At 44.1% G+C, this 72,089-nt stretch overlaps 1 protein-coding gene across 1 annotated transcript; it reads right to left on the bottom strand.

Annotated features, from left to right (window-relative positions):
- Positions 1–27,421: 27,421 nt before the first annotated feature.
- LOC115143790 (LHFPL tetraspan subfamily member 3 protein-like) lies at positions 27,422–67,889 on the bottom strand. Its single transcript, XM_065003952.1, has 4 exons — positions 67,259–67,889; positions 36,411–36,650; positions 30,739–30,755; positions 27,422–28,766 (listed from the first exon to the last, which is right to left on the bottom strand). The coding sequence occupies exons 1-4, from the start codon at positions 67,662–67,664 to the stop codon at positions 28,521–28,523; spliced, it is 909 nt and encodes a 302-aa protein (XP_064860024.1). The 5' UTR covers positions 67,665–67,889; the 3' UTR covers positions 27,422–28,520.
- Positions 67,890–72,089: the final 4,200 nt, after the last annotated feature.

Here is a 72,089-nt window from a genome sequence, read left to right as displayed (position 1 = left end):
TGTTCCATTCCACTCCTGTCTGTTCCATTCCACTCATGTCTGTTCCATTCCACTCCTGTCTGTTCCATTCCACTCCTGTCTGTTCCATTCCACTCCTGTCTGTTCCATTCCACTCCTGTCTGTTCATTCCACTCCTGTCTGTTCATTCCACTCCTGTCTGTTCCATTCCACTCCTGTCTGTTCAATTCCACTCCTGTCTGTTCATTCCACTCCTGTCTGTTCATTCCACTCCTGTCTGTTCATTTCCACTCCTGTCTGTTCATTCCACTCCTGTCTGTTCCATTCCACTCCTGCCTGTTCCATTCTACTCCTGTCTGTTCCATTCCACTCCTGCCTGTTCCATTCTACTCCTGTCTGTTCATTCCACTCCTGTCTGTTCAATTCCACTCCTGTCTGTTCATTCCACTCCTGTCTGTTCCATTCCACTCCTGTCTGTTCATTCCACTCCTGTCTGTTCAATTCCACTCCTGTCTGTTCATTCCACTCCTGTCTGTTCCATTCCACTCCTGTCTGTTCATTCCACTCCTGTCTGTTCAATTACACTCCTGTCTGTTCATTCCACTCCTGTCTGTTCCATTCCACTCCTGTCTGTTCATTCCACTCCTGTCTGTTCAATTCCACTCCTGTCTGTTCCATTCCACTCCTGTATGTTCCATTCCACTCCTGTCTGTTCCATTCCACTCCTGTCTGTTCCATTCCACTCCTGTCTGTTCCATTCCACTCATGTCTGTTCCATTCCACTCCTGTCTGTTCCATTCCACTCCTGTCTGTTCCATTCCACTCCTGTCTGTTCCATTCCACTCCTGTCTGTTCATTCCACTCCTGTCTGTTCATTCCACTCCTGTCTGTTCCATTCCACTCCTGTCTGTTCAATTCCACTCCTGTCTGTTCATTCCACTCCTGTCTGTTCCATTCCACTCCTGTCTGTTCCATTCCACTCCTGTCTGTTCCATTCCACTCCTGTCTGTTTCATTCCACTCCTGTCTGTTCCATTCCACTCCTGTCTGTTCCATTCCACTCCTGTCTGTTCCATTCCACTCCTGTCTGTTCCATTCCACTCCTGTCTGTTCCATTCCACTCCTGTCTGTTCCATTCCACTCCTGTCTGTTTCATTCCACTCCTGTCTGTTCCATTCCACTCCTGTCTGTTCATTCCACTCCTGTCTGTTCCATTCCACTCCTGTCTGTTCCATTCCACTCCTGTCTGTTCCATTCCACTCCTGTCTGTTCAATTCCACTCCTGTCTGTTCCATTCCACTCCTGTCTGTTCCATTCCACTCCTGTCTGTTCCATTCCACTCCTGTCTGTTCCATTCCACTCCTGTCTGTGCCATTCCACTCCTGTGCCATTCCACTCCAAAGATGTTGTGGGGGTGCTGAGGAGTATTTTTCTCCGCTCAAACAGGAGTAATAAAGGCCTAGTGCACTCATTTATGTTTTAATCAGGGGGTGCTGCACCCCTACTTCCCGCTACTATGCCCCCATCCCTCATTGTCTGGCTCGCTCATCTCCATTCTGGAGCACTCTCACTCCGGGTCGACTGGGTTATTGGTCCATCTTGCTCTATCTTGCTCTTGCTCTGGGCAAAGGGAAAAGTTCCACTAAATATTTAGATATTTCTTCTGACTCATTGGGTTTATATGAGCAAAGCACAGCTTCCAGAATCGTAACGCTAGGTGTGGAATGTGGACCGCTTAGTTTCAGGGATGTCCTGTGGGTGTCTGTGCCGGTGGAGTGTATAGTACTGGAACACGCTGGGTAGCTTCTTCACATGAAAAACACAACAACACACACACACACACAGCTGCGGTCTTACGTGGGAACAGGCTGTCTTGTACCTCTATCTGTCGTCACTGCCACACTCTGAATAACAATCACTCAGACGGGAAACTCTGGAGAGCTAACAGACGGAATGGGAACAACAGCCTCTCTGTATACTAACCCAGTCACCATGACTCAACCCCCTTTTCAATCCCTCCATTCAAGTCTGGGACATGGGTGGCTCCTGACCTGTTTTTTTGGCCACATTCAGTAGTGTTTATTCCCATTTCCCACCCAACATCCTAACCAATAATTAGCAGCAATCCTACCTTCTGGCCCGACCTCAAGATCTTTGAAAATGATCCAAGCCAGGAGGGTGCTTGGCTATATACTGTATGTGCATCTCCGGAGATGTTGTTAAATGTGTCAGTTTTTAATGAGGAGAACCTCCTCCATGCACTCACTGTGTCAATAGAACCATTACATAACTGGTTAATTATACCAGCTGATGAAACCTGCTCTCTCATTTTATCTTGTTGTGTCATCCAACCTTTCTCCAGAAAGAGAACCCGTAGATGCATACAAATCAAATCACATGCACCGAATGCAACAGGTCTAGTAGACCTAAATGTGAAATGCTTACTGACAAGCCCTTAACCAACAGGTCTAGTAGACCTAAATGTGAAATGCTTACTGACAAGCCCTTAACCAACAGGTCTAGTAGACCTAAATGTGAAATGCTTACTGACAAGCCCTTAACCAACAGGTCTAGTAGACCTAAATGTGAAATGCTTACTGACAAGCCCTTAACCAACAGGTCTAGTAGACCTAAATGTGAAATGCTTACTGACAAGCCCTTAACCAACAACGTAGTTGGTTTTTTAAAGAAAGAAAATATTTGCAAAAAATAAAAATGTGCCTCCTATATTGGCTATTCCCAAACTGGAATGATTCAAGCAGACCACCATAGTCCCTGTGCCCAAGAACACCAAGGTAACCTGCTTAAATGACTACTGCCCCGTAGCACTCACATCTATAGCTATGAAGTCCTTTGAAAGTCTGTTTATGGGTGAACAGGCAGTGGCTTGAGTGGTTATTGTCCTTGATGATCTTTTTTGCCTTCCTATGACATCAGGTGGTGTAGGTGTCCTGGAGGGCAGTTAGTTTGCCTCCTTCACCACACTGCCTGTGTGCGTGGATCATTTCAGTTTGTCGGTGATATGAACACCGAGGAACTTAATACTTTCCACCTTCTCCACTGCTGTCCCGTCGATGTGGATAGGAGGGTACTCCCTTTGCTGTTTCCTGAAGTCCACAATCATCTCTTTTGTTTTGCTGACATTGAATGAGAGGTTATTTTCCTGACACCACACTCCGAGGTTCCTCACATCCTACCTGTAGGCTGTCTCATCGTTGTTGGTAATCAAGCCTACCACTGTTGTGTTGTCTGCAAAGTTGATGATTGAGTTGGAGGCGTGCACGGCCACGCAGTCGTGGGTGAACAGGGAGTATAGGAGGGGGCTGAGAATGCACCCTTGTGGGGCCCCAGTGTGGAGATGAGTGGAGATGTTGTTTCCTACCTTCACCACCTGGGGGAGGCCCGTCAGAAATTCCAGGAGCCAGTTGCACAGGGCAGGGTCGAGACCCAGGGTCTCAAGTTTAATGATGAGTTTGGACGGGACTATGATGTTGAATGCTGAGCGGAAGTCAATGAACAGCATTCTTACATAGGTATTCCTCTTGTCCAGATGGGATAGAGCAGTGTGCAGCGTGATGGCGTTTTGCATCGTCTGTGGACCTATTGGAGTGGTATGTAAATTGAAGTGGGTCTAGGGTGACAGGTAGGGTGGAGGTGATATGATCCTTGACTAGTCTCTCAAAGCACTTCATGATGGCAGATGCTACGGAGCGATAGTCATTTAGTTCAGTTACCTTAGCTTTCTTGGGAACAGGAACAATGGTGGCCATCTTGAAGCATGTGGGGACAGCAGACTGGGATAGGGATTGATTAAACATGTCCGTAAACACACCTGCCAGCTGGTCTGCGCATGCTCTGAGGACCCGGCTAGGGATGCCGTCTGGGCCGGCAGTCATGCCGTGGAGATGGAAAGCCCACAGTCTTTGGTAGCAGGCTGCGTCAATGGAACTGTATTGTCCTCAAAGCGCACAAATACGTTTTTTAATTTGTCTGGAAGCAAGACGTCGATTTCCACGACGGGACTGGTTTTCTTTTTGTAATTCGTGATTGTCTGTAGACCCTGCCACATACATCTCGAGTTTGAGCCGTTGAATTGCGACTCCACTTTGTCTCTATACTGACACTTTGCTTGTTTGATTGCCTTGCGGAGGGAATCATTTCACTGTTTGTATTCGGTCATATTTCCAGTCATCTTGCCATGATTAAATGCAGTGGTACGTGCTTTCAGTTTTGCGTGAATGCTGCCATCAATCCACGGTTTCTGGTTAGGGAAGTTTTTAATAGTCACAGTGGGTACAACATCTCCTATACACTTCCTTATAAACTCGCCCACCGTGTCAGCGTATAACGTCAATGTTATTATCTAAGGCAACCCGGAACATATCCCAGTCCACGTGATCGAAGCAATCTTGAAGCGTGGAATCCGATTGGTCAGACCAGCATTGGATAGACATAAGCACGGGCGCTTCCTGTTTTAGTTTCTGCCTATAGGAGGGGAGCAACAAGATCGAGTCATGGTCAGATTTGCCAAAAGGAGGGCATGCATCGCGGAAGTTAGATTAGCAATGGTCGAGCATGTTACTCGCTCGTGTACAGCAATCGATATGCTGATAGAATTTAGGTAGCCTTGTTCTCAAATTAGCTTTGTTAAAATCCCCAGCTACAATAAATGCAGCATCAGGATATATGGTTTCCAGTTTGCATAAAGTCCAGTGAAGCTCATCACTAAGCTGGGACTAAACACCTCCCTCTGCAACTGGGTCCTGGACTTCCTGACGGGTAGGCAACAATGCATCTGCCACGCTGATCCTCAACACGGACTCCTCAGAGGTGCATGCTTAGTCCCCTCCTGTACTCTCTGTTCACCCACGATTGCGTGGCCAAGCACGACTACAACACCATCATTATGTTCGCTGATGACACAACAGTGGTAGGCCTGATCACCGACAATGATGAGAAAGGCTATAGGGAGGAGGTCAGAGACCTCACAGTGTGGTGCCAGGACAAAAACCTATCCCTCAAAGTGAGCAAGACAACCAATCTGATCATGGAATACAGGAAAGAAAGAGCAGCGCAGGCCCCCGTTCACATCAACTGGGCTGTAGTGGAGCGGGTCGAGAGCTTCCTTGGTGTCCACATCACCAACAAACTGTCATGGTCCAAACACATGTGATGAGGGCACGACAACGCCTATTCCCCTTCAGGAGACTTCAAATATTTGCCATGGGTCCCCAGATCCTCAAAACGTTCTACAGCTGCACCATCGAGAGCATCCTGACTGGTTGCATCACTGCCTGGTATGGCAAATGCTTTGCATCCAACTGTAAGGCGCTACAGAGGACAGTGTGTATGGCCCAGTACATCACTGGGGCCAAGCTTCCTGCCATCCAGGATTCTATACCAGGCGGTGGCAGAGGAATGCCCTGAAAATTGTCAGAGACTCCAGCCACCCAAGTCATAGACTGTTCTCTCTGCTACTGCACGGCAAGCGGTACCGGAGCACCAAGTACATGTACATATTACCTCAAATACCTTGACTAACTTGTACCCCTGCACATTGACTCGGTACCGGTACCCCCTGTATATAGCCTTGTTATTGTTAGTTTATTGTTACTTTTTTAAACTTTTAGTTTATTTCTTAAATAATTTCTTAAAACTGCATTGTTGGTTGTCAGGGGTGGCAGGTAGCCTAGTGGTAAAGCGTTGGGCCAGTAACCAAAAGGTTGCCGGATTGAATCCTCGGGCTGATAAGGTAAACATCTGTTGTTCTGACCCTGAACAAGGCAGTTAACCCACTGTTCCCCGGTAGGCTGTCATTGTAAAGAATTTGTTCTTAAATTTAAAGAAAAAAATGGTTAAGTAACCATTTCACGGTAAAAGGTCTGCATATGTGACAAATAACATTTGATTTGGAAGGGAGGACACATTTGAAAGTATTCAAAAACTTTGCCTTGATGGGATTCAATCAGCTCAATCTCTTGACTAGACAAAAGGCACCGTCCACCACCCAGCAAGTGTGGCATGATACTGGATGTAGCAGGACACCTTGGCGCTGGTTCCGCTGGCGCTAGCGCTGGTGTGGCATGATACTGGATGTAGCAGGACACCGTGGCGCTGGTTCCGCTGGCGCTAGCGCTGGTGTGGCATGATACTGGATGTAGCAGGACACCGTGGCGCTGGTTCCGCTGGCGCCAGCGCTGGTGCTGGCAGTGCTCCGTAATCAAAGTGAAAGGGCCCTCCACAGGGGTCCTCTGTGGCAGCTGGCTCCTCTCACAACCTGTTGGCCACTCTCACAGCCTGTTGGCACTGCCCAGGCCTGTGCCCCCTTCATCCTGCCATCTCATTGGCCCAGCCCGTGGGGAGCCCCCTCAATTCTGCCATGCCATTAACCCAGCCTGCAGACAGATGACGGCCTGCTGCAGCCAAGTGCCAGGCTGACCATCTGGGTCTCCTCCTCTCTTTTTCTCTCTCTATTCTCTCTTTCTCTCTCTCTTCCCATCTTTCTTTTTTCAATTTGCCCAGTTTTGCATTCATTTTCTGCACTCTTTCTCCCTTTCTCTCTGTATCTTTCCATTTATCTTCATGCCTCTTTCTAGCCATAGCTCTATCATGTTATGTTTAACTGTGTGTCATTCCAGCATTTCAAGCTTCAGTCATAGAGTAAACAGTAGTGTGGAGATATTTTTAATTGATAGTTTACTGCGGTGTCCATTGTTGTGATTATACAGTAGTAAGGGTCATGAGTCTATTGTATTAGTTTGAGGGCATCAGTCACCTTTTATGTTTAAAATGATAACGATAACCTGAGTCACTAACTGGGTCTTCTACTGTAAACAGATACATGTGTGTACAGATACATTTCATTTGGCAGTACGGACATGAAGACAGGAAGTTTGGTCTGTCAGACAGGAAGTGAAAGACCCAGGGTTACTCCTCCAGCTTCAGTCATCCTTGTTTTAGTCGTCCCTTCTACCGCTCCTGACCTCATGTAGTGTCATCATCCCTGTCCTCAACCCAGTTGACCCCCTGAACACTTTGGGCACACACCACAGAGGGGGTGCGGACTCTGTGAGTCAGATTAAATCAAGGTTTATTCATACAGCACATTTCAGTCAGGGAACGCAACACATTGTGCTATACAGAAAAAACAAATAGAAAACAATGAAAATAAAAGCTATTTATTACACAATGAAAAACTAAAGAATGACAAAAACTGAACAGCTAAAAAGCACCCCAAGGAAAACCAAAGATACAAATATTAGTTTTAAGATCTCTTTTAAATATGTCCACAGTTTCGGCCCCCCTCAGGTTCTCTAGCAGGCTATTCCAGAGGCTGGGGGCATAGTAACTAAAGGTTGTCTCTCCATGCCTCTTGTCCTAGGCTTTGGGATAGTTAAAAGGCCAGTGCCAGAGGACCTGAGGGACCTACTGGGCACATAACTTAAAAGCAAGTCTGAATTGTATTGAGGTGCACAGTCATGGTATTACCTGGTATTTTATCTTTCTGCCCGTGAATTAAAATGTCTATCTCTGTCTCTATCAACAATAAGTACCTCGGTCTTGTCTTGATTTAGCTGGAGGAAATTGTAAGCCATACAAGTTTTTAAATCTAAAAGCTAAAATCCTCCGGTGACACAGAAATGTAAAGTTATGTATCAATTCCGTGCTTTCTGATAATGCTGCCTAGAGGTAACATATGCAAACTGAACAGTACTGGACCCAAAATCGAACCATGTGGAACACCACATGTGTTATGTATTTTCTCTGAGTTATGTTCACCAAGGGTGACAATAAACTCTTGACCGGTTAAATAGGTCCTTAACCAATTTAGAACTGGACTGGAGTGGCCACCCCACCTCTCCTGTCTGTCCAGAAGGACATCATGGTCAACAGTGTCGAATGCAGCACTTAATTCCAAGAATACAGAGAGAGCGAGAGAGAGAGGATACCAGTGTTATCATCCGTACAGTCTGGGCAGCTCTGCTGTACAAAAAAAACACCAGTCTCATCTGACATAACGTGCTGCACACTCCCCCAGCCATCTTTAAGACGCCCTGCCAAGGTCTAAAAATAGCTGGGGCTAGCGCTCCCTAACCGATTCAGTGGGGTGGAGTGATTTGTGTGGTGTGCCAGGAGATGTTTCCACAAGGTTGGGTTTCATGTTCATGCGTTTTACAGAATGTCCAGAGTACAGACCTCCTCCTCTCTTTGCTTGTTGATTCTGTATCCACTCCCTCCCTGTGTGGAAAGACCTACTGTTCCCACAAAAGCATTCGCCTCTGAAATGGAGATTGTTTGTCTCGGAGGCCTGTGCATGAGAGTCACATGGCACCTTGGGCCTCATGTTCTTTGCTGTGAGCTTTAGCTTTGAGAGTATATGTGACCTCTGACCTATAGGTTAAGACTTAGTTCTGTTTCAGTCAGATCATACAATATAGTACAACCTCTAGAAAGACTGAGGGCACAACTCAATAAATGCAGCATTGCAGTATGTATGCACTGTAAACATGTTTTTGGTCTCTGTAAAATAAAATAGCATTTAGAACACCCCTTGACAGGTACTGCCAATGCTTCCAAAATAGGACAACATTTTGCACGTTACTATGTCAAATTCAACTGAATCTCTCTCATTCCCTCTAAAGTTGTCTCTCTCCTCTTTATTTTTGTATATATTTTTTTACCCCTTTTCTCCCCAATTTCGTGGTTTCCAATTGGTAGTTATAGTCTTGTCTCATCACTGCATCTCCCGTACGGACTCAGGAGAGGCGAAGGTCGAGAGCCATGCGTCCTCCGAAACACGACCCTGCCTAGCCGCACTGCTTCTTGACACAATGCTTGCTTAACCCACATTGCTTCCTTGACCAATGTGTCAGAGGAAACGCCGTATACCTGGCGACCGTGTCAGCGTGCATGTGCCCGGCCGCCACAAGGAGTCACTAGAGCACGATGGGACAAGGACTACCCAGCTGGCCAAACCCTCCCCTAACCCGGACGACGCTGGGACAATTGTGTGCCGTCTCATGGGTCTCCCAGTCGCGGCTGGCTGCGACACAGCCCGGGATCAAACCCGGATCTGTAGTGACGCCTCTCGCACTGCAATGCAGTGCCTTAGACCGCTGCACCACTCGGGAGGCCCTCTCTCTTCTTTCTAATAATAATTTGGTGGGCGCTTATATTTGTCCTATTTCACAGATGTACAACTGTATTAATATGCATGTGTGAATTGGAAATGTGTTTTTTGCACCTCCCAACTCTCCCTAAAATATGTGCTTTGATTGAAACTAAACACTGGTAAGCTTTGCTACAGTTTGTTAACACCGTCTGCTCTAATCTGCTCACTGTACATCATTCAAAACAACACTGTAGGCAACTTCTAATCAACACTGTCTAACTCAATAAGATCTAAATGCATATCCCCATGAAACTGATTGAGAACAAATGGTTGGTATGTAAACTCAGCAAAAAAAGAAACGTCCCTTTTTCAGGACCCTGTCTTTCAAAGATATCAAACAATAGCATAGTATGCTTTCGCTGTAATAGCTACTGTAAATCGGACAGTGCAGTTAGATTAACAAAAATTTAAGCTTTCAACCGATATAAGTACCTAAATGTTTAATATCCATAATTTAATGATTATTTATTTGAATTGCGCGCCCTCCAGTTTCACCGGAATTTGTCCCCCAAGCGTAATGCCTAGCCCACTAGAAGTTCATGCAGCTGGTGGCCCCACCAGATATTTTGACCCCCCTTTGTTCAGGGATACATTATTCCATTTCTGTTAGTCACTTGTCTGTGGAACTTGTTCAGTTTATGTCTCAGTTGTTGAATCTTGTTATGTTCATAAAAATATGTACACGTTAAGTTTGCTGAAAATATATGCAGTTGACAGTGAGAGGACATTTCTTTTTTTGCTGAGTTTAGATGCTGCATGGACGTTTCACTGGTAAAAGTTGAAGAATTGTCATTCACTATTGACAGTGAGAAATTTGAGGATTGACAGTGAGAAATGTGATGGGAGGTTCTCTATCAGTAGAGCAGAGACGGTGCATAAAGTAGAGAATCCTGCACATGTGCAGAAGCTTTGGGACCTTTAGCTGTTGGGAAGAGAGGTCCTGAAAAGACAGATCAGCAGCCAGTGATTTTCATTGTTCAACTATTTTACCCCTCAGTCGCCTACCTCACTTCAGTGCATGTGTCCTAGCGGGAACAATGACTTCAAATGCACAATAGTCAAACCCCTGGGGTATTATCCTCCCAACAGGGTTAACAGGGTCATAGCTATATGAGCCCCCCTCCCCCGCAGTAATGCAGGGAGCCCTGGGGACACAGCTTCGTCATGACCGATACTGTTGATCAGTTACAGTCCACTGGCACTCGGTCAAACCTCGTCGCTTCAGATGGGACCAGAGGATGGCACTCGGGCACCCAGCACCACACGCCCGTCAGCCCCTATCGTCCTTTCTAACAGAGGGGACTCCACCACAGACCGTTAGCTAGCTGCCATAATGCCTGCTTTATAGGGCTCTATTGTCCCTCCATAAGGACCTAATGGCCTGGTACTCAGGGCTCTATTGTCCCTCCATCAGGTCCTAATGGCCTGGTACTCAGGGCTCTCTATTGTCCCTCCATCAGGTCGCAATGGCCTGGTACTCAGTGCTCTATTGTCCCTCCATCAGGTCAGCTTCCTGGAATTGTGTACAGATCCTTGTGCCAAAGGGCCATGCATTATCATGCTGAAACATGAGGTGATGGCGGCAGATGAAGGGCACGACAATGGGCCTCAGGATCTCATCACATATCACGTATCTCTGTGCATTCAAATTGACATCGAAAAAATGTAATTGTGTTTGTTGTCCGAAACTTATGCCTGTCCATAACATAACCCCACCGCCACCATGGGGCACTCTGTTCACAACACTGACATCTGCAAACCGCTCGCCCACACAACACCATACACACTGTTTGCCATCTGACCGGTACATTTCAAAAATGGGATTCAACTGTGAAGAGCACACTTCTCCAGCATGCCAGCGGCCATCGAAGGTGAGCATTTTCCTACTGAAGTCAGTCACGACGCTGGTGAGGATGACAAGCATGCAGATGAGCTTCCCTGAGACTGTTTCTGATAGTTTGAGAAGAAATTCTCCATTTGTTCAAACCCGGGTGGCTGGTGTCAGATGACGTGAGGCCGGTTGGACGTACTGCCAAATTCTGTAAAACGACTTTGGAAGCGGCAAATGGTAGAGAAATTAACATTGGGCGGCAGGGTAGCCTAGTGGTTAGAGCGTTGGTCTAGTAACCGAAAGGTTGCAAGTTCGAATCCCCGAGCTGACAAGGTACAAATCTGTCGTTCTGGCCCTGAACAGGCAGTTAACCCACTGTTCCTAGGCCGTCATTGAAAATAAGAATTTGTTCTTAACTGACTTGCCTAGTAAAATAAAAATAAATTAATTAAATTAAATTCTCTGGCAACAACTCTGGCGGACATTCCTGCTGTCAGCATGCCAATTGCACACTGTGGCATTGTGTTGTGTGACAAAACTTAATGTCCCCAGCACAAGGTGCACCTGTGTAATGATCATGCAGCTTGTTGATATGCCACACCTGTCAGGTGGATGGATTGTCTTGACAAAGGAGAAATGCTCACTAACAGGGATAGAACATTTCTGGGATCTTTAGTTTCAGCTCATGAAACACAGGACCAACACTTTACATGTTGCTTTTATATTTTTGTTCAGTGTAGTTTCAGGAGTTTATTTTACATAGCTTACATTCTCCTGGTAGTCTGCTGCCACAGGCAACTGCCCAAATAAAGAAAACACCAAGATAAAGCGTCTTAATAGGGCGTTGGGCCACCATGAGCTGCCAAAAACCAAATCAAATGTTATTGGTCACATACACATGGTTAGCAGATGTTAATGTGAGTGTAGCGAAATGCTTGTGCTTCTAGTTCCGACCATAACAACTACATAATACACACAAGTGTAAAGGAATTAATAAGAACATGTACATATAAATATATGGATAAGCGATGGCCGAACGGCATAGGCAAGATGCAGTAGATGGTATAGAGTTTATTTTATATTTATTTCACCTTTATTTAACCAGGTAGGCCAGTTGAGAACAAGTTCTCATTTACAACAGCAACCTGGCCAAGATAAAGCAAAGCAGTGCGACACAAACAACAACAAAGAATTGCACATGGAATAAACAAGCGTACAGTCAATAACACAATTGAAAAAAAAGAAAGTATACATACAGTGTATGCAAATGGCGTGAGGAGGTAAGGCAATAAATAGGCCATAGTATCGAAGTAATTACAGTTTAGCAAATTAACACTGGAGTGATTTATGAGCAGATGATGATGTGCAAGTAGAAAAACTGGTGTTGAAATGAGCAGAAAAGTAAATAAAAACACTATGGGGATGAGGTAGGTAGATTGGATGGGCTATTTACAGATGGGCTATGTACAGCTGCAGTGATCGGTTAGCTGCCCAGATAGCTGATGTTTAAAGTTAGTGAGGGAAATATAAGTCTCCAGCTTCAGCGATTTTTGCAATTCGTTCAAGTCATTGTACAGTATATACATATGAGATGAGTAATGTAGGTTATGTAAACATTTATAAAGTGGCATTGTTTAAAGTGACTAGCGATATTTTTATTACATCCAATTTTTTATTATTAAAGTGGCTAGAGATTTGGGTCAGTATGTTGGCAGCAGCCACTCAATGTTAGTGATGGCTGTTTAACAGTCTGATGGCCTTGAGATAGAAGCTGTTTTTCAGTCTCTCGGTCCCAGCTTTGACGAACCTGTACTGACCTCGCCTTCTGGATGATAGCAGGGTGAACAGGCAGTGGCTTGGGTGGTTGTTGTCCTTGATGATCTTTTTGGCCTTCCTGTGACATCGGGTGGTGTAGGTGTCCTGGAGGGCAGGTAGTTTGCCCCTGGTGATGCATTGTGCAGACCTCACTACCCTCTGGAGAGTCTTACGGTTGTGGGCAGAGCAGTTACCGTACCAGGCGGTGATACAGCCCAACAGGATGCTCTCGATTGTGCATCTGTAAAAGATTGCGAGGGTTTTTGGTGACAAGCCAAATTTATTCAGCCTCCTGAGGTTGAAGAGGCGCTGTTGCGCCTTCTTCACCACACTGTCTGTGTGGATGGACCATTTCAGTTTGTCCGTGATGTGTACGTCCAGGAACTTAAAACTTTTCACCTTCTCCACTACTGTCCCATCGATGTGGATAGGGGGATGCTCCCTCTGCTGTTTCCTGAAGTCCACGATCATCTCCTTTGTTTTGTTGACGTTGAGTGTGAGGTTATTTTCCTGACACCACACTCGGAGGGCACTCACCTCCTCCCTGTAGGCTGTCTCGCGTTGTTGGTAATCAAACCTACCACTGTAGTGTCGTTGTCACGCCCTGACCTTAGAGATCCTTATTTATTCTCTATGTTTGGATAGGTCAGGGTGTGACTCGGGTGGGAGAATCTATGTTTTCTATTCCTTTGTTGTTTTTGCTTAGTGTGGTTCCCAATCAGAGGCAGCTGTCTATCGTTGTCTCTGATTGGGTATCATATATAAGTTGTGATTTTCCGTTTGGGTTTTGTGGGGAGTTACTTTCTGTTTAGCTGTTTTGTTGCCTGACAGAACTGTGCACTTTCGTTTTTTCTACTTTGTTATTTTGTTGCGGTGTTCAGTTTACTAAAAATCATGAACGCCCACCACGCTGTACCTTGGTCTCCTTCTTCAACCCACGAGAGTCATTACAGTCGTCTGCAAACATTACAGTCGTCTGCAAACGGCCACGCAGTCATGGGTGAATAGGGAGTACAGGAGAGGGCTGAGAACACACCCTTGTGGGGCACAGATAGGTTAAGGCAGTGTGATAGCGATTGCGTCGTCTGTGGACCTATTGGGGTGGTAAGCAAATTGGAGTGGGTCTAGGGTGTCAGGTAGGGTGGAGGTAATATGATCATTGACTAGTCTCTCAAAGCACTTCATGATGACGGAAGTGAGTGCTACGGGGCGATAGTCGTTTAGCTTTCTTGGGAACAGCTTTGATGCACCTTGGCATAGATTCTACATGTGTCTGGAACTTCCTGTGGGGAAGCACACCATACTTTCAATCACACGAGGTTGGTGGCACCTTAATTGGAAAGGATCGGCTTGGGGTAATGGCTGGAGCGGAGTAGGTGGAATGATATCAAATACATCAAACACAAAGTTTCTTATGAGAATTCTAACCATCCGTTCTATTGGCCAACGTACAATCACTGGAGAATAAACTGGATGAGCTCCGTTCGAGACTATCCTACAATGGGACATTAAAAACTGTAATATCTTATGTTTCACGAGTCGTGGCTGAATGACGACACAGATAATATACAGTTGGCTGGGTTTTCCGTGCATCGGAAGGACAGAACAGCTACCTCCGGAAAGACGAGGCGTGGGGGGGTCTATTTGTTAATAACAGCTGATGCGCAATGTCTAATATTAAGCTTGTCTCGAGGTATTGCTTGCCTGTGGTAGAGTACCTCATGATAAGCTGTAGACCGCACTATTTTCATCTATATTTTTCATAGACGTCTATTTACCACCACAAACCGATAAGACCATAAGCAAACAAGAAAATGCTCATCCAGGAGCAGCGCTCCTAGTGGCCGGGGACTTTAATGCAGGCAAACTTAAATCTGTTTTACCTCATTTCTAACAGCATGTCAGATGTGCAACCAAAGGAAAAAAACTCTAGACCACCTTTACTCCACACACAGAGACGCGTACAAAGCTCTCCCTCGCCCTCCATTTGGCAAATCTGACCATAATTCTATCCTCCTGATTCCTGCTTACAAGCTAAAACTAAAGCAGGACGTACCAGTGACTCGCTCAATACGGAAGTGGTCAGATGACACGGATGCTAAGCTACAGGACTGTTTTGCTAGCACAGACTGGAATATTTTCCGGGATTCATCCAATTCATACAGGACTAAGATTGAATCCTACTACACCGGCTCTGACGCTCGTCGGATGTGGAAGCGCTTGCAAACTATTACCGACGACAAAGGGAAACCCAGCCGCAAGTTGCCCAGTGACGCGAACCTACTAGACGGGCTAAATGCATTTTATGCTCTTTCGAGGTAAACAACACTGAAGCGTGCATGAGAGCACCAGCTGTTCCGGACAACTGTGTGCCCACGCTCTCCGTAGCCAATGTGAGCAAGACCTTTAATAAACAGGTCAACATTCACAAGTACGCGGAGCCAGACGGAATACCATGACGTGTACTCAGAGCATGTGTGGACCAACTGGCAGGTATCTTCACTGACATTTTCAACCTCTCCCTGACAGAGTCTGTAATACCTACATGTTTCAAGCAGACCACCATAGTCCCTGTGCCCAAGAAAGCGAAAGTAACATGCCTAAATGACTATTGCAACATAGCACTCACGTCGGTAGCCATGAAGTGCTTTGAAAGGCTTGTCAAGGCTCACATCAACACCATCATCCCCGAAACCCTAGACTCACGATAATTTGCATACCGCCCCAACAGATCCACAGATGATGCAATCTCAATCACGCTCCACACTGCTCTTTCCCACCTGAACAAAAGGAACACCTATGTGAGAATGCTGTTCATTTACTACATCGCAGCGTACAAAGCACATCATCAAGCTAAGGACCCTGGGACTAAACTCTTCCCTCAGACCTGGCAATGTGGTGCCAGGACAACAACCTCACTTTCAACGTGAGCAAGACAAAAGGAGCAGATCGTGGATGACATGAAAAGGAGGCCCAAACACGCCCCCAGTCACATCGACAGGACTGTAGTGGAATGGGCCGAGAGTTTCATGTTTCTTGGTGTCCACATCACCAAAAAAAGGGCCTAATATAGTGTATAAAAGGTCATACAATAAGTTTTGTAGGGATTCCTATGTTGTTGATGGAAATAATATTTGTTGGTCCTTAGTGTGTAATGAGGAGCAAACAGACTTTGCACTTGACACACTTGCGCTCCGGTACCGCTTGCCGTGTGGTAGCAGAGAGAACAGTCTATGACTAGCAAAGAGAACAGTCTATGACTAGGAGTCTATGACAATTTTTAGGGCCTTCCTCTGACACCTCCTGGTATAGAGGTCCTGGATGAGAGGAAGCTTGGCCCCAGTGATGCACTGGGCCTTACGCACTACCCTCTGTAGTGCCTTGCAATCGGAGTTCTACAGCTGCACCATCTAGAGCATCGGTTGCATCACTGGCTGGTATGGCAACTGTGAGGCACTACAGAGGGTAGTGCGTACAGCCCAGTAGATCACTGGGGCCAAGCTTCCTGCCATCCAGGACCTATATACTAGGCGGTGTCAGACGAAGGCCCCAAAAATTGTCAAAGACTACAATCGCCTTAGCATTTCACAGTAAGGTTGTATTCAGCGCATGTGAAAAATACAGTTTGATTTGATCACTATACTGAGCGCTTAAAAGGACGTATTTGTAGTTATTTTTTTTTAGCTTTGTTCATGTTTGAGTGAGTGGGAACTAAACAACGAAAATCATCTTGTACAAGGCAGTCAGACGGCAGGGACAGCCAGGCACCTGTAACAAGTGCGTTGAGAGTCGGGAAGCAAATTCAGGTAGTGAGTGTTTTAATAAATAAATGAAACAATAAACACGTAACACAACCAATACACAGACATGAAAACAGAGTAAATAACACCTGAGGAAGGAACCAAGGGGTGTGACAGATATAGAGAACATAATCAAGGAGGTGATGGAGTCCAGGTGAGTGTCATGAGACAGAGTCAATAACACCTGAGGAAGGAACCAAGGGGTGTGACAGATATAGAGAACATAATCAAGGAGGTGATGGAGTCCAGGTGAGTGTCATGAGACAGAGTCAATAACACCTGAGGAAGGAACCAAGGGGTGTGACAGATATAGAGAAGATAATCAAGGAGGTGATGGAGTCCAGGTGAGTGTCATGAGACAGAGTCAATAACACCTGAGGAAGGAACCAAGGGGTGTGACAGATAATCAAGGAGGTGATGGAGTCCAGAGACAAGTCAATAATCAAGGAGGTAATGGAGTCCAGGTGAGTGTCATGAGACAGAGTCAATAACACCTGAGGAAGGAGTCAGATATAGAGAACATAATCTGAGTCATGAGACAGATACCTGAGGACAGGAACCAAGGGGTGTGACAGATATAGAGAACATAATCAAGGAGGTAATGGAGTCCAGGTGAGTGTCATGAGACAGAGTCAATAACACCTGAGGAAGGAACCAAGGGGTGTGACAGATATAGAGAACATAATCAAGGAGGTAATGGAGTCCAGGTGAGTGTCATGAGACAGAGTCAATAACACCTGAGGAAGGAACCAAGGGGTGTGACAGAGAGATAATCAAGGAGGTAATGGAGTCCAGGTGAGTGTCATGAGACAGAGTCAATAACACCTGAGGAAGGAACCAAGGGTGTGACAGATATAGAGAACATAATCAAGGAGGTAATGGAGTCCAGGTGAGTGTCATGAGACAGAGTCAATAACACCTGAGGAAGGAACCAAGGGGTGTGACAGATATAGAGAACATAATCAAGGAGGTAATGGAGTCCAGGTGAGTGTCATGAGACAGAGTCAATAACACCTGAGGAAGGAACCAAGGGGTGTGACAGATATAGAGAACATAATCAAGGAGGTAATGGAGTCCAGGTGAGTGTCATGAGACAGAGTCAATAACACCTGAGGAAGGAACCAAGGGGTGTGACAGATATAGAGGAAGTCCAGGTGAGTGTCATGAGACAGAGTCAATAACACCTGAGGAAGGAACCAGGGTGTGACAGATATAGAGAACATAATCAATAATGGAGTCCAGTGTCATGAGACAGAGTCAATAACACCTGAGGAAGGAACCAAGGGGTGTGACAGATATAGAGAACATAATCAAGGAGGTAATGGAGTCCAGGTGAGTGTCATGAGACAGAGTCAATAACACCTGAGGAAGGAACCAAGGGGTGTGACAGATATAGAGAACATAATCAAGGAGGTATGGAGTCCAGGTGAGTGTCATGAGACAGAGTTAATAACACCTGAGGAAGGAACCAAGGGGTGTGACAGATATAGAGAAGATAATCAAGGAGGTAATGGAGTCCAGGTGAGTGTCATGAGACAGAGTCAATAACACCTGAGGAAGGAACCAAGGGGTGTGACAGATATAGAGAAGATAATCAAGGAGGTAATGGAGTCCAGGTGAGTGTCATGAGACAGAGTCAATAACACCTGAGGAAGGAACCAAGGGGTGACAGTAGAGAACATAATCAGATATAGAGAAGATAATCAAGGAGGTAATGGTCATGAAGTCAATAACACCTCAAGAGGTCACATGAATGACAGTCCAGGTCCAGGTGAGTGTCATGAGACAGAGTCAATAACACCTGAGGAAGGAACCAAGGGGTGTGACAGATATAGAGAAGATAATCAAGGAGGTAATGAGACAGAGTAACACCAGGTGAGTGTCATGAGACAGAGTCAGTGTCATAACAGTCAATAACTGAGGAAGGAACCAAGGGGTGTGACAGATATAGAGAAGATAATCAAGGAGGTAATGGAGTCCAGGTGAGTGTCATGAGACAGAGTCAATAACACCTGAGGAAGGAACCAAGGGGGGTGACAGATATAGAGAACATAATCAAGGAGGTGATGGAGTCCAGGTGAGTGTCATGAGGCGCTGGTGCGCGAGACGATGGTGACAGGTGTGCGGGATAATCAGCAGCCTGATGACCTAGAGGCCGGAGGGGGAGTTGTGTCCAAACGTTTGACTGGTACTCATATATATATATATATATTTTTTAGATTTGTGTTGGATACATCTTAATTTTATTAAATGCTACTAAATGGGGTTAAAGTTAACTGAATGCATTATTATAATATTTTCCAGGTTGTTACAGTGTCTCTCTCCACCATAATATGAAATCCTGGGAAAGCACGATATTCAATTGATTTATTAATACCTTTCTTTAAAACAACAACAATGTAAAACTGGTGCATGACAACGTCTGTCACAATGGCCTCTCCTGCTGTGACAATTCTGCAGAAACATTCCATTTTCATAACATTGAGAGACATCCAAGCATCTCACTAAGATTAAGATAAAATAACATTACAACTATAGTAAAGCAAAAATAGTAAAGACTGAAAAGAAAAGCATTCAACATAAAATGCACATCAAAATAAATTGCTGAATGAATTAAAAAGTATTCCACAATTTCCATTTTCTTGTTTTGACATATCTTTGATCAAAAAAAGGAAAAACTGATTCTTAAGAAAAGTCAGAGTAAAAGTGACAGTGCATGTGACTACCTCAAAAGCTCTTAACTGTCAGACATGGGTAGAGAGTATCACGTATATTGAAGTCACAAACTCATCTCAGTGAGCGTGGTTTGACATAGGACTAATTTGGAGGGATGCTCGACACTAAGACTAAGGATAGAATTTAAATGTAATTTCTGCCACATTTCAGTTGAACATATCAAAGTCTGGATCGAGTAACAGATCATATAACTAACTAACATACATGTGGACAGTTATCATACCAGATATATCATCACGTTTCTGGAGATGACAATTTACTGATAGGTCGCTTTGGAGCTAAAACAGAGAGTTGTTGTTAAAAAAATCCTGTCTAATAATAATAAGAATGAGTTGGAGAGGTATTTAATGTCAGTCACAGGAAAACATGAGGGAGAATATCAAAATGAAATAGACCCCCATTCGAACCATTCCAATACATTTCAATATACTTTACAATATGGAGATGGTAGAAGTTCCTCTGTTGTTACATACTGTACACATTGAATTAGAACTGATGTGAGGCTGGTGCTGGAGTAAAAATCTGCTTTGAAAAGACTTTACAAAGGCTGCGTCTCAAATGGCATCCTATTCCCTATATATAGTGCACTACATAGGGAACACGGAGACAAAAGTAGTCCACTACATAGGGAACACGGAGACAAAAGTAGTGCACTACGTAGGGAACACGGAGACAAAAGTAGTCCACTACGTAGGGAACACGGAGACAAAAGTAGTGCACTACGTAGGGAACACGGAGTCAAAAGTAGTCCACTACATAGGGAACACGGAGTCAAAAGTAGTCCACTACATAGGGAACACAGAGTCAAAAGTAGTCCACTACATAGGGAACACGGAGACAAAAGTAGTGCACTACGTAGGGAACACGGAGACAAAAGTAGTCCACTACATAGGGAACACGGAGACAAAAGTAGTGCACTACGTAGGGAACACGGAGTCAAAAGTAGTCCACTACATAGGGAACACGGAGTCAAAAGTAGTCCACTACATAGGGAACACGGAGTCAAAAGTAGTCCACTACATAGGGAACACGGAGACAAAAGTAGTGCACTACGTAGGGAACACGGAGACAAAAGTAGTGCACTACGTAGGGAACACGGAGACAAAAGTAGTCCACTACATAGGGAACACGGAGACAAAAGTAGTGCACTACATAGGGAACACGGAGACAAAAGTAGTGCACTACATAGGGAACACGGAGACAAAAGTAGTGCACTACATAGGGAACACGGAGACAAGAGTAGTGCACTACATAGGGAACACGGAGTCAAAAGTAGTGCACTACATAGGGAACACGGAGTCAAAAGTAGTCCACTACATAGGGAACACGGAGTCAAAAGTAGTCCACTACATAGGGAACACGGAGTCAAAAGTAGTCCACTACATAGGGAACACGGAGTCAAAAGTAGTGCACTACATATGGAACACGAAGTCAAAAGTAGTGCACTACATAGGGAACACGGAGTCAAAAGTAGTGCACTACATAGGGAACACGGAGTCAAAAGTAGTCCACTACATAGGGAACACGGAGTCAAAAGTAGTGCACTACATAGGGAACACGGAGTCAAAAGTAGTGCACTACATAGGGAACATGGAACTAAAAGTAGTGCACTAGATAGGGAACACAGTGACCATTTAGAAGCTCTGTCCTGAAGAAACCTTCGGGATGTTGTCATTCCTGCAGCTCTTCCCCCACACTGGGCAGTCAGGCCAATGGGTCACGAGAGTGGTTTACAGGAGACTAACCCAATGAAACATTCAATGAAAGGTGTGCCACACGCCACTATTAAAACAAAACAGCCTAGTGAGGTCACCCCTACTGCACAAAACACCGGTCTCTCTGCAAAATATAAATCTCCAAATATTTGTAAGGGTCCAAGTACTCGACCATGAGGTACTCCCGTACACCTGCGTCAACTTGGGCTCTTGTTCCATCAGTGCCTATAGACCAGAGGTAATTTGATGGACAGGTGTTGATATGCACAACCTCGTAACACAATAGTCCTCGTCATATTGTCTTTATAAACATAATCAGAAAAGAGTACAGACATGTAGAAAACAGGTGAAAGGAAATGAATACTAAGCACACCAAATTATATATTTTTGTTCTATCTGTCCCATTCTTATCCCTCTGTGGTCAGTTGTCACACCAGTCATTATCCACCTGAGGGGCATGGGGACTAAAGGGCCTGAGGACAGGGCCTGAGGACACACTTTCCTTCAAACGAGTCTCGCTAAGCAGAAACAGTTGGTCTGAAAATGGCCTTGGCCCGGGGGGGAAAAAAAGTTATCCAAAACACTATGATGATACTCATTCAAATGCTACCAAGGGAACATAGATTTTTGCATTTACAAGTTCTCATTTTAGAACGGCAGTTCCACGGGAGCCGAAGGGAGGAGGGATGGAGAGAGGAGAGGATGAAGAAAGGGTACCTGCCTCGGACTGACGTCTACAGTAGGACGTTGACTGTGTTTGTTTGTCAGGCTTTGCTGCCAATTTACTGGGTTCCTCCTCCTCCCTTTGTTGATCTTCATAAGCTCACCCTCCTTTGTTATTTGCCACATCTCAAAAAAAGAGGAGCACTTACATCTCCTCATCTATATTGGAGGTTCAAAGATCAAGGATGGGGGTGATTGGGAAATCAGGGATGGGAAATCAGGGATGGGAAAGCAGGGATGGGAAAGCAGGGATGGGAAAGCAGGGATGGGAAAGCAGGGATGGGAAAGCAGGGATTGGGAAAGCAGGGATGGGAAAGCAGGGATTGGGAAAGCAGGGATGGGAAAGCAGGGATGGGAAAGCAGGGATTGGGAAAGCAGGGATGGGAAAGCAGGGATGGGAAAGCAGGGATGGGAAAGCAGGGATGGGAAAGCAGGGATGGGAAAGCAGGGATGGGAAAGCAGGGATGGGAAAGCAGGGATTGGGAAAGCAGGGATGGGAAAGCAGGGATTGGGAAAGCAGGGATGGGAAAGCAGGGATGGGAAAGCAGGGATGGGAAAGCAGGGATTGGGAAAGCAGGGATGGGAAAGCAGGGATGGGAAAGCAGGGATGGGAAAGCAGGGATGGGAAAGCAGGGATTGGGAAAGCAGGGATGGGAAAGCAGGGATGGGAAAGCAGGGATTGGGAAAGCAGGGATGGGAAAGCAGGGATGGGAAAGCAGGGATGGGAAAGCAGGGATGGGAAAGCAGGGATTGGGAAAGCAGGGATGGGAAAGCAGGGATTGGGAAAGCAGGGATGGGAAAGCAGGGATGGGAAAGCAGGGATTGGGAAAGCAGGGATGGGAAAGCAGGGATGGGAAAGCAGGGATTGGGAAAGCAGGGATGGGAAAGCAGGGATTGGGAAAGCAGGGATGGGAAAGCAGGGATGGGAAAGCAGGGATGGGAAAGCAGGGATGGGAAAGCAGGGATTGGGAAAGCAGGGATGGGAAAGCAGGGATGGGAAAGCAGGGATGGGAAAGCACCACAGAGGAGTCCGTCGACCACCTAAAGAGATTGCTTTGATTCCCTCCACATCCAACATGACCTCTATTGTTGCAGCACTGACTTCTCCAAGACATGTCAAGAAACTTCATCTAAATCGCCATTGGAGAACAACCCTGGGATATCCAGGATTTATTTGATCTGAGATCCAAAAATGGGATCTGGGATCGGAAAATGGGATCTGTTATCCCAAAATGGTGAGCTCTCATTTGTCAAAAATGGAGTCAATCAACCACTGTGTGCGATGTTGGTGCAGAATTAAGATTAGAATTCAGGGAGGACCTACAACTGTCTGTATGTCCTATGACTGCAGCTCAGCCTTACAGTAAGAAGATCTGTGAAAAGTGTGGGGCAAAATCTCTGGGCATCTGAGGTATCAGCAACTAACATACACTCTTCTCTACTTTACTCTAGTCTACACAGGTTGAATAGTATTAATATATTCTCAATTATCTCCCTGAGAGAATACTCAGATCTGCATCCACAATACTAACATGACCTAATGTGGGTGTAGACAATGGCACGGTTTTAGAGACCCTCCTCTTGGCTGCAGAGACAATAGGAGGGCCTCTAAAAGGAGGGCCTCTTTTGCTGTTTTATAGCTGATTTCATGCAATTATACACATTTTGTCATGGGGCTGAGAGGAAATTTGCTGTTTTAAAGCTAATTTCATGTAGTTCTACACATTTTCCCATGGATTATGCTGTGTTTTTATGCTATCTGAGTGACTCAAACAAAATCAATGTGGCCCCACGCCATAGTTGTTATTTAGGTGATTGTTAGTTCTCATAGATAATTTAAAAAAACATTCTCCATTATCTTTTCTACATCTGTTATATCTGCTTTTAGTCATTTACATTTACACTGAGAACTTTTTACCATCCTGAAAATTGTATATTTTTAAATAAAACATAATTCAGTCTTATTTTTCCTATTTTTTCAGTGGCGGCCACACTGCTATGGAGCTTGTTGTGTCTAAGGTATGGAGCTTGTTGTGTCTAGGTCATGGAGCTTGTTGTGTCTAGGGCATGGAGCTTGTTGTTTCTAAGGCATGGAGCTTGTTGTTTCTAAGGCATGGAGCTTGTTGTGTCTAGGGAATGGAGCTTGTTGTTTCTAGGGCATGGAGCTTGTTGTTTCTAGGGAATGGAGCTTGTTGTTTCTAGGGAATGGAGCTTGTTGTGTCTATGGCATGGAGCTTGTTGTTTCTAGGGAATGGAGCTTGTTGTGTCTAGGGCATGGAGCTTGTTGTGTCTAGGTCATGGAGCTTGTTGTTTCTAGGGAATGGAGCTTGTTGTTTCTAGGGCATGGAGCTTGTTGTGTCTAGGTCATGGAGCTTGTTGTTTCTAGGTCATGGAGCTTGTTGTTTCTAGGTCATGGAGCTTGTTGTGTCTAGGTCATGGAGCTTGTTGTTTCTAGGTCATGGAGCTTGTTGTTTCTAGGTCATGGAGCTTGTTGTGTCTAGGGCATGGAGCTTGTTGTGTCTAGGTCATGGAGCGTGTTGTTTCTAGGGCATGGAGCTTGTTGTGTCTAGGTCATGGAGCTTGTTGTGTCTAGGGCATGGAGCCTGTTGTGTCTAAGGTATGGAGCTTGTTGTGTCTAGGTCATGGAGCTTGTTGTGTCTAGGTCATGGAGCTTGTTGTGTCTAGGTCATGGAGCTTGTTGTGTCTAAGGTATGGAGCTTGTTGTGTCTAGGGCATGGAGCTTGTTGTGTCTAGGGCATGGAGCCTGTTGTGTCTAGGTCATGGAGCTTGTTGTGTCTAGGTCATGGAGCTTGTTGTGTCTAGGTCATGGAGCTTGTTGTGTCTAGGGCATGGAGCTTGTTGTGTCTAAGGTATGGAGCTTGTTGTGTCTAAGGTATGGAGCTTGTTGTGTCTAGGGAATGGAGCTTGTTGTTTCTAAGGCATGGAGCTTGTTGTGTCTAGGTCATGGAGCTTGTTGTTTCTAGGTCATGGAGCTTGTTGTGTCTAGGGCATGGAGCTTGTTGTGTCTAGGGAATGGAGCTTGTTGTTTCTAAGGTATGGAGCTTGTTGCGTCTAGGTCATGGAGCTTGTTGTGTCTAAGGCATGGAGCTTGTTGCCTCCAGACCATAAAAGTACTGTAAGCCGTTTTTGCAAGCCTGAGTTAGATGCAGCATACAGGGCTTTGTCTTTTGGTGGGACGAACAAACAGAACCATTGGAACATGACGGTAAGAGAAATGGGCCCAAAACAATTATGTGGTCGAAATTCAGTAGAATGAAAGAGCTGAGAGCAGTTAGGTCTTGTTTCTTTTCAATGCCTGTCAATTAATTCGGTCCATCATTACCACTGTCCTTGCCCCTGATGACTTTAGTTGGTTCTGGGATGTTGGTCGATGAAATTACACGGAGGGAAGAGAATAAATTATGCCGATAATCCACATTTTTCCAAGATGCTGATCAAAAAGAGGTTGCTATTCCAAAGGGTTTGGAGGGATGGTAATAATGGGGTAATACTTGCTATGAGTCTTTTTACCCTGTTTCCATAGAAACACCTTTTCTTGTGTATTTCTTGGAACCAGACTTCATATACAAAGAGGGGAAGATGAAAATCTGTCTGGATAAAAATATGTAGATTTTCATATAATACGCCTGCCGCACGCATTATCATCATCAATAACTTAATTACCTTTGTTACAGTAATATTATGTGATAATTAATTAATACTGTATATCATTTATTATTTTCCCAGAGTTTTATAAAGCTGATAATATTATTCCTTTTTATCGTAGTTCTCTTCAAACAGACATATTTTCTCTTCAATTTCATTTCTATTTTTACAAACAGCTGGATGGAGCCTCCACTTCAAGACCGATGGTTGGACCTGAAGAGCTGAGGTGGACGAGCAGAGCAGAGGAAGGAGAGGAGGGGAAGGTTGGGGGGGATGCTCAGTGGAACAGTTGGACACCATATCGTGGATCCTTGGTCTCCAGGATTTCAATCTGGGGAAAAAAGAAAAGCGAAAGGTAGAGAGAGAGAGAGGAATACGGAAGTAACAGGAATGGATCTGGTATGAAATAAGGGTAGAGAGAGAGAGGAATACGGAAGTAACAGGAATGGATCTGGTATGAAATAAGGTTAGAGAGAGAGAGGAATACGGAAGTAACAGGAATGGATCTGGTATGAAATAAGGGTAGAGAGGGAGAGGAATACGGAAGTAACAGGAATGGATCTGGTATGAAATAAGGAATACGGAAGTAACAGGAATGGATCTGGTATGAAATATGAGAGAGAGGAATACGGAAGTAACAGGAATGGATCTGGTATGAAATAAGGGTAGAGAGAGAGAGGAATACGGAAGTAACAGGAATGGATCTGGTATGAAATAAGGGTAGAGAGAGAGAGGAATACGGAAGTAACAGGAATGGATCTGGTATGAAATAAGGGTAGAGAGAGAGAGGAATACGGAAGTAACAGGAATGGATCTGGTATGAAATAAGGGTAGAGAGAGAGAGGAATACGGAAGTAACAGGAATGGATCTGGTATGAAATAAGGGTAGAGAGAGAGAGGAATACGGAAGTAACAGGAATGGATCTGGTATGAAATAAGGGTAGAGAGAGAGAGGAATACGGAAGTAACAGGAATGGATCTGGTATGAAATAAGGATAGAGAGAGAGAGGAATAAGGAAGTAACAGGAATGGATCTGGTATGAAATAAGGGTAGAGAGAGAGAGGAATACGGAAGTAACAGGAATGGATCTGGTATGAAATAAGAGAGAGAGAGAGAGAGAGGAATAAGGAAATAACAGGAATGGATCTGGTATGAAATAAGGGTAGAGAGAGGAATAAGGAAGTAACAGGAATGGATCTGGTATGAAATAAGGGTAGAGAGAGAGGAATAAGGAAGTAACAGGAATGGATCTGGTATGAAATAAGGGTAGAGAGGGAGAGAGGAATAAGGAAGTAACAGGAATGGATCTGGTATGAAATAAGGGTAGAGAGAGAGAGAGGAATAAGGAAGTAACAAGAATGGATCTGGTATGAAATAAGGGTAGAGAGAGAGAGGAATACGGAAGTAACAGGAATGGATCTGGTATGAAATAAGGGTAGAGAGAGAGAGGAATAAGGAAGTAACAGGAATGGATCTGGTATGAAATAAGGGTAGAGAGAGAGAGGAATAAGGAAGTAACAGGAATGGATCTGGTATGAAATAAGGGTAGAGAGAGAGGAGTAAGGAAGTAACAGGAATGGATCTGGTATGAAATAAGGGTAGAGAGGGAGAGAGGAATAAGGAAGTAACAGGAATGGATCTGGTATGAAATAAGGGTAGAGAGAGAGAGAGGAATAAGGAAGTAACAGGAATGGATCTGGTATGAAATAAGGGTAGCGACACAAATGTTGACATTCTGGATTGATTATAATTGATGCCCTATTTTTTTCTCTTTAATAGAAAACAAATTCCTGTAGTGACCATTATTATTATTTATAATGAAGTCAAATAATTGAATCTCATCCAGCAGGTTAGTGGTTAGAGCGTTGAGCCATTAACTGAAAGGTTATTAGATCGACTCCCAGAGCTGACAAGGTAAAACTCTGTCGTTCTATCCCTGAACAAGGCAGTTAACCCACTGTTCCTAGGTCGTCATTGTAAATAAGAATTTGTTCTTAACTGACATGCCTAGTTAAATAATGGTAAAATAAAAATATACAGAGGATATGATATGTCTTGGTGGATTTGAAGGGATACGCATGAAACATGACTCACTGTTAGTAACTGAGGTGTGGAATATGAAAGAAACTTAAAAACAAAGAAACATACAAATGTAATGTCATTTAAAGGTCACAGCTGAGTACATTTTCTCTAACATTTCAGACCAAATAGCTAGAAACAACATTTCATTATGTTTTTGTATGGGACCATCTTGTATATAACTTTTGTTATGTTTGATATTTATACCGGTATATTGAGTAGGATTCAGCACTACGACAGTAATAACCACAGTCACTGCGCTACAGCACATAACAAAAGCTGATGTGCCTCAGAACGTGCAATTGTCTTTTTGCCTGGTTATAAAAATAGTGTTTGCATAAAAGAATATGCATGTGCTTGACTTGTTTTGTCCTCAACGCTTTGCAGAAAACACACAAAGAAACCAAGCTGACGTTTTCAAACCAACAGCCATTAACATTCCATACAAAACAGCTACGTTGCTTAATGAGCAAAGTAATGAGTCAATGAATTAAACCCACATTGCGTGTCACACCCTGCCCTAACTCCACATCGTTAGTCCGCTTGGACCTGAGACTACATTAACTTCCTGTTTGTGACTCAGTGTGCCTGGCGGCGGATAATAACAGCTGTAGCACTTTGCCGTGATGACTCTTCCTCTACGCTATTTGAATGAAAATCAGATTATGCCAAAAGTGAGTCCAACAGGGGCGGGGCTGAGAGTTAATAGGTGGAGGGGAGGGAGGAGAAAAGGGCATATTGGGTGTTATTAATCTGTTCAGAAGCCCAGCTCCACCTCCTCCGCCCGAACAGGTGTCACATTTGGCTAGGCCAGGACGGCTGTGGTGCAGACCGAATTAAGTCATCACATTCCTCCCCCACGTTGGAAACAAATGGCGGAGTGCTGAGGCACCAACTGGAACATAACCAAACCCCCCCCTGTTCATATTAGGAAGAGGATATGAACAGAGTGTTATCTAGATGTCAATTTTCTGTCTGCATTTTTCGACGTGCTAATTGAGGAGTTGGCTTTTAATATGTAAGCATCACGAGCAGGAACCATATGAGGAGAGGTCGAGGGAGGGAGGAGGCAAAACACCAGTACTACTCATTACAGAAGTGAGTAGATCAAAACATCTGAAACAGCAACAAACAGGTTCCTGGTGCATGCTAGGGTTCGTTACATGCACATTGGTTGATTGAGTGGTCATATTCCCCATCATATTGATTAAATGGGGGAAGCTGATTGGTCTTACTCTGTCCATCTTGAGGGTGGAGCCAAAGTGGAGATGCTGGAGGGGAGGAAGGTAGTATTAGCCCTGTGCCACCCGATTACTTCTGTCACCTGACTAGCATCTATAGCACTAAACAAACATACAGTGGGGCAAAAAAGTATTTAGTCAGCCACCAATTGTGCAAGTTCTCCCACTTAAAAAGATGAGAGAGGCCTGTAATTTTCATCATAGGTACACTTCAACTATAACAGACAAAATTAGAGGAAAGAAGATCCAGAAAATCACATTATAGGATTTTTTATGAATTTATTTGCAAATTATGGTGGAAAATAAGTATTTGGTCACCTACAAACAAGCAAGATTTCTGGCTCTCACAGACCTGTAACTTCTTCTTTAAGAGGCTCCTCTGTCCTCCACTCGTTACCTGTATTAATAGCACCTGTTTGAACTTGTTATCAGTATAAAAGACACCTGTCCACAACATCAAACAGTCACACTCCAAACTCCACTATGGCCAAGACCAAAGAGCTGTCAAAGGACACCAGAAACAAAATTGCAGGCTGGTAAGACTGAATCTGCAATAGGTAAGCAGCTTGGTTTGAAGAAATCAACTGTGGGAGCAATTATTAGGAAATGGAAGACATACAAGACCACTGATAATCTCCCTCGATCTGGGTCTCCCACGCAAGACGACATGGATGAGTCCACACATTAACCCAGCGTTTTCCAGTATTTTCCAAACTCGGTCCTCGGGACCCCAAGGATGCACCTTTTGGTTTTTGCCCAAACAATACAAGGCTGATTGAAATGATCAAATCTGGATGATTAGATTATTATTTGAATCCGCTGTGTAGTGTTAGGGTAATAAAAAACTAAACGTGCACACCTTGGGGTACCGAGGACCGAGTTTGGGAAACCACCCTTTGGAGTGCTGTATAGCATCCAAATGAGGAAGTTGTCAGATCTCAGACAAAACACCCTATTACCACTTCCTAATATGGATACTGTACTGCTGACTAAAATGCATTACAAAAATGATCCAAAATCTCTTTGTGGAGCAGTGTCGTCAGCTCACTACAGTATATTAGATACCAGCCCTCTGTCTCTCTCCATATCGTAGGCTGATTCTATCATTACTTTCACCACCTGACGAGGACAGTTGTCTCATTCTACGTGCAAATAAAAAGGCCTTAAGCTTTCATTTGCTTTCACTGAAGCATTTTTAATCGACTGAAGTCAACGTTTTCAAGGTAGAAAATCTACTGTGGGCAAGGAGTTCATTTTTGCACTCGTCTAAAAGAAAACCTTACTCTGATGTTACTGTCTCTCCTTGAACAACGATAACCTTCCCCCCTTTTCATCCTTAACCAAGAAAGAGCCTTTTTCCAGATCAAGCTGAAAACAGTTCTTAAAATACCCTAACATTAAGTATTCACATATTCAAACACAATTCCTTCTCATTGTGAGACAAATGACATAAGCAGGGAATTTTTTCCCAGCACATTAAAAGTTCCTTTTCTGTGAAATACAAAGTGGTGGACAAGTTTCTCCCCTTGAGCATCACTACTAGTGCTTTTAACACTTCATTTTTCATGGGCCCCGGTGCATATGTTTACATTGCCAAAGCAAGTGAAATAGATAATAACAATTAACATTACACTCACAAAAGTTCCAAAGGAATAGACACATTTCAAATGTCATGTTATGTATATCTACAGTGTTGTAACGATGTGCAAATAGTTAAAGTACAAAGGGGAAAATAAATTAACATAAATATGGGTTGTATTTACAATGGTGTTTGTTCTTCACTGGGTGCCCTTTTCTTGTGGCAACAGGACACAAATATTGCTGCTGTGATTATACCTCATTCCTGTGGGAGTGCATCCTGCCCCAGGATCCACTCTACTCGCTAATCCACCTGGTCAGCAGAGGTCACTGTACACACCACATACACGACCACACAGCACAGATACCTTACAATCACAACACACCACAGAGCACAAACAGTCACAACAGTGGTTTGACTTACCCTGGACACTGCGAAATCTGTGAAGACAGAAGTAGAATTGTTTTGAGTCAACCTTCTTCAGTAGGATTGATATTGATGTGAATGGGGGGGGGGGATGATTTTGACTGCACATGTATATTCTATTCAAACATTTTTTTTCTAATTTTGTCTTTTTTGGGGTGAATTTCATAATATAGTCATACATACAGAAAACCATAACCTTTAACCCTTATCAAGAAAACCCCCTTTTTACAACAAACATACAGAGAAACGGATTAAATATAAAATAGTAGAACACTGATAGAAAAGGAGATGAGCGAGGCTGAAGGGAGGAAGACTGTTGCAGACCACTGATCCCTTATACACTGAATATACCAAATATTATGAACACTTGCTGTTTCCATGACATAGACTGACCAGGTGAATCCAGGTGATCCTTTATTGATGTCACTTGTTAAATCCACTTCAATCAGTGTAGATGAAGGGGAGGCGACAGGTTAAAGAATGATTTTTAAGCCTTGAGACAATTGAGACATTGATTGTGTATGTGTGCCATTCAGAGGGTGAATGGGCAAGACAAAATATTTAAGTTCCTTTAAACGAGGTATGGTAGTAGGTGCCAGGCACACATACACAATCCAAGAACAATGTCAAGAACTGCAACGCTGCTGGGGTTTTCACACTCAACAGTTTCCCATGTGTATCAAGAATATGCTGTTACTTTTTATTATTACTTTTTATTTTAGCCTACTTGGTAAATATTTTCTTCTTCTTGAACTGCACTGCTGGTTAAGGGCTTGTAAGTAAGCATTACACGGTAAGGTCGACACTTGTTGTATTTGGCGCATGTGACAAATAAAGTTTGATTTGATTTGAATGGTCCACCACCCAACCGACATCCAGCTAACTTGACAAAAGTGTGGGAAGCATTGGAGTCAACATGGGCCAGCATCCCTGTGGAATGCTTTCGACACCTTGTAGAGTCCATGCCCTGACGAGTTGAGGCTGTTTGGTATACTCAGTGTAGACTAAATGTTGTTGACATATTCACTGGGGGCAGACTTTGCTATGTTTCAGGGGGTTTCGGTTTAAACAGACCCTCAACGGCATTTTGAAACAGGCTCCCAAATCGCTAAGTCCGCCCCTGCATATGCATTTATTACCGTTTATGTTTATACAGAGCTTAAACATGTTTGGTAATCTGTATGTAGAGTCCTTCCTTATACTAAATAATGTCTGAATGTAGGCCACAGACACCACATCACAGTTCTGTTCAAACAGTTCTGTGTCTACTTATGCACAAGCCCAGTGTCAAATTCAGAGTAGTTCAATGTGATAATAACAATGGGAGAAAATCCAATTTTGCAAAGAAAAGTATACATTATGGTATAAAGTGCCATTAGAAAGTATTCCTACCCCTTGATATATTCCACATTTTGTTGTGTTACAACCTGAATTCAAAATGGATTAAATGGGTTTTTTCTCACCCAATACCCCATAATAACAAAGTGAAAACATGTTTTTAGATATTTTTGCTAATTTATTGAAAATTAAATACAAAATATCTAATTTACATAAGCATTCACACTCCTGAGTCAACACTTTGTAGAAGCACCTTTGGCAGCGATTACAGCTGTGAGTCTTTCTGGGTACGTCTCTAAGAGCTTTCCACACCTGGATTATGCAGCATTTGCCTATTATTATTATTTTTTATTCTTCAAGCTCTGTCAAATTGTTGTTGATCATTGCTAGACAATCATTTGCTGTTAAAATACAATAATAATAGTTATACTTAACTGGAACAAACTGATTGAAGCAAGATGCTTTTTGAGGCAAACACACTCACACAGTTCTGGGTTGCTCATCTACAGCAGGAAGTGGTCTCCTACCTGTGTCATGGCTTCTATAAGTAGTGGGTGGAGGAGTCAGGCGCAGAGAGCAGGGTAACTGCTTTAACGTCACCATTGGCCTCATGGGGAAATCCCTGAGTGGGTTCCTTCCTCTCTGGTAACCGAGGACACCGATATCTTTGTAGTGGCTGGGTGTATTGATACACCATCCAAAGTGTAATGAATAACTTCACCATGCTCAAAGTTGATATTCAATGTCTGCTTTCTTTATTTTTACCCATCTACCTATAGGTGTCCTTCTTTGTGAGGTATTGGAAAACTTCCCTGGTATTGGAATTTCATCTGTGTTTGAAATTCTCTGCTCAACTGAGGGACCTTACAGATAATTGTATGTGTGGGGTACAGAGATGAGGTAGTCATTAAAAAAAAGAATGTTAAGCATTATTAGTGCATACAGAATGAGTCCATGCAACTTACTACGTGACTTGTTAAGCACATTTTTACTCCTGAACTTATTTAGGCTTGTCATAACCAAGGGGTTGAATACTTATTGACTGAAGACATTTGAGCTTTTCATTTTGTATTTATTTGTAAACATTTCAAAAATATAATTCCACTTTGACATTATGGGCTATTGTGTGTAGGCCAGTGACCAAAAAAATCGAATAGTAATCCATTTTAAATTAAAGCTGTAACACAAAAAAATGTTGAAAAAGTGAATGCACTGTATTTCACTGCTATCGCTGGTTAAACCAATTGTTTATCCCCAAGGGTTGTTGAGTGAGACTATTCCTCTTGGCTGGCTCAAATAGGTTTTGCAGCTCCGTTGGAATACTGTCCAAATTCTGGCCTCCCGCAGTGTGAACCTCTAGGAGGTCTGGTGTGGGAAACCAGAGGGAAACGCTCAGAATATTGTGGCTGGAAAATATCCCTCGCAATCCATCGGACACGCAAACATGTCCACATCTGCTCGTTGATGCGCCATTGTATCTAATTCAAACAGAAATATAATTTAGGCTACTTTTTCATGTGTATTTGTTTTCAAATTGCATTCCAGGGTGTCATATTTTCAAGACCGAGAAAATACCATGCGTTCAGGTCGCAAAGAAACGAGCCATGATGCTGTGAATTAATCTATTTTATCTGATCAATTTATGTGAAGGTATTCCAACATTTCTCTGCCTCTGGTCTTGTGGGTTGGTTTAATTAACCCTGCAAATGAACACTAGCAGTGAACATGTGTCGGCACTAGTTAGCCATGATGCTAATGGCTCCTGTCTCCGGCTAGTGTAAAGGGTTGCGCAGATCGAATCTGGTATCAGAGAACTGGCCATCACCCTAAAGATATCTTCTTTAAATAAGTAGAGATCAAGTTTTTTAAGTAGAGATCAAGTGTGGTTTAAACTTACTCAACCTATGTTGATTGTTGGCGCCCAAACTGGTCCCAGCCCCCGGACGCTCCCATTGGCAGGTGTATTTGTTGCTGGGCAGAATATCTATGCGCTCATACCCTAAATACCGTTATCTCACATCTGGTTCTTGTTACTGCTAAGTTTGAGTTCTAACAAAAGACAGTCTGTTTAACTGCCTACATGTTGTACGTGTCTCCCACAACTCATGATAGCTGCCTACACCTCAAGACCAGCCACAGCCTTTCCGCTAGTCACATCATATGTTACAAAATGTTGCTTTTAACATACACAGACACCCTCATGATAGGCCAAGCATATTTTCAATCCTCACACTAGACAACTCCATAAAGCTCAGCCTCATGGGAAACGGGGGAAATGTTGTTGAACGTGGAGAATACCACTATGCTACATCTGAGCAAATGCTACTAAGGGGGAAATAAATATGACAGCTTTAATTGCTTCGGTTGAGGGAAGAGAACATTTATGAATGTGAACCGTGTCTGGAAGGAGATCTTTTTTAAACGACGGAGGGTGGGGTGGGTAAACGCCTGGGTAGATTAAGGCAAAACAAATAAAGCCAGACGAGTTCTGCCACTAGGTTGTTGTTGACGCAACACCGCTACTCAGGCAACTACAGATGCCTCAACACCAACCTCCACAACCACACTGCAACCCCCCTACCTCATCTTGTGCTAGCCCAGACGCACCCTTCCACATCCTTTACCCCCTCCTTGAACCAGATGAAACAAAATTAGCATCCAGTGGATGGATGATGGGGAGAGAGAAAGATCGGAGGAATATGAGAGAGAGAGAGGGAGGAATATGAGAGAGAGAGAGGGAGGAATATGAGAGAGAGAGAGGGAGGAATATGAGAGAGAGAGAGAGGGAGGAATATGAGAGAGAGAGAGAGGGAGGAATATGAGAGAGAGAGGGAGGAATAGAGAGAGAGAGAGAGGGAGGAATATGAGAGAGAGAGAGGGAGGAATATGAGAGAGGAGAGAGAGAGAGAGGGAGGAATAGAGAGAGAGAGGGAGGAATATGAGAGAGAGAGGGAGGAATATGAGAGAGAGAGAGAGAGAGAGGAATATGAGAGAGAGAGAGAGAGAGAGAGAGAGAGAGAGAGAGAGAGAAGCCTCCTGCTGGATTATGACACGTAACCATGGAAACATATTAGAGGGCTATGGGGGGGAGGTGTTGCGGCACAGTCGATAGCGCTGGTGTTGCGGCACAGTCGATAGAGGTGTTGCGACACTGTCTTCTCCTGCCTCTGATCATGCTGCAACATCCCTCATCACGATGCCACCAATATTTTTGGTAAATCGTAAAAAATATATTGATGCACCAAATGTAGATAGAGCAACGTTGCCTCGTTATTCAACTCTAGAACACAGAAATATTTCATAGACAAAGGTTTTGTAAAGGGAACAGTGAGTAGATTATTAAAAACCTGGATGATGTAATGCACCCGACATCACAATGCATTTCACAGAAACTGAAATGCAATATAAAATATGTATGAACATGTGTCTGTCCCCCTGGTACACAAAGACTTTAAACCTCCACCCCGATCAACATCACGATTTTCAAGTCCAACAAGCAGAAAAACATTCCTGACCTGGGATAGGCTTCCCCCTGCGGTGATGCATTGGCTTTCCTCATGTAACAGGCATGAGCTCTCATGTCATTGTGGTAGCTATAGCTGTAGTTAGTCGTTTTCATTTTGAAATAGTTCTAGATAGCTAGCCTTTGAGCTGAGCTAGCTACATGGTGGCTTGTTTGTGCCAAAAGTTTTACTCAAAACATTGAAACTTGATTTTCAATGCAATAATAAAAAAGAACAGGGCTGGTTTTGAAATGTAACTAAAACATAACTACATAGCACTTTATAAACCCCGTACATTGCTTGATATATGAAAACAATTAGCATTAGCCACTGGTGTGTCAATATATAGAAATAATAAAAAATAATACACTGTAATGAAACAGCAGGGAGCAGGTCTCGAACCCTCGACCTTCTGGCCCGAGGTCCGGCGCGCTATCGACTGTGCCGCAGAAGCATGCTCGTGTGGCAGAGTCGATTTCCGCGCTTATAAACCCAGGGTCGTTACAATACAGTATATGCCATTTAGCAGACGTTCTTATCCAAAGCTATTTACAGTTATGCGTGTATTTTTTTAATAACCTAGCCCATCTGGTCAATACCTTAATTTTACAATCCTGCTGCCAAAATGTGGTAACAAATAGGACTTTTTAAAAGAAAAGCTGTTAGTCTAGATTAGCATTATCCTAGCTGTTATCCTGGATTAGCATTATCCCATTTGTTAGCCTAGACTAGCATTTGGCTAGCTGTTAGCGTAGATTAGCATTAGTCTAGCTATTAGCCTATATTAGCATTAGTCTAGCGGTTAGCTTAGAATCTTTAGCGCCTCACCTTTCTGTTCTGCTTTGAGCTGCTCCTCCAGCTGGAAGTCATTCTGCCGGTTGCCCAAAACGAAGGCCAGGAAGGAGAGGATGAGGGCGTCCATGATGCCAACGACGGCCAGCATGTAGGCCCAGCGCACCGAGCAGTTTCCCAGCGTGTACTTCCCTGTCTCCTCGCCACACATGTCGCGTACCACCTCCGCATCCCAGCCATCCGGGAAGATCATACAGCCCAGGAGCAAACACACAGCTATGGGGAGAGAGGAGTTCTAGTTTAACGACCACACTGCTGCTGTATGTTTTAGCGTACTTGAGACAGGGTGAAGTACGCTATACATACAAAAGTATGTGGACACATCTTCAAATTAGTGGATTCGGCTGTTTCAGACACACCCATTGCTGACAAGTGTATAAAATCGAGCACACAACCATACGATTGTTTATTCCATGTGTAACTCTGTGCTGTTTTTGTCGCACTGCTTTGCTTTATCTTGGCCAGGTCGCAGTTGTGAATGAGAACTTGTTCTCAACTGGCCTACCTGGTTAATGCTGCAGTAGTTTATGTGTCGGGGGGGCTAGGGTCAGTCCGTTATATCTGGAGTACTTCTCCTGTCTTATCCAGTGTCCTGTGTGAATTTAAGTAGGCTCTCTCTAATTCTCTTTCTCTCTTTCTTTCTCTCTCAGAGGACCTGAGCCCTAGGACCATGCCTCAGGACTACCTTGCATGATGACTCCTTGCTGTCCCCAGTCCACCTGGCCGTTCTGCTGCTCCACTTTCAACTGTTCTGCCTGTGGCTATGGAACCCTGACCTGTTCACCGGACATGCTACCTGTCCCAGACCTGCTGTTTTCAACTCTCTAGAGACAGCAGGAGCGGTAGAGATACACTCAATGATCGGCTATGAAAAGCCAACTGACATTTACTCCTGAGGTGCTGACTTGTTGCCCACTGCCGAGCCATCTTTTTATAATCTCCACCCAGCACACCCAGAAGAGGACTGGCCACCCCTCATAGCCTGGTTCCTCTCTAGGTTTCTTCCTAGGTTTTGGCCTTTCTAGGGAGTTTTTCCTAGCCACCATGCTTCTACACCTGCATTGCTTGCTGATTGGGTTTTAGGCTGGGTTTCTGTACAGCACTTTGAGATATCAGCTGATGTAAGAAGGGCTATATAAATACATTTGATTTGATACTTGCCCCAATGCATAGTTCCAACTGTAAAGTTTGGTGGAAGAGGAATAATGGTCTGGGGCTGTTTTTCATGTTTTGGACTAGACCTCTTAGTTCCAGAGAAGGGAAATCTTAACGCTACAGCATACAATGACATTCTAGACGATTCCATGCTTCCAGCCTGTTTCAGCATGACAATGCCCCCCGTGCACAACGCAAAGTTCAAACAGAAATGGTTTGTCGAGATCGGTTTGAGAAAGCCCTCACCTCAACTCCATGGAACACCGTTGGGATGAATTGGAACGCCGACTGCGAGCCAGGCCTAATTGCCCAACAACAATGTCTGACCTCACTAATGCTCTTGTTGCTGAATGGAAGCATGTCCCCACAGCAATGTTCCAACATCTAGTAGAAAGCCTTCCCAGAAGAGTGGAGGCTGTTATAGCAGCAAGGGGGGACCAACTCCATATTAATGCCCATGATTTTGGAATGAGATGTTCGACAAACAGGTGTCCACATAATTTTGTTCATGTGTAGTTTTGGGGAAGTGGGAAATATTATGAGGTGTACAGATTTAGAGGGCGGTGATGAGGATAAATGAAGTGTACACTAGAGAGGGGGTAAGGAGGTAGATTCAGGGGGTATGGAATGGGGGAGTAGTATAGGGGGGACAGCGCACGGGAACAGTGTTGTGTTGGGAGGGTTAGGTGAGATGTAGGCAACAACATTTTGGGAGTAAGGAAAGAGTACAAAATAAGGGGACATGGCGCAAAAAGGAAAGCGATGGAAAGAAATCAAGTTTTTTTTAAATGTGACTCTGCATTTCACACTGCATCGTAAGTCAACCCTCATTGTCAATGGACCCGCTTCGCAAGGATCCCTCTCTGTCTTGCTCTTACACTCAACCAAAGCTGAGCCAGAGGGAGAGAGAAAATATTAATAACGAAAACAGCAGGAACAGGAAATCTTCATCCAAGGCTCAGTGAAGAACACTGACGTTGCAGCTGAGCCCAGTGAAAAAGCCAGATAAAGAGGTGTGCGTCTGTCCTTTGCCACAACACACAGTCATTTATTATACGGTTCAAGCGGCCACTGTATGTTTTAGCGTACTTTGCTTGAGGCAGGGGCACTGTATATGGATTCCTGCGGCCAAAGGGGTCAACTTGAAGCAGAGATACACTGCTGCACTTGCACTGTTTGTGGAACGTGAAACCGGTGTGAAATCGCTAGCTATTTAGTGGTGTGCGCTAGTAGTGTTTCAATCGGTGACATCACTCGCTCTGAGACCTTGAAATTCTTGTTTCCTTAGCTCTGCAAGGACCGAGGCTTTTGTTGAGCGATAGGTAAAGATGCTTTGTGGCTGACTGTTGTCGATGTGTGCAGAAGGTCCCTGGTTCAAGGCGAGGAGAGGGATGGAATCAAGACTGTTACATTTGAAACTGTTGACCCGGATCACTCAGTTGGGCTTTTTCATTCAATAGGGGTTTCCGTACATTTATCTAAAGCCATCCCTTTAAATACGGTGTACCTTTAAGTTAGAATTTTGTCGTCAGACTAGAATATATTGAGAGAACACGTTCAGAATATTAGGGATCAATGAAATAAAGACATCTAAATATATGCATATTCGTCTCCGTTTCAGCACCAATTGGTAGATTTAAAAATACTCTGATCTTGTAGATTATTTAGGGTTAGGAAAGTATACTGAACAAAAATATTAACTAAACATGCAAAGTGTTGGTCCCATGTTTCATGAACTGAAATAAAAGATCCCAATACGTCCAACTGGCCTCACAACCGGAGACCACGCCTAACCACGCCAGCCCAGGGCCTCCACATTCGGCTTCTTCACCTGCTGGATCGTCTGAGGGGGAGGGATCGGGGTGCTGAGGAGTATTTTGGTCCGTAATAAAGCCCTTTTGTGGGGAAAAACTCATTCTGATTGGCTGGGCCTGGCTCCTAAGTGGGTGGGCCTATGCCCTCCCAGGCTCAACAATGGCTGCGCCCCTGTCCAGTCATATGAAATCCATAGGTTAGGGCCTAATACATTTATTTAAATTGACTGATTTCCTTAAATGAACTGTAACTCTTTAACATTTTTGAAATTGTTGCATGTTGTGTTTATATGCTGTCAATGACCAAATCGCCTTCTAGTGTCCTCATGGATGGAATGTTATCAACATTTTTCATAATTTCACAATTAATAAATAATATTTGGAAAAAACAGTTGAAAATCCGGTGTTTCCATGTAAAACGGTTTTGTTATATTTCAGTCTTCTCTGATGTATATGACATGTAATAATGCTATGCAAACTGAAAATGGGTGTGAGGTGTATACTTTTGTTTCAAAGTAGATTTGTTTGACTACCATGAAACACTGTGTGACCCTGATTTAGCCCACTGCTTCAAACCAGAATAAAAAGCAAGTGTCTCCAGACAGAAGTTCTGTTCATCTGTAGTATACAGATTTAGTAGTATTTTGTCTCTACTTTTAAGAGGAGCAGGGAGACAGATTGTTTTCTGTCAGTGTCAAAGCCCAATGAGCGCTGATCTACGAGCGCCGAGCGCCTATCTACAAGCAACGGTCTACGAGCGCCAATCTACGAGTGCCGAGCATCTATCTATGAGAGCCTATCTACGAGCACCGATCTACGAGCGCCAATCTACGAGCACCAATCTACGAGCACCAAGCGCCGGTCTACGAGCACCGGTCTATGATAGCCTATCTATGAGCACCAGTCTACGAGCGCCAATCTACGAGCGCCGATCTATGGGCGCCGATCTACCAGTGCCTATCTACGCTGTGGAGGTAAAAGGTCCTTTGATCCACTGCTGTCACACACACGCACACACATACACACACACCGAGGAGGAGAGGAGGCAGAGCGCTTTTTAAATTATTGATAATGAAGAAGAGGGAGAGAAAAAGAGGGTGAGAGGGAGGGAAGGTGGGAGGGTATGTGGGAGGGAGTGAAGGTGGGGGAATGGATGGAAGGAAGGAAGGAAGGAAGGAAGGAAGGAAGGAAGGAAGGAAGGAAGGAAGGAAGGAAGGAAGGAAGGAAGGAAGGAAGGAAGGAAGGAAGGAAGGAAGGTGGAGGAACAGAGGGAGGGAGGGAAGGTGGAGGAACAGAGGGAGGGAAGGAAGGTGGAGGAATAGAGGGATGATGGGAGGGAGAGATGGAGTGAGAATGCCAAAGTGAAAGAAAGCCTCAAAGGAGTAGGAAAGAAAGGGAGGATGAAAAAATGATTGGCATAGAAAGGATACAGTCAGAAAGGAGAGCGAAAATGTGGAGAAGAACGCCAAAAAAGATGGAACAATTGTGAGATAAATAAGATAGAAGGATATTTAGGGAGTCTGATATGAAGAAGGACGTGATATTGATTCAGATTCATCGTTACTATGACCCCCCCCCAGCCACACACAAACACACACACACACACACACACGCACACGCACACACACTCACATCACACACACACACGCACACACAGACACACTCACACACACACACACACGCACACACACACACATCACACACACACACACTCACACACACACACACAGACACACTCACACACACGCACACACACACAGACACGCACACGCACACACACGCACACACACACACACACACACACGCACACACACACACACACACATGCACACGCACACGCACACACAGACACACTCCCACACACAAACTCACACAACAAAAGACACATGCAAACATAAGTGTACTGTAGAAACACACACACATACACACAACATCTAATAATTAAACACTAGATACACAAAAGCAAACACCTTTATTTTTCTGGTCTGATTAGCATTTTAATGACTGAGTTTCAATTAAAACCACTGTCGTAATGGGTTGCTTCCTCACGCACTATTCATCATGCCCTGGGGAGCCACTTCATCTCTTTCTCTCTCTCTCTTCTTTGTTTGTTTCTTTCTTTCTCTCGCTACACTAACCACAATGTATTCCACTTTGGTGAACACAAATAAAAGGTTTATTTCAGTGTAGACTAATAATAAACGAAAAATAATAATAAACTAATAACAGATAATATCCTCTAGATTCAGGCATAACAGTTTAGAAGTTATATTACTTCATTAGATCACACTGGAATGGAGTACTATTAACGTTATATTACTTCATTAGATCACACTGGAATGGAGTACTATTAACGTTATATTACTTCATTAGATCACACTGGAATGGAGTACTATTAGCGTTATATTACTTCATTAGATCACACTGGAATGGAGTACTATTAACGTTATATTACTTCATTAGATCACACTGGAATGGAGTACTATTAACGTTATATTACTTCATTAGATCACACTGGAATGGAGTACTCTTAACGTTATATTACTTCATTAGATCAAACTGGAATGGAGTACTATTAACGTTATATTACTTCATTAGATCACACTGGAATGGAGTACTATTAACGTTATATTACTTCATTAGATCACGATAATGGGCTACAACAAAATGTGTCCTGTTGGGGGTAGTGGAGGACCAGAATTGGGAAACACTGGTCTACAGGCCAGATGCAAACCAAAACCTCACACTACAGATGGGTCACCAAAACGTGTTGTTTTATCGGGCCGTTCCTCCTGATTAACTCCCTCCTTCTGATTCAATCTGAAGGAAGGAGAACCCTTTGCATGATGGAACTCTGGACTTGTACTCATGAAGCGTCTCAGGGTAGGAGTGCTAATCTAGGATCAGGTGTTCCCTGTCCATACACGTTAATCAAATCAAATCAACGTTTATTTGTCACGTGCGCCAAATACAACAGGTGTTGTACAGTGAAATGCTTACTTACAAGCCCTAACCAACAGTGCAATTTTTTAAGGAAAATTAGGTATTAGGTACACATTATATAAGTAAAGAAATACAAAATAATAAGAAAACAGAAAAATGACAGTGAAAATAACAGTAGCGGGGCTATATACAGGTGGTACCAGTACAGAGTCAATGTGCGGGGGCACCGGTTAGTCGGGATAATTGAGGTAATATGTACATGAATGTATAGTTAAAGTGACTATGCATAGATGATAAACAGAGAGTAGCAGCAGCGTAAAAGATGGGGTTGGGGGGTGGGGGAGGGTTTGGGCGGGAGTGACGGGGCACAATGCATAGTCCGGGTAGCCATTTGATTATTTGTTCAGGAGGCATGGCTTGGTGGTAAAAACTGTTGAGAAACCTTTTGGTCCGAGACTTGGTGCTCCGGTACCGCTTGCCATGCGGTAGCAGAGAGAACAGTCTATGACTGAGGTGGCTGGGGTCTTGGACCATTTTTAGGGCCTTCCTCTGACACCGCCTGGTATAGAGGTCCTGGATGGCAGGCAGCTTAGCCTCAGTGATGTATTGGGCCGTACGCACTACCGTCTGTATTGTCTTGCGGTCGGAGGCCGAGCAGTTGCTGTACCAGGCAGTGATGGAACCAGCTCTCGATGTTCCAGCTGTAGAACCTTTTGAGGATCTTAGGACCCATGCCAAATCTTTTTAGTTTCCTGATTGGGAATAGGTTTTGTCGTGCCCTCTACACGACTGTCTTGATGTGTTTGGACCATTCTTGTTTGTTCTTAATGTGGTCACCAAGGAGCTTGAAGCTCTCAACCTGCTCCACTATAACCCCGTCGATGAGAATGGGGGCGTGCTCGGTCCTCCTTTTCCTGTAGTCCACAATCATCTTCTTTGTCTTGATTACGTTGAGGGATAGGTTGTTATTCTGGCACCACCCGGCCAGGTCTCTGACCTCCTCCCTATAGGCTGCCTTGTCGTTGTCGGTGATCAGGCCTTCCACTGTCGTGCCCTGCCATGCAGTCGTGAGTGAACAGGGAGTACAGGAGGGGACTGAGCACGCACCCGAGGGGTTCCAGTGTTGAGGATCAGCATGGCAGATGTATTGCTGCCTACCCTCACCACCTGGGGGCTGCCCGTCAGGAAGTCCAGGATCCAGTTGCAGAGGGAGGTGTTTAGTCCCAGGATCCTTAGCTTAGTGATGAGCTTTGAGGGCACTATGGTGTTGAATGCTGAGCTGTAGTCAATGAATAGCATTCTCACATAGGTGTTCCTTTTGTCCAGGTTGGAAAGGGCAATGTGGAGTGCAATAGAGATGTCATCATCTGTGGATCTGTTTGAGCGGTATGCAAATTGGAGTGGGTCTAGGGCACATATGTCAGAGTCAAGGCCCGCGGGCCACATCCATAGCAAGAAGGTTTTTTACGGCCCCTGGGATGATCTTGATTTATTATTTGAAGGCCCGGCATGGCTTGCAGATCTTTACACGCACCAATACTACATTTCCCACAATGCAAAGGTGAGAAACCTTTTGAGCAGTAGGCTGCTTCATTTCAATATTTATTGGCACAGCAGTCGTCAGCATCACAGTAAAATTAACTTTCAGATACCCATCAAAAATGGCAAAACGGAAGGTGGATACTGAGAACCGGGGTTTCAAACAAGGTGGAGTCGGAGTATATGTTCACGAAGGTAGCTGGAAAACCTGTGTGTCTTCTGTGTGGAGAAAGTGTGGCGGTACTGAAAGAGTATAATCTGAGACGACATTATCGAAACACGCGGACAAAAACAAGAATATGGACATGGAACAAAGGCTACAAAAGGCAGAGGAATTAAAACGAGGCCTCAAATCTCGACAGGCTCTGTTCAAAAAAGCCAAATCACAAGGCCAGGCTGCTGTCAAGGCCAGTTTTATTTTGGCAGAAGAGATCGCTAAATCAGCCCGCCATTTACGGAGGGGGATTTCATCAAAAACTGCATGATTAAAGTTTGTCGGAGGCCGAGCAGTTTGCCCAGAAAAAAGGCAACTCTTTTTAAATGTGAGTCTGAGCAGAAACACCATTGATGGAGACCAGTTGTCCATCAATCTAAAAGAGCAGCTTGTGAAAAAGGGAAAAGATTTTATTGCATATTCCTTGGCTGTGGATGAGAGCACCGACATTTCTGACATTGCCCAGTTGTCAATTTTCATCCGCGGAGTGGACTCCAACCCTAAGCGTGACAGAGGAGTTTTTGGCTTTACGTCCTATGCATGGCACAACTACGGGCATGATTTGTATGAAGAGGTGTCAAGATGTGTAAATGAGATGGAGCTGCCTTGGGAAAAACCACCGACGGAGCACCTGCGATGTGTGGACACAGGAGCGGACTGGTGGCGAAGATACGGGGAAAAGATGCAAGAGGAAAACGCGACAGGTGAGCTGACAGCTTATCATTGTATCATACACCAGGAAGCGTTGTGCGGTAAAGCCTTGAAAATGGAGCATGTAATGAGCATCATCACGCGCACAGTTAACTTTATCAGAGCCAAAGGTTTGAATCCAGTTCAAGGCATTTCTGACGGAGTTAGAAACGGAGCATGGTGATTTGCCTTATCACACAGAGGTGCGATGGCTAAGCCAGGGAAAGGTGCTTCAAAGATGGGATGAGGAGATTTGTCTGTTCTGGACAGCAAAGGGAAAGACACAACACAACTCCGAGACGAAATGTTTCTGTGTGAAATGGCTTTTCTGTGTGACATTACGAGTCATCTGAATGCAATAAACTTGCAGCTGCAGGGTCGGGATCGTGTCATCTCTGATATGTACAGTACAGTGAAGGCATTTAAAACCAAACTGACTCTGTGGGAGACGCAGATGCGGAAAGAAAATTTGAGCCACTTTCCCAGCTGCCAGACCATGAAAGAGAAGCTCTCTACCAGTGCGTTCCCGAGCACACAGTTGGCTGATAAAATAGGTATGCTTGCCGCTGACTTTCGACGGATTTGCTGACTTTGAAGCACAGCAGGTTCGGTAACCCATTTGCTGTTGACGTGGAAAGCTCACCACCAAACCTCCAAATGGAGTTGATTGACCTCCAATGCAATGATGCACTGAGGGCAAAATATGCAGTGGGTGCTGCGGGAGTTCGCCCGCCTTTCCTCCCGCACAATGCCCCAGCCATGCATCCAGGCTGCTCAAACGTTGTCTATGTTTGGCAGCACATACCTGTGTGAACAACTGTTTTCTTTGATGAACCTGAACAAAACATCACACAGAAGGGACTTACTGCTCAATTCTGAGGATTTCTTCAGCTCAGAGATCAGAACATTGATGAACTTGTGAAAAGATGGGACACCACCAAGTATCACCTCAACCTCAAACAAGTGAACATTACTGTGCAATCACATATTTAGAGTTTTTACTCAGTTCAAGTTTAAAAGTTAAAATTTAATATTTGTTTTCACTGCATGTTACTTCTCCTTAAACAAAGTGTTGTTTTTGATTAATAGATTTTTGCACTTTATTTTTTTGTATTTCAATCCAATTATATTTTAAAAATATTTCAGTTGAGTGGATGATAGAAAATTGCTATTATTGTTTTTTCTTTGAAGTAAATTTAGCCCACTTTTGCTAAAATAGAAAATATAGTCTACTGATGGTGCCTTGAATAGGTTTCTTTCATTTAATGTTCATGTTATGGGGATATTTATATAAAGGAAATTTGGTTTGTGTCTGTTGAAAATTAAAGATTACTGACAGAGCCATAAGAAAATATTGCTTTATTTATCTGATCATATTGTAATATATTTGTTAGGTTTTCAGTAGGTTCAATTAGGTTCACTAGACTATATCATTTAAACATTTTTCAATGAACATCTGTGGATCTGTCTTGTAGCTGATTTTTTTATTTGGCCCTCCGTCCATTTGACTTTGACACCCCTGGTCTAGGGTTTCTGGGATAATGGTGTTAATGTGAGCCATTACCAGCCTTTCAAAGCACTTCATGGCTATGGACGTGAGTGCTACGGGTCTGTAGTCATTTAGGCAGGTTACCTTAGTGCTCTTGGGCACAGGGACTATGGTGGTCTGCTTGAAGCATGTTGGAATTACAGACTCAATCAGGGATATGTTGAAAATGTCAGTGAGGACAACTGCCAGTTGGTCAGCACGTGCCCAGAGCACATGTCCTGGTAATCCGTCTGGCCCAGCGGCCTTGTGAATGTTGATCTGTTTAAAGGTCTTACTCACGTCGGCTACGGAGAGCATGATCACACAGTTGTCTGGAACAGCTGATCCTCTCATGCATGCCTCAGTGTTGCTTGCCTCGAAGCGAGCATAGAATCGATTTAGCTCGTCTGGTAGGCTCGTGTCACTGGGCAGCTCGTGGCTGTGCTTCCCTTTGTAGGCTGCAATAGTTTGCAATCCATGCCACATCCGACGAGCGTCGAAGCCAGTGTAGTACGATTCAATCTTAGCCCTGTATTGGCACTTTGCCCGTTTGATGGTTATTCTGAGGGCATAGCAGGATTTCATATAAGGTATTGTCCCGCACCTTGAAAACGGCAGCTCTAACCTTTATCTCAGTGCGAATGTTACCTGTAATCCATGGCTTCTGGTTGGGGTATGTACGTACAGTCACTGTGGGGACAACGTCCTAGATGCACTTATTGATAAAGTCAGTGACTGATGTGGTGTACTCCTCAATGCCATTGGAAGGAATATGTTCTGGAATCCCGGAACATGTTTCAGTCTGTGATAGCAAAACAGTCCTGTAGTTTAGCATCTGCTTCATCTGACCACTTTTTAATAGACCGAGTCACTGGTACTTCCTGATTTATTTTTTCCTTGTAAGCAGGAATCAGGAGTATATAATTATGGTCAGATTTGCCAAATGGAGGGCGAGGGAGAGCTTTGTACACGTCTCTGTGAATGCAGTAAAGGGGATCTAGAATTATTTTCCCTCCGGTTGCGCATTTAACATGCTGATAGAAATTTGGTAAAATTGATTTAAATTTCCCTGCATTAAAGTCCTGGCCTCTAGGAGCGCCATCTCTGGGTGAGCGGTTTCCTGTTTTCTTATTTCCTTATACAGGTGACTCAGTGTGGTCTTAGTGCCAGCGTCCGTCTGTGGTAGTAAAGAAACAGCCACAATTTTTTAAAATGTAAATTCTCTTGGTAAGTAGTGTGGTCTATAGCTTATCATGAGACTTTACTACAGGCGAGCAAAATCTAGAGACTTCCTTAGATTTCGTGCATCAGCTTTTGTTTACAAATATACACAGCCCCCCTGTCTTACCAGAGTGTGCTGTTCTATCTAACCGGTGCAGCGTATATCCCGCCAGCTGAATGTTATTCATGTCGTCATTCAGCCACGATTCGGTGAAACATAAGATGTTATAGTTTTTGATGTCCCGTTGGTAGGATATTCGTGAACGTACCTCGTCTGATTTATTGTCCAATGATTGTACATTGGCAAGTGATATTGATGGTAAGGGCAGATTTCCCAGTAGCCGTCGGAGTATCTTTACAAGGCACCCCGCCCTGTGTCCTCTGTACCTGTGTCTCTTTCTCTTGCTAATGACGGGGATTTCGGCCTTGTCGGGTGTCTGAAGTACATCCTGTGCTTCCTGCTTTTTGAAGAAAACATCTTTGTCTAATCCGAGGTGAGTGATCGCTGTCCTGATTTCCAGAAGCTATTTTTTGCCGTAAGATACGGTGGCAGAAACATTATGTACAAAATAAGTTACAAATATCACAAAAAAAGACACATAATAGCACAATTAGTCACCCGTAAAACGGCTGCCATTTCTTCCGGCACCATCTTCTTTAGTCAATAATCATAATGAATTGATTATGATTATTCATTATGATCTAAAAACGTTTTGTAGATCAGCACTCCTAAACTTAATGAATATGGCCCTGGACTTTAGACAATTCATTTAGGCCTGAATTCTAACTTGAGATCTGTGCTCTAATCTCGAGTTTTCACTTAATTCTTCCATTGACATCAACGTATGATTTACCTGATCAAATTCCTCCCCACTCCTGTTCCTCTGTGTTCTAATTGGCTGCCTTCTGAATGTGGCTGGCAGACACAGGTAAACAAGATTTAGACTTAATGATTAATTGACAATGATTTAAATCTGTATCAGGGATTTTGGAAAAGGCTTCTATAAATGTCATGTTGCTGAACTCCCAACTGTATTCTCTCTCACTCCCTAAGCACATGCTGGTGTGTGTGTGTGTGCGTGCGTGCGTTTGTGCTTGGGTTGGAGATCAGCGTAGAGCTGATCCCATTTTGAGACACGGCACTTTGAAGTAGTTTTCTTCCCATCTCTCCAAGGCTGTCTGTTCTGTCTGCAGGGAGACAGTGCCCTGATGTAACACTAGTGCCACCTCCATCACTCCTATCCTGCTCCTGGGCTTTGCTCAAACGTAGTGCACTATGTAGAAAATAGGGTTCAATTTGGGACTCAGACAAACTCTTTCTCTTACAGAACCGCGGCAGCTCCCAATTAAAAGGACAAGGGGATACACCCAGGGGATGTACACCAAGATTATAGCTAAGTAGTGACCAACTGAGAGCTGTACCTTTATTAAATACAGATCTACTTCTATGCTTTTTCTAGCTTTGTGCTTTGGGCTTTTGAGCAGCTTGAATTATTTTGTGAGAAAAATACTTTATTGGGCATTTATTTGATTTGGGGACAATTACTAAACAACAAAAGAGGTCCATGTATCTTCAATAGCGATGATAAGGCTTGGAGAAGCGCTCCTAAATGGAGAGGCCAGTCGACATTAGCTGGAGGAGTCGTGGTCCCATGTGAGTGTCAATTAATTTTTAAATTTTTTACCCCCGGGCTCGGGAGAGACAAAGGTTGAAAGTCATGCGTCCTCCGATACACAACCCAACCAAGCCACACTGCTTCTTAACACAGCGCACATCCAACCCGGAAGCCAGCCGCACCAATGTGTCGGAGGAAACACCGTGCACCTGGCAACCTTGGTTAGCGCACACTGCGCCCGGCCCACCACAAGATGACGCTAGGCCAATTGGGCATCGCCCCACGGACCTCCCGGTCGCGGCCGGTTACGACAGAGCCTGGGCGCGGACCCAGAGTCTCTGATGGCACAGCTGGCGCTGCAGTACAGTGCACAAAAGTAGTGCATTATTGGCCCGGGTCAAAAGTAGTGCACTATATAGGGAATAGGGTGCTATTTGGGATGTATCCTCTATCAGATGATCTGGTGGTGTGTCATCTAACTGGTTCCCTGCTGATTTCATAGACTGGTCTGATGCCACAGAGAGCTAGAGTAGTGGAAGCAGTGGAAACACGTTCTCTGGATGAATCACACTTCACCATCTGCCAGTCCGACTGACAAACCTGGATTTGAATGCTACCAGCTAGAATGCATAGTGCCAACTGTAAAGTTTGGTGGAGCAGGGATAATGGTCTGTGGCTGTCTCTCATGGTCCGGGCCCCTTAGTTCCAGTGAAGGGAAATCATAATACTACAGCAAACAATGACAATCTATACGATTCTGTTCTTCCAACTTTGATGCAACAGTTTGGGGAAGGCCCTTTCCTGTTTCAGCATGACAATGCCCTCCGCACAAAGCCAGGTCCATACAGAAATGGTTTGTCGAGAACAGTGTGGAAGAACTTGGAAAAGTCCCATGCTCTTTGAACATAACTACATTTCCCAGATGTCCCTCGAGGCATCAGAGTTCCATAGGTGTTAATTAACTTTTCGTTGGCCCAGCTGGGAGAAGGGGGCGTGAGGTGGAGGAACAAATGACTTAATCAATAATTCTGTTAACCCAACGCTAATGCCAGACTGCACACACAGACAAGCAACACACACACACACACACACACACACACACACACACACACACACACACACATACATTTTCACAAGCACATGATCACATACGGGAATAAATCAAAGCCATCAAAGGCACACAAACATACACATACTGTAAATAGTACATCAGAACTACTAAACCACACTGGAAAAAACATCCTGTACGGTGCTTCAGGTCTTTTAAGAATGATAAATTATCTTAACCCACTTGTGTTAGTTAGTTTGAGTATTTAAATAAAGGTAAAACCATGATTACTGTATACACCTCAGCAACATTTCATATTGGTTGAAGCACTATCTTATTCATCTCCATAACATAACCTTTTACTCAGTTTATATCAGGTATCATTTCATTGAATGAATGCCAATTAATTTAATAATGACACCGTTCATTCTACTTCCCAGTTCCAATTTCAGCTCTTTTGAATTAGCATTGTGTTTCCTATCGGTAGCATTGTGTTTCCTATCAGTAGCATTGTCTTTCCTATCAGTAGCATTGTCTTTCCTATCAGTAGCATTGTGTTTCCTATCAGTAGCATTGTGTTCCTATCAGTAGCATTGTCCATTCCTTTTCATAGCACCTGCATCGAAGCTGATATTGGATAATCAAAGAGCGTTATTTTGAGGGGGATGTCATCTGCTCTTTAGTTTAACATACGGTCCACAGTCTACAAGATGGAGCAGAGAAAGAGAGACATCCAGCAGGGAACCAGGTGCTATGGACGAATGTATGTATGTGTGTGTGTGTGTGTTATGGACATGTGTGTGTGCGAGTGTTATGGACGTGTGTGTGTGTGTTTGAGTGTGTGTGTTTGAGTGTGTGTGTGTGCGTGTGTGTGTGTGTGTGTGTGTGTGTGTGTGTGTGAATGCAAGTATGTGTGTGTGTGTGTGTGAGAGCATTTCTCAAATTAGTGGAACAGTGACCCATGTAAGATTAGTCAAAGTAGCCAATTATCCAAGAGCATTGCTCTTACAACTATCAGCACAGCAAGACGTCAAGATGAACGCACACACACACACACACACACACACACACACACACACACACACACACTCTCTCCACGCACACATACTCAAACATTAGATACAAGTCACGATCCCTCTGCTGTCACAATGTACTAGGTCTCAACGGTATGAGAAAAAAGAAGGAGAGCGAGGGAAGGGAGAGACAGAAGGAGAGACAGTGAGACAGCGATAGAGAGAGAGACAGAAGGAGAGACAGTGAGACAGTGGTAGAGAGAGAGACAGAAGGAGAGACAGAAGGAGAGACGGTGAGACAGCAATAGAGAGAGAGAAGGAGAGACAGTGAGACAGCGATAGAGAGAGAGAAGGAGAGAGTGAGACAGCGAGAGAGAGAGACAGAAGGAGAGACAGTGAGATAGTGGTAGAGAGAAAGACAGAAGGAGAGACGGTGAGACAGCGAGAGAGAGAGACAGAAGGAGAGACAGTGAGACAGTGGTAGAGAGAGAGACAGAAGGAGAGACGGTGAGACAGCAATAGAGAGAGAGAAGGAGAGACAGTGAGACAGCGATAGAGAGAGAGACAGAAGGAGAGACAGTGAGACAGTGGTAGAGAGAGAAACAGGAGAGACAGACAGCGATAGAGAGAGAAAGAAGGAGAGACAGTGAGACAGCAATAGAGAGAGAGACAGAAGGAGAGACAGTGAGACAGCAATAGAGAGAGAGAAGGAGAGAGTGAGACAGCGATAGAGAGAGAGACAGAAGGAGAGACAGTGAGACAGCAATAGAGAGAGAGAGACAGAAGGAGAGACAGTGAGATAGTGGTAGAGAGAAAGACAGAAGGAGAGACGGTGAGACAGCGATAGAGAGAGAGACAGAAGGAGAGACAGTGAGACAGCGTTAGAGAGAGAGACAGAAGGAGAGACGGTGAGACAGCGATAGAGAGAGAGAAAGAGGGAGAGAGTGACAGCGAGAGAAAGAGAAACAGAAGGAGAGACAGTGAGACAGTGGTAGAGAGAGAGACAGAAGAGATGGTGAGACAGCGATAGAGAGAGAAAGAAGGAGAGAGTGAGACAGTAATAGAGAGAGAAACAGAAGGAGAGACAGTGAGACAGAGAGCGAGACAGACATAAAGGAGGAGTAATGAGAGTGGAACGAGGAGGAAGGACAGAAACACAAACAGGGTGGCAAATAAGAAGCTACTCGAGCCGTTAGCGCCACGATACGGAAGGTCATGAAACCATGGCAACCAACTGGGCCCACGGAGAAGGACGGATCAACTCCACCACGACTCGCCTAACGCCTTTGAGCTCAGGCCCTGTGCAGTGTGGGATAGAGGGAATGGGCAACTGGGAGAGAGAGAGAGAGAGAGAGAGAGAGAGAGTGGAAAGAAACAAGGGAGGAAGAGATAAAGATATATACACACACAGTATTGGCAGCCAAAACAGAGCAAACACACATGACAAATAGTCATTGTGGCAGTGCTGCTCCTGCTGTGTGTTAGAGATTGGCAGTATCTAACAATTCCCCTACCATTGACAGGGGACAAGATTTAGAACAGCCAGTCATTTTATCAGTGTTACATGTTTAAAAACTCATAATTAATGTTATCTTACCTACATTTCAATGTTACCACATGTTCAATGGTACAATATGACATACGTAAGCACAAGCTAGAGTGGGACGATCACATTGAACAATGGCTACTGCCTGCCAGTTGAACCATGGCTACTGCCTGCCAGTTGAACCATGGCTACTGCCTGCCAGTTGAACAATGGCTACTGCCTGCCAGTTGAACCATGGCTACTGCCTGCCAGTTGAACCATGGCTACTGCCTGCCAGTTGAACCATGGCTACTGCCTGTCAGTTGAACCATGGCTACTGCCTGCCAGTTGAACCATGGAACCATACTGCCTGCCTGAACCATGGCTACTGCCTGCCTGAACCATGGCTAGCCAGTTGAACCATGGCTACTGCCTGCCAGTTGAACCATGGCTACTGCCTGCCAGTTGAACCATGGCTACTGCCTGCCAGTTGAACCATGGCTACTGCCTGTCAGTTGAACCATGGCTACTGGGTAAGTTTGACATATACAGTCATGGCAATTTTCACAAAGTCTGCTGCCTCAGTTTGTATGATGGCAATTTTCATATACTCCAGAATGTTATGAAGAGTGATCAGATGAATTGCAATTAATTGCAAAGTCCCTCTTTGCCGTGCAAATGAACTGATTCCCCCAAAAACATTTCCACTGCATTTCAGCCCTGCCACAAAATGACCAGCTGACATCAGGTGTGAGTGTTGACGAGGACAAGGCTGGAAATCACTCTGTCATGCTGATTGAGTTCAAATAACAGACTGGAAGCTTCAAAAGGAGGGTGGTGCTTGGAATCATTGTTCTTCCTCTGTCAATCATGGTTACCTGCAAGGAAACACGTGCCATCATTATTGCATTGCACAAAAAACGGCTTCACGGGCAAGGATATTGCGTGTCCGGAGAAGACAAGGTGAGCGCTACCATCAGTCCTGTGTCATACCAACAGTAAAGCATCCTGAGACCATTCATGTGTGGGGTTGCTTCTCAGCCAAGGGACTGGGCTCACTCACAATTTTGCCTAAGAACACAGCCATGAATAAAAAATGGTACCAACACATCCTCCGAGAGCAACTTCTCCCAACCATCCACGAACAATTTGGTGACGATGAATGCCTTTTCCAGCATGATGGAGCACCTTGCCATAAAGGCAAAAGTGATAACTAAGTGGCTCGGGGGAACAAAACATCAACATTTTGGGTCCATGGGCAGGAAACTCCCCAGACCTTAAAACCTCTTACTCCTACCCGACACGCAGGCGTCCCATCTAGACATCTGGAAATGCAAATGCACTACGCTAAATGCTAATAGCACTCGTTAAAACTCAAACGTTCATTAAAATACACATGCAGGGTACTGAATTAAAGCTACACTCATTGTGAATCCAGCCAACAAGTCAGATTTTTAAAATGCTTTTCGGCGAAAGCATGAGAAGCTATTATCTGATAGCATGTAACACCCCAAAAGACCCGCAGGGGACGTAAACAAAATAATTAGCATAGTCGGCGCTACACAAAACGCACAAATAAAATATAAAACATTCATTACCTTTGACCATCTTCTTTGTTGGCACTCCTAGATGTCCCATAAACATCACTATTGGGTCTTTTTTTTCGATTAAATCGGTCCATATATAGCCTAGATATCGATCTATGAAGACTGTGTGATCAAGGAAAAAAATAGCGTTTTATAACGTAACGTCATTTTTTTTAATTAAAAAAGTCGACGATAAACTTTCACAAAACACTTCGAAATACTTTTGTAATGCAATTTTAGGTATTAGTAAACGTTAATAATCGATCAAATTGATCACGAGGCGATGTATATTCTATAGCTGTACGTCTGGAAATCCGGTCGGAGACCGGAAGAAATGCGCTGCCTCGTGTCAGTTTGACCAAGAAACAAATCCTAGGCAAATGACAAGACTGTTGACATCGTGTGGAAGCTGTAGGTAATTGCAACCTCGGCCCCATTTAATGTGGTTCACATTCAACAATGGGTTCAAGTGGCGCATGGATATATTTTCCCAGGGAATCAATGCCTATACATTAGATTTTGATTGATAATTTCTCACTAGATGGCTTTCACTCAATTATTTCTGTTGATAGGAAAAGCCTTTTCCTTAACCCTTCCTTTAGAAGAGGAATGTAATAAAAAAAATCCATAAACAGACTACTGTGAGATGGAGCGAGGAGTTGAGATCACTTCTCGCTCAGTATGAACACACATGATGTGGAATCAGTTAATGACTAAGGGCTCTATTCAATCAGATCAACTTCAGCCGACATCCGCATAGCTGTTGTTTTGGTGGTGTCTGAGGTGGAATTGTGATGGAGCTGTCAAATCCACAAGTGGCTCCTGGCATTATACCTAAAGGGCACAGAGTCGCATTAAGAGAAATCCCATGTAGACTTGTCTACAAGTTGGAACACTGGAATGCGAGATAGAATCTACACCTCTATTAGGCTGATAGAAATCCTCATTATTTTGTTTATTGATTTTTCAATTGGTGTAATTATTTCTATATAGATGTCACGTTCGTCATAACGAGGAGACCAAGGCGCAACGTGATATGAATACATTCTTCTTTATTAAACAAAGAACACTAAACAAACTAACAAAATAACAAAACGAATGTGACAGCACATATTTAAACAAACTAACAAAATAACAAAACGAATGTGACAGCACATATTTAAACAAACTAACAAAATAACAAAACGAATGTGACAGCACATATTTAAACAAACTAACAAAATAACAAAACAAACATGACTGTGGCCCGTCGTTGGAGGTTCTGGACTGTGGAATGTGGAGGTTCCGGACTGTGGCACATGGAGGTTTGGAAACAAACTGGAGGTTCCAAAATATCGTTGGAGGTTCCGGACTGTGGCCCATCGTTGGAGGTTCCGGACTGTGGCCCATTTGGAGGTTCTGGACTAACAAAATGGAGGTTCTGGACTGTGGCCCATCGTTGGAGGTTCCACTGTGGCCCATCGTTGGAAACAAACTATCAAGGTTAACTAAACAAACATGACTGTGGCCCATCGTTGGAGGTTCTGGACTGTGGCCCGTCGTTGGAGGCTCTGGACTGTGGCTCGTCGTTGGAGGTTCTGGACTGTGGCCCATCGTTGGAGGTTCTGGAGGTTCTGGACTGTGGCCCGTCGTTGGAGGTTCTGGACTGTGGCCCGTCGTTGGAGGTTCTGGACTGTGGCCCGTCGTTGGAGGTTCCGGACTGTGGCCCGTCGTTGGAGGTTCTGGACTGTGGCCCGTCGTTGGAGGTTCTGGACTGTGGCTCGTCGTTGGAGGTTCTGGACTGTGGCCCATCGTTGGAGGTTCTGGACTGTGGCCCATCGTTGGAGGTTCCGGACTGTGGCCCATCGTTGGAGGTTCTGGACTGTGGCCCATCGTTGGAGGTTCTGGACTGTGGCCCATCGTTGGAGGTTCTGGACTGTGGCCCATCGTTGGAGGTTCCGGACTGTGGCCCATCGTTGGAGGTTCCGGACTGTGGCCCATCGTTGGAGGTTCCGGACTGTTCGTTGGAGGTTCTGGACTGTGGCCCATCGTTGGAGGTTCCGGACTGTGGCCCATCGTTGGAGGTTCGGACTGTGGCCCGTCGTTGGAGGTTCCGGACTGTGGCCCGTCGTTGGAGGTTCCGGAGGTTCGTTGGAGGTTCCGGACTGTGGCCCGTCGTTGGAGGTTCCGGACTGTGGCCCATCGTTGGAGGTTCCGGACTGTGGCCCGTCGTTGGAGGTTCTGGACTGTGGCCCGTCATTGGAGGTTCCGGACTGTGGCCCGTCATTGGAGGTTCCGGACTGTGGCCCGTCGTTGGAGGTTCCGGACTGTGGCCCGTCGTTGGAGGTTCCGGTCTGTGAACTATCGCCGGACGCTCTGGACTGGGTACTGTCGCCGGACGCTCTGGACTGGGTACTGTCGCCGGACGCTCTGGACTGGGTACTGTCGCCAGACGCTCTGGACTGGGTACTGTTGCCGGACGCTCTGGACTGGGTACTGTTGCCGGACGCTCTGGACTGGGTACTGTCGCCGGACGCTCTGGACTGGGTACTGTCGCAGGACGCTCTGGATTGCCATGGTGCACTGTAGGACTGGTGCGTGGTGCCGGCACTGGTGGTACCGGGCTGGTGACACGCACCTCAGGGCGAGTGTGGGGAGGAGGAACAGGGAGTACTGGACCCTGGAGGCGCACTGGAGGCCTGGTGCGTGGTGCCGGCACTGGTGGTACTGGGCTGGTGACACGCACCCCAGGGCGAGTGCAGGGACCAGGCGCAGGACGTACTGGACTGTGAAGGCGCACTGGAGGTCTGGAGTGTAGAGCTGACACAACCCGTCCTGCAAATGCAGGGTGCTGGCACAGGACGCACTGGGCTGTGCAGAATCACCGGAGACACAGTACGCAGAGCCAGAGCAGGATATCCTGGTCCAAAGGGGACCACTGGGGACCAGGTGTGCTGAGCTGGCACCCTCCTTCCTGTTCCTCCTTTTCACGCTGCTTGGTCCTTGTTTGGTGAGTTATTCTGTCACGTTCGTCATAACGAGGAGACCAAGGCACAGCGTGATATGAATACATTCTTCTTTATTAAACGAAGAGCACTAAACAAACTAACAAAAGGAACGTGAAGCTATAACACGAGTGCTGACAGGTGACTACACATAGACAATAACCCAACAAACCAAAATGGAAAATGGCAACCTAAATAGGATCCCCAATCAGAGACAACGATAAACAGCAGCATCTGATTGGGAACCAATTCACGCCACCATAGACCTACATTACCTAGACACATAAAAAACCCATAGATATAGAAAAACCCTAGACAGGATAAAAACACACATACCCAGCCTCGTCACACCCTGACCTGACCGAAATAATACATAAAACATAGATAACTAAGGTCAGGGCGTGACGATAGCCTACACTTTCTCATTCTGAACTTCTACCATGAGTCGGGGGTGTGGCTTCATGACAATGATCTCAATAGAAGCTGTTCACCGAGAGAGAGAGTAACACACACAGAGAGGGAGAGGGAGAGAAACACAGAGAGAGTAACAGAGAGAGAGTAACACACACACACAGAGTAACACAGAGAAAAACAGTAACACAGAGAGAGCGAGTAAGACAGAGAGAGTAACAGAGAGAAAGAGAGTAACACAGATAGAGTGAGAGAGCAACACAGAGAGAGGGAGAGAGTAACACAGAGAGGGCGTGAGTAAGACAGATAGAGTAACAGAGAGAGAGTAACACACAGAGAGAGAGAGAGAGTAAGACATATAGAGTAAGAGAGAGAGAGTAACACACACACACAGAGAGAGTAACACAGAGAGAAAGTAACAGAGAGAGTAACACAGAGAGAAAGTAACACAGAGAGAAAGAGAATAACACAGAGAGAGAGTAACACACAGAGAAAGAGATTAACAGAGTGAGTAATACAGAGAGAGAGAGAATGTGAGAGAGATAAAACACAGAGAGAGAGAGAGAGAGAGAGAGATGGAGAGAATGCAGTAAACCTGGCAGTAAACCCCAAAAATACTAAAATAATGATTTTCCAGAGAAGATCCAGATCTCAGGGAATTAGACCAGAATGAGTGAGTGAGTGAGTGAGTGAGTGAGTGAGTGAGTGAGTGAGTGAGTGAGTGAGTGAGTGAGTGAGTGAGTGAGTGAGTGAGAGAGGGAGAGAAACACAGAGAGGAAGATTAACACTGAGAGAGAGAGTAACAGAGAGAGAGAGAGTAACAGAGAGAGAGAGTAACACAGAGAGAGGTAGAGAGAGAGTAACACAGAGAGAGATAGTAACACAGAGAGAGGTAGAGAGAGAGTGTGCACACATCATTACAAGACTGTATATATTGTATATAACTGTTTATAATACTGTGTACGTATTTACATAACATGACATTTGAAATGTCTTTATTCTTTTGGAGCTTTTGTAAGTGTAATGTTTACTGTTATTTTTGTATTGTTTATTTCACTTTAGTTTATTTTCTATTTCACTTGCTTTGGCAATGTAAACATGCTCTCTCTGTGTTTGTAAAATAGTATCCTAAGCCACTCATACTACCCAGTGTGCAGGCTTGGCCCAATGCGTTACTGTTTAGCTATAGTGGATGGATTTAGAAGGTTCCAAAGTGATTTCCCCCAAAGTGATGCTAGCTCTCATAGAGTCACCAGCGAAAATCAAGTAGATTTTTAACAATAGCGTTAGCTCCAGTTAAATGTATCGTTTAGCTTAACCCCTTCAAATGCCCGCTTTTCCCTCTCGCCTCCCCTCTCCAGCTCCCTCCGGGTTGGTCGCGCTCCGTTTGAACCAGAGGCTTTTGCTGAGCCCCTCAAAATTGCTCTGGGAGTTTTGGAAAGCCTGACTATTACCCTAGTAAAGCTCCCATAGCACCTGGCTGTGGAAACAACACTGAAACGCTTCAGGATTGTACAGGATAGACCAGATGATATGACAAAAACCTACCACATAGACCATTACATAGGCCTTATCCCAGAAGCCACTACCACACAGACCATTACATAGGCCTTATCCCAGAAGCCACTACCACACAGACAAAACCTTATCCCAGAACACAGACCATTACATAGGCCTTATCCCAGAAGCCACTACCCCAGAAGGCCTTATCCCAGAACTACCACACAGACCATTACATAGCCACTACCACACAGACCATTTATCCCAGAAGCCACTACCACACAGACCATTACATAGGCCTTATCCCAGAAGCCCTAAAAGACCCAGGCCTTATACCACACAGACCATTACATAGGCCTTATCCCAGAAGCCACTACCACACAGACCATTACATAGGCCTTATCCCAGAAGCCACTACCACACAGACCATTACATAGGCCTTATCCCAGAAGCCACTACCACACAGACCATTACATAGGCCTTATCCCAGAAGCCACTACCAGTGGTGTAGTAGAGGTTTATAGGTACAAATATTAAGCTAGAAATAACATAAATAAATGTACAGTAGTTCCACATGAGCAATTTTTGTCTCTACTTGTATTACATCGATACAGCAGTACATATGTATCTTCTGAATGTGCTTGTGTACAGGATGATTACAGTTATTCCCTCATAGGTACTCTGGAGTAATGCCTATGTAATGTAAAGTGTGGTCAAAACCCCTTCTCCTCTGCATTGTCTGGATCTTACTCATGTCATTGAGCTAACAGTTTTGGAAATAAACATTTATCTGGATTCAGCAACTCAATATCTTATTGAGTGAACTTTTCCAGAAAGGTTCAATGAAAGGTTTGATGTGGTTTCTTCCAATTATTTCTCTTCTGATGACCTGTCAGAGAGTTCTTAACTTCTTAGCCCACAAACACTGGAGGAAACCTGTCATTGGGAGCCCGTCTGGGCTCTTCCTGACACCTGGAGCCGACAGTCAATATCTAATGGAATTTGTCTGCACTTCACTATTTTGCACTGACCCAGCAAACCACCTATGTGGCCTGTCTTTTATAGATCATGAGCTTATAGCTGAGCTTGTGTCAGCATGACAAACAGTTGCCAGTTTAAAAAAATACATTCACAGAAATGCACATTATATTTTAAAATAATGTTGTCAATAATCGTTCCACTTGTTTGATTTGGACTTTTTAAGGAATGTCATAGGCCAACACCGGTCGAGCATACCATGTAGTATTCTACCCTCCATTCTCTTACGGAAGCCTATTGTTCTCAACTAGTTTACCTGGTTAAATAAAGGTGAAATAAAAATGTACCATTTAAAAAATAAAATGCTGCTCTCAAGACTGAAGCCAGCTGTAATTTGGTACATCTCAAGACTGAAGCCAGCTGTAATTTGGTACATCTCAAGACTGAAGCCAGCTGTAATTTGGTACAGAAGGGATGCAGTTATGAAGTGCTTAGGGAAACAAAATGACCTATGTAGCCTACGTATGAGGAAGGTTAATACATAGTCATTACTCCTGCAAGAGCAGCTCTGTTTTGAGTAGATGCAAAGGTAGTCTTCTAAGAAAAAAACGGTTGACTACATGTAAAAAGAAAGGGAGGTATAAGTGCTAAAAGCCGAGAACAAACAGTCCTCCGAGTTTGTTCCCGGTGAGAGAAAAAGCAAGCATGAAGCTTAAAGCACAATGAGTTCAGCCACAGTTTCACACCGTCTGCCGACCTGATGCTACACACAATGCATCCTGGGAAAACCCTGCCACCGCGACAAGGGCTAGACCTGAGGGAAGGGAGTAGGGGCGATGGAGTGAGAGGGGGAAAATAGGAAAATAATATGCAGCTGTAGAGAACATTTCAAACTACAGAGCCAAACCAAGCTGTACTGTTTTGGCCCACCATACTGTAGTAGTTGAAACCCTACAGAAAAGGGCAAGGTGAAAGTTAAATATCTAAGCCAGCACAGTTTGGTTTGGCACGAGAGGATGAAACAGTTATAGGAGTCCCGTAAAAAAAACATTCAATTTTATGTCAAATCATCAAATCAAATCAAATTGTATTGGTCACATACACATGGTTAGCAGATGTTATTGCGAGTGTAGCAAAATGCTTGTGCTTCTAGTTCCAACAGTGCAGCAATATCTAACGTGTAATCTAACAATTCCACAACAACTACCTAATAAACACAAATCTAAGTAAAGGAATGGAATAAGAATATATACACATAAATATGTGGATGAGCGATGACCGAGCGGCATAGGCAAGATGCAATAGATGGTATAAAACACAGTATATACATATGAGATGAATAATGCAAGATATGTAAACATTATTAAAGTGTTATTATTAAAGTGACTAGTGATCCATTTATTAAAGTAGCCAAGACTGTATTTAAGCAGCAGCCTATCTGTGTTAGTGATGGCTGTTTAACAGTCTGATGGCCTTGAGATAGAAGCTGTTTTTCAGTCTCTCGGTCCCAGCTTTGATGCACCTGTACTGACCTCGCCTTCTGGATGGTAACGGGGTGAACAGGCAGTGGCTTGGGTGGTTGTTGTCCTTGATTATCTTTTTGGCCTTCCTGTGACATTGGGTGCTATAGGTATTCTGGAGGGCAGGTAGTTCACCCCTGGTGATGATTTGTGCAGACCGCACCACCCTCTGGAGAGCCTTGCGGTTGTGGGCGGTGCTGTTGCCGTACCAGGAGGTGATGCAGCCCGACAGGATGCTCTCAATTGTGCATCTGTAAAAGTTTGTGAGGGTTTTAGGTGACAAGCCAAATTTCTCCAGCCTCCTGAGGTTGAAGAAGCGCTGTTGCGCCTTCTTCGCCACACTTTCTGTGTGGGTGGACCATTTCAGTTTGTCTGTGATGTGTACGCAGTGGAACTTAAAACTTTCCACCTTCTCCACTGCTGTCCCTTCGATGTGGATAGGGGGATGCTCCCTCTGCTGTTTCCTGATGTCCATGATCATCTCCTTTGTTTTGTTAACGTTGAGTGAGATGTTATTTTGCTGACACCACACGTCGTGTGCCCTCACCTCCTCCCTGTAGGCTGTCTTGTCGTTGTTGGTAATCATGCCTACTGCTGTTGTGTCGTCTGCAAACTTGATGATTGATCGTGCATGGCCACGCAGTCATGGGTGAACAGGGAGTACAGGAGAGGGGGCCCCAGTGTTGAGGATCAGTGAAGTGGAGATGTTGTTTCCTACCTCTACCACCTGGGGGCGGCCCGTCAGGAAGTCCAGGACCCAATTGCACAGGGCGGGGTTTAGACCCAGGGCCTCTAGCTTAATGATGAGGTTGGAGGGTACTATGGTGTTGAATGCTGAGCTATACTCAATGAACAGCATTCTTACATAGGTATTCCTCTTGTCCAGATGGGATAGGGCAGTGCAGTGCGATGGCGATTGCATCGTCTGTGGACCTATTGGAGCAGTACGCAAATTGAAGTGGGTCTAGGGTGACAGGTAAGATGGAGGTGATATGATTCTTGACTAGTCTCTCAAAGCACTTCATGATGACAGAAGTGAGTGCTACGGGGCGATAGCCATTTAGTTCAGTTACCTTTGCCTTCTTGAGTACAGGAACAATGGTGGCCATCTTGAAACATGTGGGGATAGCAGACTGGGATAGGGAGAGATTGAATATGTCTGTAAACACAGCAGCCAACTGGTCTGCGCATGCTCTGAGGACACGGCTAGAGATGCCGTCTGGACCAGCAGCCTTGCGAGGGTTAACACGTTTACATGTCTTAGTCACGTCGGCCACGGAGAAGGAAAGCCCACAGTCCTTGGTGGGTTGCGTCAGTGGCACTGTATTATCCTCAAAGCAAGCAAAGAAGGTGTTTAGTTTGTCTGGAAGCAAGATGTCAGTGTCTGTGATGTGGCTGGTTTTCTTTTTGTAGTCCGTAATTGTCTCTAGACCCTGCCACATATGTCTTTTGTGAGCCGTTGAATTGTGACTCCACTTTGTCTCTATGCTGACATTTTGCTTGTTTGATTGCCTTGCGGAGGGAATAACTATAGTTTGTATTCAGCCATAATCCTAGTCTCTTTTCCATGGTTAAATGGGTTGGTTGGCGCTTTCATTTTTGCGCGTCTCAACGTCTCATGTCAAACATAACCTTTATAGCAGAGAGGTGGAAACTCAATGGGGGATGAAAAGGTAAGCACACTGCATGACAGACGGTACAATTATGCTCTTATAGAATGATAGAGATTCTATAGAATAACATACAGAGATTATATTACACTGAATGAAAACATTCTGCTATCCATAAAGCTGGATTGCATTCAATGAGTCTGTTGCCTACTAATGTATTGCTGGTGACAGAGGTGATGATGGAAGTCCACTGCTTAGTATTAAATTGATAGATAGCTTCCAAAATGGCACCTGTTCCCTTTATAGAGTACCACAGTATGGGTCATAATACCCATAAAACTTAGCGGTCAAACAGGGAAATGGTTCCAATCGTTTTTTAAAGTACACTTTAAATTACACTTAAAATAAGGGCTGTGTTTCATGTAAACTACCCTGGCATGACGTTTAATAACCATGTAAATCTCTCCAGGACAAGGTGACTTTTATTAATATATTTGCATGTATTGACCCCCTAAAATGACATGCTAATTAGCTGCTAATGTGTCTATCATAAAGAACTACAAATGCCATGATGATCTGGACGAGACGGCCGAATCGAGACAAAGGTAAGAATCTCCGGATGAACTATCTAATGTTAGCTAAATGTAAAAATGAATAAATCAGCTACATTTCTTTAAATGGACAATTCTGTGAATTGTCTTGTGCAAGTTTTAAATTGACACAATATCTGTTAGCAAAGCTGGCTAGAGATAATGTGCAGGAGCTTGCAGGGATTTCTAATTTTGCATGTCTACTTTTATGCTAATTAGCATTTTCGAATCTAAGAGTAAATAGTGCCGAATATATTGATAAAAGTCACCTTGTCCAAGAGAGATTTGCATGGTTATCAAAATGTCAATCCAGGGTAAGCCTACACAAAACACAGCCCTTAATTTAAATATTTCTACAATCCCCCATAGGAAACATTCATGGTGGAAAAATGTATGGAACCATTTCCCTGTTTGACCTATAGGTCTTATGGTATTATGACACCTCCACTGTGGAAGTCTATTGTGCACTATTTTTGACCAGAGCCTAGGGCTCTGTTAAAAAGTAGTGTACATTGTAGGGAAAGGGGGATACCTAGTCAGTTGTACAACTGAACGCATTCAAGTGAAATGTGTCTTCCGCATTTAACCCAACCCCTCTGAATCAGAATAGAGTACCATTTGGAAATCAGACCATATATATTCAGGGTTCCAATGCCTGGTCCATTCCACAAGGGAAAATAGAGAGAAATACAGAAAAAAATTGTCCAATATGATTTCAACACTTCCGTTCATTAACGAAATATGACCCCAGCCATGCCTAATAAAGGCCCATCTCACAATAACACTGGACTTCATTTCCCAGCAGCCTTTGCAAAACCTCAACCATCCATATGCACCGCCTCAGAGTTCTCTCCTGTCTCACCTCTCTGTTTGACTCAGATGTGCTCCGCTGGATTGGGATATTTGGCCTTTGTAATATCACAGTCACAAAGCATATTCCTTTCACTGTGCTGCCTGAGGGAGAGTTGAGAAGTGGGGTTGTTAGAGGATTATCTTGAATGATGACTGTAAGGTGAAGGACCGACAGAAAGGATCAGTTTTGCCTAATAGGTCATAATGAATAAAATGACATAGAAGAGGGGGGACCTGATCTGAGATCAGCACTCATACATTGAGACACTATGAATATGGGTCCAGGCTAAGATCAAGCCTATCCTAGTGTCATTCAGCTGTGAATTTGTAGCTGTGTCCTCTCCCTCTCTCTCTCGGTTTCTCTCCTATCCTCCCTCTCCAGAGACAGGGACCAGGCACAGGAAAATGTGAGAGAAAGTCGATTTATAGAGATATTTGGTCCACCACATTCCTCCCTTCTCCCACTGCAAGCACCCAATGCAATCTACAACCCCCTACAACTCCCTACCACCCCCTATATCTCTGTATAACTCCCTATAACCCCCTATAATCCACAACACGCCCTACAACCCCCTACAACCCGCTATGTACAGTGTTTAAGCAGCAAAATAGGGCAATAGCAGGTTCAGGATTCCACAAATTCCCCCATTTTGCAAATGCTGGGAAGTGTTTGTGTGTGGGTGCAAAATTACTCCAAAAAATAAAAAAGCTAATACTCATCCATTTCCAAATCTCAGTCTCAAACCTGCACCGAAACTTTCTCATCAACAGGCCTGTCACCCAACTCTCACCTGAATTCACGGTTGGTGGCTACACACATTTAGAGCGCATTTATTTGCACAATGTATAATTAATTTGGAGGTTGTGCAATTAGAGATCAGTGAGGGGCTTCTGTGCGACAGAGCGCATATGTGAATTGGCGTGTGTGTGGCAGGTACGTGACACCTGAGCTGAAATAATCAGTTCCCTCTACTGCCTGTGTGTGCACGCATTTCTTGCTCAGACTAGAGAGAGTGGGTGCATGAACTGCATGGCACAGTGACAGAAATCATGTTTCTGTCACAAAAGCTTAGTTAAAAGCCCAGTGCAGTCAAAATTATGTTTATGCTGTGTTTTGTATTATACAGCAGTTTATGAAACTAACTGTAAAACTGTAAAAAAAATGTTATTTCCTGATTGTATTTTTAACCAACAACTATCTACTCAGGATCTTCTAATCAGAAAGTTTGGCATGAATGGAGTTTTGGCTTGCCTGGTGACATCACCAGGCGATATAAATTGTAATAGACCAATGGTTAAGAGAGTTCCAAACCTCTCACCTCATTAGGCCCCTCCCCTGCTTTGGTGCCCTTCCCCTCCCAACTCAGATCAGTCCCAGACAGTACTAGCAAAATGATTGCTTGAGAAGCTATTTTTGTTTCTTTTTAAACAATTGAACTATTACAGTAATGTACATAATTATTACCCAGAAATGGCGGCATTCAGCCTTTAAATATAACCCTATAAACCAAGGTCAGAGATCCCAAACAAACAAAACTGCTGTCACAGTTATTCCTGTTTTTGTCAGAATTCTCTCAGTAAAAGAAACAACAACAAATAGAGCTATAAGGGCACAAGGCGAGACCCGAATGCAGATACAGGACGCAGGTGGTTGGGCTCTGATATTTATTACACTAAAAAGGGTAGGCAAAAGGCAGGTCGGGGACAGGCGAGAGTTCATAAACCAGGTCAGACTCCAAACAGTACCAGGCGATAGGCAGGCTCAAGGTCAGGACAGGCAGGGATTCAGTGATCAGGTCCGAGTCCAAACAGTACAAGGGGATAGGCAGGCTCGAGATCAGAACAGGAAGAGAGGTCAGGCAAGCGGGTTAGGCCTCAGGACAGGCAAGGGTCAAAACCAGGAGGACTAGGAAAAAAATAGGAGCTAGGCAAAACGCTGGTTGACTTGGCAAAACAAGACGAACTGACACAGAGAGAGACAGGAAGACAGGAAACACAAGAGACAGGAAACACAGGGATAAATACATCGGGGACTAATGGGGAAAACAGGAGACACCTGGAGGTGGGTGGAGAGATCAGGGCATGACAAGAGCTCATACGGCCTCATTGATGCCAGGCAAATCACTGTTTTGTTTTACACGTCCTTCACTGGGTTCTATTCAAAACTAGTCAAAAAAGAAAATAATATTTTCTCTTTCAATTGTCTGATTCATTGTTGCCATATAGGCCTACACTAGTGTCATTGGCATTACACACAGAATTATAAAATGATAAGAACCAAATTAACTTATACAGGTATTAAATCATGCATGATGTAGGCTATGGCTAAATGGACCCCCCCACACACACACACACACACAGGCTGTAACAGCACACTCACGCGTCAACGAACAGTGTGTAAAGTAATTGACCCATCAATGTTCGTGAGCAGAATGCATGAATTTGCGCCCATCCGTGGAGGTGGCTACCCAAACGCCAATCTCTTACCGCATAGCAGCTGCATCCAGGCGCACGTCTTGTATACAGTGGCAGTGTTGCAGAATAAGAAAAGGGTGAAGCAGGCAATACAACCCAAGATTAGCACCATGGACAGCAACACGAAGAAGGAGGCAGCTTTGAACGCGCTCGAGGGGATGCCGCTGAATTCGGCGAAGGTTCCTTGGCAAGTGAGCTCCCGGTTGGAGTTTCCAGTGCCCACGCAGTAGTGGAACAAGCCGAAATAGCCTGCGTGTGGGGTGTTCACGCTGTCCCCAATCCAGTAGGGCAGAATAAACACCACTACGTTAATAATGGCCAAAGATATGGTGAATATAGCCCACAGAACCCCAATGGCCCGCGAGTTCCGCATGTAGTTGTCATGGTAAATCTTGGAAGCGTCTTGCGAAGGCAGCATGTTCCCCCACCACTGGCGTTATCTCGTCTTCCCCTCGTCTCTATCTCCCCCTATCTTCGTCAATGATTCCTCAGCAACTGTTCTGATAAGAACACTCCGTTGTCTCTGAAAGATGGAGACCAAACAAAAATCTTACACGAAAGAGTCCACACAAAGGTCAGCACGGTCTCCCCTGGTAGTCAATCAAAAGGTCCAGGTGTCTGGATGTTATATAGTCCAAATGGTTTCCAAATGAATCAATTCAAGACCGAAGCGTGATTAAACAGCGATGGGGAAAATCCTCTTAATGCCTAAAGACACAGCAGAGTCGAACAAGCTCACATTGCAAAAATCAATGGTCAAGGAAAAAAGAGATCAGGCGCGTTTATTCGCAATTCACCACCCCCGTCGGAGTGTGAAGAATGAAGCTATATCGACTCCCATTAGACCCAACGCTTCAAATGAGAGACAAGCACCGCTGTCGAGCCCCACTGATGAATCTTCCGCGAACTATTTAAATTAGGTCAACTTGAGCATTATTTACATCCGGAATAAGAGACCGATGCGTGTCCTTTGAATAATGAAGACGAGAAAAGATGGGCATTGGTCGTATCACTGTAAATACCAAGACCCCATGCTGGTGGTTTTCTGATGCTGTCTTCTGACTCTCACTCTCGCTCTCCCTTTTCCCCCACGTCTCTCCTCCGCGCGCGCACGCTCCCCAAACAAACTGCTTTGGCCTGCACAGAAAACTGTTGGAAAAACCTGGATTAGGTGCATGGAAGCAGTGCTTAAGTAAAAATACTTTAAAGTACTACTTAAGTTTCTTTTTTGGGGTACTTTTTACTCCATACATTTTCCTTGACACCCAAAAGTACTCGTTGCATTTTGACTGCTTAGCAGGACAGGAAAATAGTCAAATTCACGCATTTATCAACCGAACATCCCTGGACATTCCCACTCCCTCTTATCTGGCGGACTCACTAAACACACATGCTTCGTTTGTAAATTATGTCTGAATGTTGGAGTGTGCCCGTGGTTTCCCGTAAAGAAATAAAAAACAAGAAAAAGGTGCCATCTGGTTTGTTAGGTATAAGGAGTTTGAAATGATTTATACTTTTACTTTTGATACTTAAGTATATTTTAAACCAAATGATTTTATACTTTTGCTCAAGTATGTTTTACTGGTTGACTTTTACTTCTACTTGAGTCCTTTTCTATTAAGGTATTTTTACTTTTACTCAAGTATGGTTTTCCTGTCCTGTTAAGAATAAAAAATGTAACGAGTACTTTTGAGTTTCAGGGAAAATGTATGGAGTAAAAAGTACATTATTTTCTTTAGGAATGTAGTGAAGTAAAAGTTGTCAAAATATAAATATTAAAGTAAAGTATAGATACCTGTTCTTGTTTTGTTTCATGTCCGTCAGTCTCCCAGCGTCTGTCCTCACAGGAAACAGCTTGTGCAGAAAAAATCTTATTTCAAGAACTGACAGCTCTTTAAATTTGAAGTGGCCAAATAGCTTCAACAATCTGGTAGTAATCTGGCTAAAACCAGAAGAGCTGAGGAGGAAAAGGTTATGGTTAGGATAACTTCCATTTCTCAGAGGTCCCCAGACAGTTTTGGGGGAAGAGAACATGGAATTGATTGGCAAGAATATGTTTAGCAGCATGAATGAAGGATGCTTTTTTTGCGAAATAGGAAGCCATTTCTAGATCTAACTTTGGATTGGAGATGTTTGATGTGAGTCTGGAAGGAGAGTTTACAGTCTAACCAGACACATAGGTATTTGTAGTGGTCCACATATTCTAAGTCAGAACCGTCCAGAGTAGTGATGTTGGACGGGCAGGCAGGCGCAGGCAGCGATCGGTTGAAGAGCATGCATTTAGTTTTACTTGTATTTAAGAGCAATTGGAGGCCATGGAAGGAGAGTTGTATGGCATCGAAGCTTGTGTTAGTGTCCAAACAAGGGCCAGAAGTATACAGAATGGTGTCGTCTACGTAGAGGTGGATCAGAGACTTACCAGTAGCAAGAGCGACATCATTGATGTATACAGAGAAGAGACTCGGTCCAAGAATTGAACCCTGTGGCACCCTCATAGAGACTGCCAGAGGCTCGGACAACAGGCCCTCCGATTTGACACACTGATCTCTATCAGAGAAGTAGTTGGTGTACCAGGTGAGGCAATCATTTGAGAAACCAAGGCTATCGAGTCTGCCAATGAGGATGTGGTGATTGACAGTCGAAAGCCTTGGCCAGGTCAATTAATACGGCTGCACAGTATTGTTTCTTATCGATGGTGGTTAAGATATCGCTTAGGACCTTGAGCGTGGCTAAGGTGCAACCATGACCAGCTCTGAAACTAGATTGCATAGCGGAGAAGGTATGGTGGGATTCTAAATGGTCGGTAATCTGTTTGTTGACTTGGCTTTCGAAGACCTTAGAAAGGCAGGGTAGGATAGATATAGGACTGTAGCAGTTTGGGTCAAGAGTGTTCCCCCCCTTTGAAGAGGGGGATGACCGCAGCTGCTTTCCAATCTTTGGGAATCTCAGACGACACAAAAGAGAGGTTGAACAGGCTAGTAATAGGGGTTGCAACAATTTCGGCAGATCATTTTAGAAAGAAAGGGCCCAGATTGTCTAGCCCGGCTGATTTGTAGGGGTCCAGATTTTGCAGGTCTTTCAGAACATCAGCTGACTGGATTTGGGAGAAGGAGAAATGGGGAAGGCTTGGGCGAGTTGCTGTGGGGGGTGCAGTGCTGCTGACCGGGATAGGGGTAGCCAGGTGGAAAGCATGGCCAGCCGTAGAAAAATGCTTATTGAAATTCTCAATTATAGTGGATTTATTGGTGGTGACAGTGTTTCATATCCTCAGTGCAGTGGGCAGCTGGGAGGAGGTGTTCTTATTCTCCATAGACTTTACAGTGTCCCAGAACTTTTTTGAGTTTGTGTTGCAGGAAGCAAATTTCTGCTTGAAAAAGCTAGCCTTGGCTTTTCTAACTGCCTGTGTATATTGGTTTCTAGCTTCCCTGAAAGTTGCATATCACGGGGGCTGTTCGATGCTAATGCAGAACGCCATAGGATGTTTTTGAACAATTTAATGAACAAGTTTCTAAAAATACTTTAAAAACAATCTTCTCCCTCTAACAATGACTCGGGGGTTAATAACACTGCTCATCAATAAGTGATGTCTAATTTATTAGCCTTACTACTTGAAAAATAATTAAAGAAGTCCTGGATGCAATTATTGATGAAACACAGGCTTTATGAGGAACAGACATATTTCTAACAATATCAGACATACTTAACTACTCAGACCTAATAACCGAGGATAGCTTCATATTATTTTTTATATTTTTATAAAGCATCAGTTCCTCTTCCACTCCCTTGAGAAATTTGGCTTTGGGGATTTTTTCTGTAAGGCTATTAAGACTCTCTATACGAATGGTAACAGCTCTATCAAACTGAAATATGGCACCTCCCCTAGATTTCAGTTAATAAGGATCTAACCCTTTTTTTCAATTCTCACCTAAAATAACATACCCAAATCTAACTGCCTGTAGCTCAGGACCTGAAACAAGGATATGCATATTCTTGATACTATTTGAAAGGAAACACTTTGACATTTGTGGAAATGTGAAATGAATGTGGAAGAATATAACACATTAGATCTGGTAAAAGATAATACAAAGAAAAAACATGCGTTTAAAAAAATGTATACCATTTTCTTTGAAATGCAAGAGAAAGACCATAATGTATTATTCCAGCCCAGGCGCAATTTGTGCAAAGTTTTAGACCGATCAAATGAACCATTGCATATCTGTTCATAATGTTGGATCAAGACTGCCCAAATGTGCCTAATTGGTTTATCAATACATTTTCATGTTCATAATTGTGCACTTTCCTCAAACAATAGCTTGGTATTATTTCACTGTAATAGCTACTGTAAATTGGACAGTGCCGTTAGATTATCAAGAATTTAAGCTTTCTGCCCATATCAGATATGTATATGTCCTGGGATTTTTTTGTTTGTTACTTACAACCTCATGCTAATCACATTAGCCTACGTTAGCTCAACTGTCCCACATGGGGGACGTCGATCCCATAGAGGTTTTAACTTCATGTTGGTTTGCAATTATAATATTGACAAAGTTCCAATGAAACTATGCTTTTCATCGGCAGGTTTTCTTGTCACGATCCTTAAAATATAAATATAATTTTTCTCCACACAGATATTATATATGGAATAATCAGGACATATTGTATAAAAATACTTCTTTGTTTTTAGAATATTGGTCCTGAAATAATATCCTATTGGTGAGCCAACTTGTAAATGCAGAGGGACTTTTACCACATTATAAGGAATTCTTATCACTTTACAAGATCCCTCTAACACCTAAAGATTTTGCAATTGTTTTAGATGCCATTCCCTCAGGTGTTGCTTTAT

This window comes from Oncorhynchus nerka, linkage group LG2, assembly GCF_034236695.1.
Source record: "Oncorhynchus nerka isolate Pitt River linkage group LG2, Oner_Uvic_2.0, whole genome shotgun sequence".
NCBI classification, from domain to species: Eukaryota; Metazoa; Chordata; class Actinopteri; order Salmoniformes; family Salmonidae; genus Oncorhynchus; species Oncorhynchus nerka.
The sequence above is the reverse complement of the archived record's forward strand: the minus strand, read 5'-3'. Positions and strand labels throughout refer to the sequence as shown.

Excerpts from the sequence above, each read along its gene's own strand:
- LOC115143790 (XM_065003952.1), bottom strand. The coding sequence starts at position 67,664 with ATGCTGCCTTCGCAAGACGCTTCCAAGATTTACCATGACAACTACATG. Across the intron at positions 36,651-67,258 it reads CTGGATGCAGCTGCTATGCG|CTGTGTGTTTGCTCCTGGGC; the intron begins GTAAGAGATTGG and ends CTCTCCCCATAG.